The sequence below is a fragment of the Lucilia sericata genome, unplaced genomic scaffold (genome assembly GCF_015586225.1).
Source record: "Lucilia sericata isolate MDLA Ls3-8-SP2 unplaced genomic scaffold, ASM1558622v1 Contig001570F_arrow, whole genome shotgun sequence".
Classification (NCBI taxonomy): Eukaryota; Metazoa; Arthropoda; class Insecta; order Diptera; family Calliphoridae; genus Lucilia; species Lucilia sericata.
In genome coordinates this window covers 1-52,500 of record NW_023995492.1, presented here as the reverse complement: position 1 = coordinate 52,500, position 52,500 = coordinate 1, and the positions used below count along the sequence as shown (strand labels likewise).

Below are 52,500 nucleotides of genomic sequence, written 5' to 3'. Positions count from 1 at the left end.
ATTAGATGAATAACACTCACCGATTAGCGATGCCAGTGCTTTGAATTTTGAAGATTTTTAATATATTTAAATGGATCACTTTTTACACAGACTTAATACATTTTGTTTCAGATTTAATTTTATTTTATTCCTTTTGAATTTTCTATTTGCCAAATAAAATTTATTTTTTTCTTCTATATTTGATGTAAATTTAACGCTTTTTAAACTTTTAATTAACAACAATATGTGGCAACTCTGTTTCTATTATTGAAATTGATTTTATCACTATGACATTACTCTTATTAGAAATGGTAAACTTTACAAAAACAACAGCGCAGAATTTCTTTACTCTCATACACACTCTTCTTTATCAAATTTACTTTTTACTTTTTCTTTTGTTTTTTGCATTTTTTCTTTTCTTTGTGCCCACGATTGAACGGCCAAACTAAAGTAACACAGTAACCGGCTTTAATTTGCATGCAATTTCATTTCAACTTCTAACACTTTTTTCACTAAATTACTCAACACTTTTTAACAAAATTTTTACACACAATTATTAACAAACATTTAAATTACATATTTATGCAAATATATTTTAATTTTATTTATTATTTAACGCGGCTTTTTAATTATTAAACGACACTAATCAATAAACAACCGAAGACTTGTGAAATTTTGCAAAAACTAAAAAGGAATGCAAATAAAAAGAGATTATTACTGTCGTTGTTGTTGTTATTAGTTGTATTCTATTGCTTAATGCAAGTGTTTTTTTGTTGTTGCCATAATTATTGTTGTTCTAAATGTGTGTGTATACTTTTAGTGAGAGACAGTTAGCGGGAGATTATTGAGATGCGTAATAGAGTTAAATGAAGTAAATAAACAAGGTGATTGGCATTCGATTGAAAATATTTTAACTGTCAATATTTTTGTATGCATTTTGACAGTTTTTGTATACGTACCTTCATATATAAGTAATAATAAATGGTGATTAGCTAGAGTTTTGCATAAATGCAAAGTTGCAAAGGGAATTTTTTTTATATTATGTGTATAACTGGGACATTTAGAGGGAAGAATGACAAAGTGGGACAAATGAAATATACATAGTTATTACTGTTTGTATTTATCATTTACTACAAGACTGCAATAACTCAAAAAACATAGATTCAAGAAAAACGGATAAAAACAACAGCATCATATGATAAATTTTGTGTTTGTACTCAGTTTGCTTGTTTATAAAAACAAAACGATAGAAGTACAAGAAGGATTATGATGTGTGTTGTTATTGACTAGAATTAAGCATGTTTGAATTCGTTCTTCAAAAGGAACTTCCGAAATTTTCTAAATTTTAACTAGAACTGAACAAGAATTGAACTAGAACTGAACTAGAACTGCACTAGAACTGAACTAGAACTGAACTAGAACTGAACTAGAACTGAACTAGAACTGAACTAGAACTGAACTAGAACTGAACTAGAATGAACTAGAACTGAACTAGAACTGAACTAGAACTGAACTAGAACTGAACTAGAACTGAACTAGAACTGAACTAGAACTGAACTAGAACTGAACTAGAACTGAACTAGAACTGAACTAGAACTGAACTAGAACTGAACTAGAACTGAACTAGAACTGAACTAGAACTGAACTAGAACTGAACTAGAACTGAACTAGAACTGAACTAGAACTGAACTAGAACTGAACTAGAACTGAACTAGAACTGAACTAGAACTGAACTAGAACTGAACTAGAACTGAACTAGAACTGAACTAGAACTGAACTAGAACTGAACTAGAACTGAACTAGAACTGAACTAGAACTGAACTAGAACTGAACTAGAACTGAACTAGAACTGAACTAGAACTGAACTAGAACTGAACTAGAACTGAACTAGAACTGAACTAGAACTGAACTAGAACTGAACTAGAACTGAACTAGAACTGAACTAGAACTGAACTAGAACTGAACTAGAACTGAACTAGAACTGAACTAGAACTGAACTAGAACTGAACTAGAACTGAACTAGAACTGAACTAGAACTGAACTAGAACTGAACTAGAACTGAACTAGAACTGAACTAGAACTGAACTAGACTGAACTAGAACTGAACTAGAACTGAACTAGAACTGAACTAGAACTGAACTAGAACTGAACTAGAACTGACTAGAACTGAACTAGAACTGAACGAACTGAACTAGAACTGAACTAGAACAACTAGAACTGAACTAGAACTGAACTAGAACTGAACTAGAACTGAACTAGAACTGAACTAGAACTGAACTAGAACTGAACTAGAACTGAACTAGAACTGAACTAGAACTGAACTAGAACTGAACTAGAAACTGAACTAGAACTGAACTAGAACTGAACTAGAACTGAACTAGAACTGAACTAGAACTGAACTAGAACTGAACTAGAACTGAACTAGAACTGAACTAGAACTGAACTAGAACTGAAACTAGAACTGAACTAGAACTGAACTAGAACTGAACTAGAACTGAACTAGAACTGAACTAGAACTGAACTAGAACTGAACTAGAACTGAACTAGAACTGAACTAGAACTGAACTAGAACTGAACTAGAACTGAACTAGAACTGAACTAGAACTGAACTAGAACTGAACTAGAACTGAACTAGAACTGAACTAGAACTGAACTAGAACTGAACTAGAACTGAACTAGAACTGAACTAGAACTGAACTATAACTGAACTATAACTGAACTAGAACTGACTAGAACTGAACTAGAACTGAACTAGAACTGAACTAGAACTGAACTAGAACTGAACTAGAACTGAACTAGAACTGAACTAGAACTGAACTAGAACTGAACTAGAACTGAACTAGAACTGAACTAGAACTGAACTAGAACTGAACTAGAACTGAACTAGAACTGAACTAGAACTGAACTAGAACTGAACTAAGAAACTGAACTAGAACTGAACTAGAACTGAACTAGAACTGAAATAGAACTGAACTAGAACTGAACTAGAACTGAACTAGAACTGACTAGAACTGAACTAGAACTGAACTAGAACTGAACTAGAACTGAACTAGAACTGAACTAGAACTGAACTAGAACTGAACTGGTACTTTTTCGTTCTTCAAAAGCTACTTTTGAAATTTTTATAATATTGAACCTAGAAACATGTACTTAAGTATGTAGAACATTTAGAGATTAAGTAATAACATATAAAAGGTATTTTTTCGTTCTTCGAAAAGTACTTAATGAAATTTTTATAATATTGAACCTAAAACATGTTATTAAGTATGTAGAGTATTTAGAAATTAAGTCATAACATATAAAAGAGGACTATTTTGGTACTTGTTTGTTCTTCAAAAAGTACTTTTTTAGTTTTCTATAATATTGAACGTAGAAACATGAAATTATGCATGTCAGAACCTATAAAAGGGGATTTTTTTGTACTTTTTCGTTCTTCAACGTATTTGTATTTTTCATAATTTTGAACCTGGAAATATGAAATTAAGTATGCAGAGAGCACATAGTAAATTATATTCCATAAAATGGGACTTTTTGGTACTTTTTAATTCTTCAAAAGAAACTTTTTAGAATTTTCCTTATTATTGAGTCTAGAAACATAAAATTAAATATTCAGAGTCCTAAGTGAATGAAAATCTTTAGGAAAGGATTTCTGGTACTATTTCTTTTTTTTTATCTGGTACTTTTTGTTTTTATGCAATACTGAATCTAGAAACATATACATATATCCTGATGTAGTAAAAATCTTTAAGAGTTAATTTGTTGATACTTTTTGAACCTTTTTATAATATTAAATCTAGAAACATAGAATTAAAATCTATAAAAGTTGTTTTACAACTGGTATTTTTTTTATTTTTTGTAACAAAATTGTAAACATTATGGTGAAGGGTATATACGATTCGGCACATCCGAATATTTAACTCCTACTTGTTTATTTTATTTTCATACACTTACCAAAATACTTCATATATTAAGTACACATCCACATACATTTACACTTAAGAATGTATATATTTTGTTATGCAATAAAATAAAAAATTACAAATATTACAATTCCAAGAAGACCGGCAGTTATATAAGGTGTTACCGTATCCCTTTTTAATATAGTGTCAAAAGATTTATACTTATTTGTCAGATATCCAATGTATATATTTTTTTTTGGAAATTTGTAGTGTTATTGACAACTATTCGACTCTTCAGTGTACCCAAGTAATCTAAACGGTAGTCACTCGTCTTCTTAATATCTCTAAGTCATAGAATAAGATACCATCATAATTTGTATCCTTGATAATTGAATGTAATCCGTCAGAAATAATATATTGCAGAGTGAAATGTCCATTCGTATTCAAAATGTTATGTGGTTGTAGTCTGTGAGGGAACAGCTACACAGAACTGCAGGATAGATTTATTGGTATGTGTGTCCTTGTCTTCTGATAAAATGTATAAACACGTATTGTATGATTGTGTGTGAGTAAGTATTCGCTCATTCTTCGTGTTATTTAGTTGTAATATTCACAGGTATACACAAAGCTTTCCTGTTCCGGTTTGCTTTGAATTCGAAAAATATTTATATTTTAATAATTTTTCACAATTTTTCACCAGAGCAAAAGTTTAATTATATATAATTATCTTCTGTAGATTTCAAATGTTCAGTACAGATTTTATCAATTTGCAGTAAATTTGTACTGAATATAGTTTAGACGATATTAAAGATCTATATAGATCCCTCTTTAAAATAATTATTGAAACATTTACAAAACCACTTCCCGCTAGGCAGTATATGATTTAGTTCCCCTAACATTTTGTTGTCTTTTTATCACCCTTGTACTTTTATTCCATTTCCCTCCATTACAAATCTTTCCTTTACAACATGCATCATCAAGTGTAATGGCAGAAAGAGTAGCTGTAAATGTAAATCAGTCCGATGCATGTGTAGAAAAATGAATTTAACTTAAAGATGCAGTATTGCTCAAAATGATAACTAAACTGAACTAGAAACCTGAACTAGAACTGAACTACACTGAACTAGAACTGAACTAGAACTGAACTAGAACTGAACTAGAACTGAACTAGAACTGAACTAGAACTAACTGAACTGAACTAGAACTGAACTAGAACTGAACTAGAACTGAACTAGAACTGAACTAGACTGAACTAGAACTGAACTAGAACTGAACTAGAACTGAACTAGAACTGAACTAGAACTGAACTAGAACTGAACTAGAACTGAACTAGAACTGAACTAGAACTGAACTAGAACTGAACTAGAACTGAACTAGAACTGAACTAGAACTGAACTAGAACTGAACTAGAACTGAACTAGAACTGAACTAGAACTGAACTAGAACTGAACTAGAACTGAACTAGAACTGAACTAGAACTGAACTAGAACTGAACTAGAACTGAACTAGAACTGACTAGAACTGAACTAACTGAACTGAACTGAACTAGAACTGAACTAGAACTGAACTAGAACTGAACTAGAACTGAACTAGAAGAACTAGAACTGACTAAATGAACTAGAACTGAACTAGAACTGAACTAGAACTGAACTAGAACTGAACTAGAACTGAACTAGACTGAACTAGAACTGAACTAGAACTGAACTAGAACGACTAGATGACTAGAACTGAACTAGAACTGAACTAGAACTGAACTAGAACTGAACTAGAACTGAACTAGAACTGAACTAGAACTGAACTAGAACTGAACTAGAACTGAACTAGAACTGAACTAGAACTGAACTAGAACTGAACTAGAACTGAACTAGAACTGAACTAGAACTGAACTAGAACTGAACTAGAACTGAACTAGAACTGAACTAGAACTGAACTAGAACTGAACTAGAACTGAACTAGAACTGACTAACTGAACTGAAACTGGAACTGAACTAGAACTGAAACTAGTAACTGAACTAGAACTGAACTAGAACTGAACTAGAAACTGAACTAGAACTGAACTAGAACTGAACTAGAACTGAACTAGAACTGAACTAGAACTGACTAGAACTGAACTAGAACTGACGAGAACTGAACTAGAACTGAACTAGAACTGAACTAGAACTGAACTAGAACTGAACTAGAACTGAACTAGAACTGAACTAGAACTGAACTAGAACTGACACTAGAACTGACTAGAACTGAACTAGAACTGAACTAGAACTGAACTACTGAACTAAAACTGAACTACAACAGAACTATAACTGAACAAGGGTGTAAAAGAGAGCTGAACTGGAACTGACTAGAATTGAACTAGAAAATACTTGCTTAGGTTTTCCAACATTACGGTATATACTATGTTTACATTACGTGATAATATGTATAGCATTAGGTGTTAGATTTTGTAGTGATGGTAGTAATATGTTCTTTTAAGTTAAAGTTTATGAAATTTTAAAGTGCGAAAATTCCTAAAGGTGTTCTTTAAATTAAATACTGTTTGAAAATATGGTTTGTAAAATTTTATAAGAAAACCACAAGCAAGCAAAATAGAAAAAGGTGAAAAAGTTGGTGTTTAAAACCAGGATAATTAAGTTATATACAAATATACTTCTAAAATTGTCTTAGGATTGTTGAGTTCTAACAGAGATCAGTTATATATTTACAATGTTGTTCCTAAAGCTTAACTTAATTTTCGTAATTGAAATAAGTTGATGCGAAATGGTTTGCTGGGAAATAATGCATAAATATACTATAAAGTAAAACCAAAGTTTTGCAAATAGGTCTCTAAAAGCATTATTAATCACCGTTACTTAAAGCGGCTTGTGTATGTTTACGGTTTATGGTTGCATCTGAGTGCATTTTAATCAGGGTAGGTAGCACCATTAGTGGTTTAGATCAGTGAGCATCAAAAGTGGGGTTAAAGTGTAAACAGAACACAAACTCTCAACAAATAAACAACAGCATTCTGTGGTTGATCGTTGACCAACAAAAGAGTCCATAGGGCACGACTATAAAATAATTGAAAAATGGCACTTATGCATTCTTAAGTGTATTCGTTTCAGATTTCTAAAGAAAAAATTTACTGTCATAATCTTTCCTTAACTGCAGATTAATCTCATCACTTAGAAACTAGCTCTCTTTCTAAAAGTATGATAGTGACTCCTTGCTTTCTATTTCCACATCTTAAAATCATTTCCAACCTTAAGACCACAACCAACACAAAAATCCTTCAATTTGTAAATACACACAGTCAACATCCGGAACCAACGACAACAGCACCATCTCTACCTCCGTCGTCATCAAGCAACCATCAGCAGAAAGCCACGCATTCTGTCATGCAGAAATAAAGTGGTAGCAAAAGATGCGAAAAGAAAAACTATGAGCAAATAACTAAACAAAATAAAAACTAAAGGAATTACCACAATATGTACTACGTATATATCAGAGTAGAGAGTACAAAAGACAAAAAGTAAATAGAATTTTATTATAACGTTTCCTATTTAATATTATGACACTGACTTAAATTGTTTTAGAGCAAGCAGAGGTAGAGTTGGGTAACTATTTGTAATAGTTAGTACTTATTTAGTAGATTGCGTTCATGCTGAAGATGTTAGAGGTTGTTGGGGTAAATAGTAAATGTTAACTTAGTTTGACGTTAAAAAAAAACCCAAGTATAAACAAATTGGTTTTCTATAGTTTACAAACAAAAGACTTAAAATTGCTACAGCAACAAATAATTCCAATAAAACAATTAAAATATGAATAAAATGTAGATAAACATGGTTATTTTTTCGAAAATCTCAGATTTTGCCTCCTTTTCAAAGTAGCACCTCATGTTTCCTTTCTTTTATATTCTTTTTTTTCCACCCCCCTTCTGCCTACTACACAACACACAATAATACTTTTAATTTTCTTTATTTTATCCCTTAAGATTCCTCTTTTCATGTGCAAATTTACTACTTATTTTTACTTATTGACATATCACTACAAACATATGACTTGCCATTGAAATTGAACTTTAGATATTGACTTTTATTCGAGTGTTTTATAGGCGTGGGAGTACTTAGACTGCATCAAGCGGGTTTAACTTTTGTTTTTTAATACAATGTCATCTTCAGAAAGCTTATAATATTAAGCAGAAACATACTAAGCATTAGGGTGGCTAAAATACTGATGGATTGTAAATTGTTGTCCATGTTTTAAACTAAATCGAAAAAAGACATTTACTAAGCAACACTGATATTTTGCCACTAACTAAAATCTAGACTATACTGAAAAACTTTAATGTGGTCAAAACATAGACTATAGTCTAGTTTATATTCTTGTCATTAGTCCAGTCTATAGTTTTGCCTATAGTCTACTCTATAGTCTAGACTATAGTCTTACAGTCTGGTCTATAGTATAGCCTATAGCCTAGTCTATAGTCTGGTCTATAGTAAAACCTATAGTATAGTCTAAAGTATAGAATATAGTCTAGTCTTTAGTCTGGTCTATAGTCTAGTCTATGGTCTAGTCTATAGTCTAGTCTATAGTCTAGTCTATAGTCTAGTCTATAGTCTAGTCTATAGTCTAGTCTATAGTCTAGTCTATAGTCTAGTCTATAGTCTAGTCTATAGTCTAGTCTATAGTCTAGTCTATAGTCTAGTCTATGGTCTAGTCTATAGTCTAGTCTGTAGTCTAGTCTATAGTCTAGTCTATAGCCTATAGTCCAGTCTATAGTTTTGCCTATAGTCTACTCTATAGTCTAGACTATAGTCTTACAGTCTGGTCTATAGTATAGCCTATAGCCTAGTCTATAGTCTGGTCTATAGTAAAACCTATAGTCTAGTCTAAAGTATAGCCTATAGTCTAGTCTTTAGTCTGGTCTATAGTCTAGTCTATGGTCTAGTCTATAGTCTAGTCTATGGTCTAGTCTATAGTCTAGTCTGTAGTCTAGTCTATAGTATAGTCTATAGTCTAGTCTATGGTCTAGTCTATAGTCTAGTCTGTAGTCTAGTCTATAGTCTAGTCTATAGTCTAGTCTATAGTCTAGTCTATAGTCTAGTCTGTAGTCTAGTCTATAGTCTAGTCTATAGTCTAGTCTATAGTCTAGTCTATAGTCTAGTCTATAGTCTAGTCTATAGTCTAGTCTATAGTCTAGTCTATAGTCTAGTCTATAGTCTAGTCTATAGTCTAGTCTATAGTCTAGTCTATAGTCTAGTCTATAGTCTAGTCTATAGTCTAGTCTATAGTCTAGTCTATAGTCTAGTCTATAGTCTAGTCTATAGTCTAGTCTATAGTCTAGTCTATAGTCTAGTCTATAGTCTAGTCTATAGTCTAGTCTATAGTCTAGTCTATAGTCTAGTCTATAGTCTAGTCTATAGTCTAGTCTATAGTCTAGTCTATAGTCTAGTCTATAGTCTAGTCTATAGTCTAGTCTATAGTCTAGTCTATAGTTAGTCTAGACTAGTCTAGTCTATAGTCTAGTCTATAGTCTAGTCTAGACTAGTCTAGACTATAGACTAGACTATAGACTAGACTATAGACTAGACTATAGACTAGACTATAGACTAGACTATAGACTAGACTATAGACTAGACTATAGACTAGACTATAGACTAGACTAGATATTTAGCAGAAACCTATTAAGCATTAGGGTGGCTAAAAAACTGATGGATTGTAAATTGTTGTCTATGTTTTAAACTAAATCGAAAAAGACATTTACTAAGCAACACTGATATTTTGCCACTAACTAAAATCTAGACTATACTGAAAAACTTTAATGTGGTCAAAACATAGACTATAGTCTAGTTTATATTCTTGTCATTAGTCCAGTCTATAGTTTTGCCTATAGTCTACTCTATAGTCTAGACTATAGTCTTACAGTCTGGTCTATAGTATAGCCTATAGCCTAGTCTATAGTCTGGTCTATAGTAAAACCTATAGTATAGTCTAAAGTATAGAATATAGTCTAGTCTTTAGTCTGGTCTATAGTCTAGTCTATGGTCTAGTCTATAGTCTAGTCTATAGTCTAGTCTATAGTCTAGTCTATAGTCTAGTCTATAGTCTAGTCTATAGTCTAGTCTATAGTCTAGTCTATAGTCTAGTCTATAGTCTAGTCTATAGTCTAGTCTATAGTCTAGTCTATGGTCTAGTCTATAGTCTAGTCTGTAGTCTAGTCTATAGTCTAGTCTATAGCCTATAGTCCAGTCTATAGTTTTGCCTATAGTCTACTCTATAGTCTAGACTATAGTCTTACAGTCTGGTCTATAGTATAGCCTATAGCCTAGTCTATAGTCTGGTCTATAGTAAAACCTATAGTCTAGTCTAAAGTATAGCCTATAGTCTAGTCTTTAGTCTGGTCTATAGTCTAGTCTATGGTCTAGTCTATAGTCTAGTCTATGGTCTAGTCTATAGTCTAGTCTGTAGTCTAGTCTATAGTATAGTCTATAGTCTAGTCTATGGTCTAGTCTATAGTCTAGTCTGTAGTCTAGTCTATAGTCTAGTCTATAGTCTAGTCTATAGTCTAGTCTATAGTCTAGTCTGTAGTCTAGTCTATAGTCTAGTCTATAGTCTAGTCTATAGTCTAGTCTATAGTCTAGTGTATAGTCTAGTCTATAGTCTAGTCTATAGTCTAGTCTATAGTCTAGTCTATAGTCTAGTCTATAGTCTAGTCTATAGTCTAGTCTATAGTCTAGTCTATAGTCTAGTCTATAGTCTAGTCTATAGTCTAGTCTATAGTCTAGTCTATAGTCTAGTCTATAGTCTAGTCTATAGTCTAGTCTATAGTCTAGTCTATAGTCTAGTCTAGACTAGTCTAGACTAGACTAGACTATAGACTAGACTATAGACTAGACTATAGACTAGACTATAGACTAGACTATAGACTAGACTATAGACTAGACTATAGACTAGACTATAGACTAGACTATAGACTAGACTATAGACTAGACTAATAGACTATAGACTAGACTATAGACTAGTCTATAGTCTAGTCTATAGTCTAGTCTATAGTCTAGTCTATAGTCTAGTCTATAGTCTAGTCTATAGTCTAGTCTATAGTCTAGTCTATAGTCTAGTCTATAGTCTAGTCTATAGTCTAGTCTATAGTCTAGTCTAAGTCTATAGTCTAGTCTATAGTCTATAGTCTATCTCTATAGTCTATAGTCTAGTCTATAGTCTAGTCTATAGTCTAGTCTATAGTATCTAGTCTATAGTCCAGTCTATAGTCTAGTCTATAGTCTAGTCTATAGTCTAGTCTATAGTCTAGTCTATAGTCTAGTCTATAGTCTAGTCTATAGTCTAGTCTATAGTCTATAGTTAGTCTATAGTCTAGTCTATAGTCTAGTCTATAGTCTAGTCTATAGTCTATATAGACTAGTCTATAGTCTATATAGACTAGACTATAGACTAGACTATAGACTAGACTATAGACTAGTCTATAGTCTAGTCTATAGTAGTCTATAGTCTAGTCTATAGTCTAGTCTATAGTCTAGTCTATAGTCTAGTCTATAGTCTAGTCTATAGTCTAGTCTATAGTCTAGTCTATAGTCTAGTCTATAGTCTAGTCTATAGTCTAGTCTATAGTCTAGTCTATAGTCTAGTCTATAGTCTTCTAGTCTATAGTCTAGTCTATAGTCTAGTCTATAGTCCAGTCTATAGTCTAGTCTATAGTCTAGTCTATAGTCTAGTCTATAGTCTAGTCTATAGTCTAGTCTATAGTCTAGTCTATAGTCTAGTCTATAGTCTAGTCTATAGTCTAGTCTATAGTCTAGTCTATAGTCTAGTCTATAGTCTAGTCTATAGTCTAGTCTATAGTCTAGTCTATAGTCTAGTCTATAGTCTAGTCTATAGTCTAGTCTATAGTCTAGTCTATAGTCTAGTCTATAGTCTAGTCTATAGTCTAGTCTATAGTCTAGTCTATAGTCTAGTCTATAGTCTAGTCTATAGTCTAGTCTATAGTCTAGTCTATAGTCTAGTCTATAGTCTAGTCTATAGTCTAGTCTATATTCCAGTCTATAGTCTAATCTATACTCTAGTCTACAGTCTAGTCTATAGTCTCTAGTCTAGTCAATAGTCTAGTCTATAGTCTAGTCTATAGTCTAGTCAATAGTCTAGTCTATAGTCTAGTCAATAGTCTAGTCTATAGTCTAGTCTATAGTCTAGTCTATAGTCTAGTCTATAGTCTAGTCTATAGTCTAGTCTATAGTCTAGTCTATAGTCTAGTCTATAGTATAGTCTATAGTCTAGTCTATAGTCTAGTCTATAGTCTAGTATAGTCTAGTCTAGTCTAGTCTAGTTAGTCTAGTATAGTCTGGTCTATAGTTAGTCTAGTCTAGTCTATAGTCTAGTCTATAGTCGTCTATAGTAGTCTATAGTCTAGTCTATAGTCTAGTCTATAGTCTAGTCTATAGTCTAGTCTATAGTCTAGTCTATAGTCTAGTCTATAGTCTATTCTATAGTCTAGTCTATAGTCTAGTCTATAGTCTAGTCTAGTCTAGTCTATAGTCTATAGTAGTCTAGTCTATAGTCTAGTCTATAGTCTAGTCTATAGTCCAGTCTATAGTCTAGTCTATAGTCTAGTCTATAGTCTAGTCTATAGTCTAGTCTATAGTCTAGTCTATAGTCTAGTCTATAGTCTAGTCTATAGTCTAGTCTATAGTCTAGTCTATAGTCTAGTCTATAGTCTAGTCTATAGTCTAGTCTATAGTCTAGTCTATAGTCTAGTCTATAGTCTAGTCTATAGTCTATAGTCTCTATAGTCTAGTCTAGTAGATAGTCTAGTCTATAGTCTAGTCTATAGTCTAGTCTATAGTCTAGTCTATAGTCTAGTCTATAGTCTAGTCTATAGTCTAGTCTATAGTCTAGTCTATAGTCTAGTCTATAGTCTAGTCTATAGTCTAGTCTATAGTCTAGTCTATAGTCTAGTCTATAGTCTAGTCTATAGTCTAGTCTATAGTCTAGTCTATAGTCTAGTCTATAGTCTAGTCTATAGTCTAGTCTATAGTCTAGTCTATAGTCTAGTCTATAGTCTAGTCTATAGTCTAGTCTATAGTCTAGTCTATAGTCTAGTCTATAGTCTAGTCTATAGTCTAGTCTATAGTCTAGTCTATAGTCTAGTCTATAGTCTAGTCTATAGTCTAGTCTATAGTCTAGTCTATAGTCTAGTCTATAGTCTAGTCTATAGTCTAGTCTATAGTCTAGTCTATAGTAGCTATAGTAGTCTATAGTCTAGTCTATAGTCTAGTCTATAGTCTAGTCTATAGTCTAGTCTATAGTCTAGTCTAGTCTAGTCTATGTCTAGTCTATAGTCTAGTCTATAGTCTAGTCTATAGTCTAGTCTATAGTCTAGTCTATAGTCTAGTCTATAGTCTAGTCTATAGTCTAGTCTATAGTCTAGTCTATAGTCTAGTCTACTCTATAGTCTATAGTCTAGTCTATAGTCTAGTCTATAGTCTATAGTCTAGTCTATAGTCTAGTCTATAGTCTAGTCTATAGTCTAGTCTATAGTCTAGTCTATAGTCTAGTCTATAGTCTAGTCTATTCTAGTCTATAGTCTAGTCTATAGTCTAGTCTATAGTCTAGTCTATAGTCTAGTCTATAGTCTAGTCTATAGTCTAGTCTATAGTCTAGTCTATAGTCTAGTCTATAGTCTAGTCTATAGTCTAGTCTATAGTCTAGTCTATAGTCTAGTCTATAGTCTAGTCTATAGTCTAGTCTATAGTCTAGTCTATAGTCTAGTCTATAGTCTAGTCTATAGTCTAGTCTATAGTCTAGTCTATAGTCTAGTCTATAGTCTAGTCTATAGTCTAGTCTATAGTCTAGTCTATAGTCTAGTCTATAGTCTAGTCTATAGTCTAGTCTATAGTCTAGTCTATAGTCTAGTCTATAGTCTAGTCTATAGTCTAGTCTATAGTCTAGTCTATAGTCTAGTCTATAGTCTAGTCTATAGTCTAGTCTATAGTCTAGTCTAGTCTAGTCTAGTCTATAGTCTAGTCTATAGTCTAGTCTATAGTCTAGTCTATAGTCTAGTCTATAGTCTAGTCTATAGTCTAGTCTATAGTCTAGTCTATAGTCTAGTCTATAGTCTAGTCTATAGTCTAGTCTATAGTCTAGTCTATAGTCTAGTCTATAGTCTAGTCTATAGTCTAGTCTATAGTCTAGTCTATAGTCTAGTCTATAGTCTAGTCTATAGTCTAGTCTATAGTCTAGTCTATAGTCTAGTCTATAGTCTAGTCTATAGTCTAGTCTATAGTCTAGTCTATAGTCTAGTCTATAGTCTAGTCTATAGTCTAGTCTATAGTCTAGTCTATAGTCTAGTCTATAGTCTAGTCTATAGTCTAGTCTATAGTCTAGTCTATAGTCTAGTCTATAGTCTAGTCTATAGTCTAGTCAATAGTCTAGTCTATAGTCTAGTCTATAGTCTAGTCTATAGTCTAGTCTATAGTCTAATCTATAGTCTAGTCTATAGTCTAGTCTATAGTCTAGTCTATAGTCTAGTCTATAGTCTAGTCTATAGTCTAGTCTATAGTCTAGTCTATAGTCTAGTCTATAGTCTAGTCTAGTCTAGTCTAGTCTAAAGTTTAGTCTGTAGTCTAGTCTATAGTCTAGACTATAGTCTAGTCTATAGTCGTGTCCATAGTGCGGTATATAGTCCAGTTTATAGTCTGGTCTACATTCTAGTCTGCGATCTGTGCACTAGACTATAGTTTAGTTTAAAGTCTATCCTATAGTCTATATTCTAGACTAGAATATAGCCTAGCGTAAAGTTAGTTCATAGTCTTAAAAAATGGTTAGAGGAAATTAAAAATTTCTGTAAAATTATAAAATTTTAGCTACTAAAACAAGAAATATGTTGAAAATATATCGACGTTGCCAAAAAATCATGAATTTAAAATAAAGGATATAAGGCTGACAAATAAACTAAAGCAGCTGGAGACTTGAAACTTGGTGTTTATAAAATGTAACAAAAACTACAAATTGTCAGGAAATAATTTGTTAAATTCAATAATAAATAAACCCAACATTTGAAATTTAACAAAAATGTACTAAATTTAACAAATTTTACAGCTATATAAATTTTTCAAGTTTTAGACGCTTATTTAAGGATTCCAAACAAAACTTTATATTTTTGCAGGATTCCTGACAAGTTTTTCATATTTTTTTCTATTATATTCTTCATAGGATCTTTTTTTATTTTTCTGCCTTTTTGTTTAACTAAACAATTTTTTAATGAAAACTTGAAGGTATTTATTAATTGTTTACATGTATACCTCTATACATATAAACACGTCTGTCTGTATGTATAAGTAAATGAGTAAGTGAATGTATAAATATCTATTCCAACTTACCTTCATGGCTGTTGTTAGTGAAGTTGTAGCTGTTGCTGTAGGTTGGATATAAATGTGCAAAAGTACATAAATATTTTGTATTGTTTTCAAATGAAGTATTTGCTTGTTTGATTTTAATAAGGCATCTGTTGTTGTTACTGCCGCTACTGACTCTCCTGTTGCCACCTTCTGTTCAACATCTTCCTTAGCCTTACTACCATCTTTCACTAAACAGTCGCTTTTTTTTTCTTGCTTTCATTTGTAAGTCATGGCTGTTTTATAGTGTTGAGAGAAGCTGTTGCTGTTGGTGGTTTTCACGTTTCATTATTTTCAAGAATTGTTTTCCTGTTGTTCTTCGTCGACATACAACTTCCTTCACATCATCCTGCTTGGGTAGTGTTTGTTGCTCTTGTTCATTTTTTTAACTCTGTTCGCTGGCTGAAAAAAAGTAAATCAAAAATAATACGTATAAGTAGAAGAAAGAAGAAGAAAAAGACTCAAAATGAAGACTTTTATTTGAGGGTCCGTTGAAGCTCTTAAGAATTAATGAAAAATCTTTTGTTTTTCTGCTTTATTACTTCATATAAATAAGAATGATTATAAAGATGATGAATGTCTTAGAGAGTAAAACAAAAGTATTTATTAAAGCAAATAAATTTAACAAGAAATATTTAGAAACTTTTGCGATTTTTCAAAAAGTTTTATAAAATTAGTAAACATATTATTTAACTACAATTTGTGGTTTTCTTTACTTTAGATGTCGGTCAAGTTTCATCATTCTAACTACTTTAGCTCCACTTCCATCCTTATATCCTTTTTTGAAAATTTCATAATATTTTGAAAAAAAGTTAACTAAAATTTTCCTACAATTTATACATTTACAAATATTGGAAATTATCTAAAATTTTTGTAGATATTTAAATATTTTTCTTATCAATTATAAATAAAAAATTAAAAAACTTCAATATTTTCAACATTTCTTGCAAAACTACGAAACTATTTACCCACAATTCGTAGCTTTAACTGCTTTATATAACCACTAAATATTATCTCCTCAACTGTTATAATTCAACAAACTGTCATATATCCTTTTTTAATAATTTTCTTTAAACAATTTTTTTGTAAAAAAATTAAAACAAATTTAACTTGCATTTTCATTTTCAACAGATGTTGAACAGAAGTTTTAAAACTTAAACTAGACTTTAGACCGATTTGTTGCCAAGACCTAAGACTAATCTACAGTCATGACTGCAAAGTAATCAACAATGAACGGCATAATCTAATCTATAGTCCGAACTATGATGAAAATTATATACTTATGATCAAGGGTATGTATACACTGATATATTTTCAAAACTATGAACTGATATACATACAAGATTATATACTGATCTATACTCAAGGCTACAAACTGATCTATAGTCAACACTACAGATGGATTTATAGTGATCTATAGTTACAACTGCAGACCCATCATTTATCAATACTATAAACTGATCATTAATGAAAGTTTTTACACTGATCTATATTCAAGAATAAAGACTAGTACACCGGCAAGGTTATAGTCTGATTCAAGACTATAAACTATAAAATTATCTATAGTCGAGGTTATCGACTAGTATAAAATGATGCATGATGGTCACGACTGCAAACTGATCTACTAACGAAACTATAAACAGATCATTAATGAATACATAGTCAAGACTATAGACTGATCTATAGTCAAGACAATAGACTGACCTATAGTCAAGACTATAGACTGATCTATAGTCAAGACTATAGACTGATTTATAGTCAAGACTATAGACTGATCTATAGTCAAGACTGTAGACTGATCTATAGTCAAGACTATATACTGATCTATAGTCAAGATTATAGACTGATCTATAGTCAAGACTATAAACTGATCTATAGTCAAGAGTATAGACTAATCTATAATCAAGATTATAGACTGATCTATAGTCAAGACTATAGACTGATCTATGGTCAAGACTATAGACTTATCTACAGACAATACTATAAACTGATCTACAGTTAAGACTATAGACAGATCTATAGTCAAGACTATAAACTGATCTATAGTCAAGACTATAAACTGATCTATAGTCAAGACCATAGACTGATCTATAGTCAAGACTATGTATAGACAAGACTACAAACTGATCTATAGTCAAGACTATAGACTGATCTATAGCCAAGACTATAGACTGATCTATAGTCAAGACTATAGACTGATCTATAGTCAAGACTATAGACATATCTATAGTCAAGACTATAGACTGATCTATGTATATAAACTGATCTATAGTCAAGACTATAAACTGATCTATAGTCAAGACTATCAACTGATATATAGTCAAGACTATAGACTGATCTATAGTAAAGATGTAAACTGATCTATAGTCAAGACTATAAACTGATCTATACTCATGACTATAGACTGATCTATAGTCAAGACTTTAGACTGATCTATAGTCAAGACTATAGACTGATCTATAGTCAAGACTATAGACTGATCTATAGACAAGACTATAAACTGATCTATAGTAAAGACTATAGACTGATATATAGTCAAGACTATAGACTGATCTATAGCCAAGACTATAGACTGATCTATAGTCAAGACTATAGACTGATCTATAGTCAAGACTATAGACGATCTACAGTCAAAACTATAAACTGATCTATAGTCAAGACTATAGACGGATCTACAGTCAAAACTATAAACTGATCTATAGTCAAGATTATAGACTGATATACATACAAGACCATAGACTGATTCATAGTTAAATCTATAGACTGATCTATATGTAATAATATCGTCAAGACAATGGACTGATGAAGTGATCTATAGTCAACACTATAGAGTGCTCTATAGTCAAGAATAGAGAGTGATATATAAGTAGTCAAGACTATAGTGTAAACTATAGTCAAAACTAGAAACTGATCAATAGGCAAAACTATAGAATGATCAATAGTCAAGAATATGAACTGATCTATGTGCAATACTAAAGTCAAGGCAATAGATGATAGAGTGATATACAGTCAAGACTAAATAGTGGTTAATAGTCAAAACTATTGGGTGATTCACCGTCAAGACTATAGAGCGATCTATCGTCAATATTATAGAGTGATATACTATAGAGTGATCTATAGTCAAGACCATAGAATGGTCTGTAGTCAAGACCATAGATTAATCCATAGTCAAGACTATAAAGTGATATGTAGTCAAGATTTTAGAGTGATCTGTAGTCAATTCCATAGAGTGATCTATAGTGCAGATCTCTAGCTAAGACTATAAAGTGATCTATAGTTACGACTATGGAGTGATCTGATTTTCAATGCTATAGGTTTATCTATAGTCAAGACTATAGATTGATCTTTGGAACAAGATTACATAGTGGTATATAGTCAAGACTACAGCGGAAGCTAATGATTGGTCTATAGTCAAAGCTAAAATCCTATCTAAACAGAAAATCCATATCGTTTTTGTGACCTTCTTTATTTCCGGTCCACTTCATACATATTACTACTTAAAAACTCTTTTAAATCTGTGTTAAATTTATAAATAAAAATTTTATACATAAACTTATGTATGTGTTCATATAAATATATATAAATTATAACAAAAAAAAAATAACCACATCACCAGGAAATCCATATGATTTCACACTGTCTAGACTAGTTTTCAAACATCATATTTTAAATACATTTACACATACATTTAAATGATACAAACTCAATCATATGTTAGTGTTTATACAAATGTGTGAGCGTGTGTAAGTTAAAAAGTTATTTTCTACAGATGCGTAGACAAAGGAAATGGTAAAACAAAGGATTGTAATTTTAACTTTCGATATGTGTTTGAAATAGTAAAAATACTAACTTTTATTTGTTTTTTTTTTTTTTTTTCTTTTCAATATGGAAATAATTATAAAAACTTGAATAATTGCATAATAAAAAAAAGTTAGTTTCTTTTGCTGTAATTTTTATTTTTAATAAAAATTTAAATGCATTTAATATTACTTATACCACCCGTGGTACACTTAATAAACAGGCTACTTTTCTATGTAGTTCCCCTTAAAAACCTAAAGTTCTGCCTGGAGCTGTAAAATGGCTGTTTAAATACTTATGTGATTTCTGTATAAGTGCCTTCAATATTGTTTTCTCCATTTTCAACAATGTGGTCAATTTGGATTCCATATATGGAGTTTGTTTTTATTTTCCATAAGGATTATATAGTTTTTTTTTTTTTTCAATATTATATTGTATGAACTTAAAATCCATTTCCGTTTTTTTTATAACAAAAACAAACTCATATGGACATTGACATTATAAGCGCACAAAGAAAAAATAAAAACATTTAAATAAAACATTGAATAATTGTCAGCTGTCGACACAAAATGTTGCATTTTTTAAATAAATAAATAATATTTAAGAGTTTAAAACTTTAGAGATAAACATTTAGTTTATATAAATAAACAGTTAGTGTTTAAACACATGGATGATCACAGATTTATAACTCGTTAATGGTAAAAGATGTCTCATACTTAAAAGCCCCTTTTGAAACCGATTCCAACTTAAGTACTAGGAAGACAACATTATCATGGATCTTTAACAGACTTTTGAGTTTCCATGTTAACACTTTTAAACTCTAGAATTTTCAACAGATACTGTGAATACATGTTGGATTAATATGTTTAAAATCTTAAACTGAATAATTTTTATTGACTTTTATTCGATTCAGCTTAAAATTTCATAAACAGCCGAAAGCAAATTACCGATAAAAATCAAAATAATTTATCACATTAAAGCACATCAAAAGGCATTCTTTCTATCCATTTCACTTCATTGTGTCAATACACTTTAACAGCTTAAGTCAAAAAACAGAACTGATCTATAGTGAGACTATAGATCAATCTTCACTGAAGATGGTCATGGGTGTAGAAAGGTTTTAGTCTTTAGTCAAGACTGGTCAATATCATAGCCATAGATCAGTCTGTAATCGCGAACAATGGACTTGACTACAGATATGTCTATAGTCTAGACTTTAGAGAATTCTATAGTCTTGACCATAGAGCACTCTGTAGTAATAACTACTGATCAGTCAATTGTCTTGAACACCGAGCATTCTATAATCTTCACTATAGATTTGACTATAATGTTGACTATAGATCAACTACAGTCTTGACCATACAGCATTCTATACTTTTGACAAAATATCACTCCATAATATAGACTACATATCACTATAGTTTTGACCATTGAAAATTCTTGAAATACTTGACTACAGACCACTCTATTGACTACAGATAATTCCATAGTTTTGACTGCTGTAAATCTGTAGTCTTGATTATAGTTCACTCTATAGTCTGACAGTAGATCACTGTATAGCATATCTTGACTATAGATCCGTATATATATTAGCGAATAATGATCAGTCATATATCATTTAATATTATAGACAAAAGATCTGTCTATAGAATTTTCTTTAGTCTAGGCTATAGAGAATTCTATAGATTTGACTATAGATCAGTCTATAGTCCTGCCTATAGATCAGTTTATAGTCTTGTCTATAGATCAGTCCATAGTTTTGACTATAGATCAGTCTATAGTCTTGGCTATAGATCAGCATATAGTCTTGACTATAAATCTGTCCATCATCAGTCATATATCATTTAACATCCTAGACAAAAGATCTGTCTATAGAATTGTCTTTAGTCTAGGCTATATAGAATTCTATAGTTTTGACTATAGATCTCTCTATAGTTTAAAATATAAATAAGTCTATAGTCCTGCCTATAGATCAGTTTATAGTCTTGACTATAAATCTGTCCATAGTCTTAATTATAGATCAGCCTATAGTCTTAAATATAGAGCAGTCTATAGTCTTGACTATTTCTCAGTTTATAGTCCTGACTAAAGCCTTAAGTCCTCACCATGGATCAATCTATAGTTCTGATTATAGTTCAGTCTATAGTCCTGACTATAGATCAGTCTATAGTTCAGATTATAGTTCAGTCTATAGTCCTACATATAGAGCAGTCAATAGTCCTGACAATAGATCAGTCTATAGTCCTGAATATAGATCAGTCTATAATCCTGACTATAGATCAGCCTATAGTCCTGACTATTGTCTTAAGTCCTCGCCATGGATGTATCATAGTCCAGACTATAGTTTTATCTATAGTCCTGAGTATAGATCAGTCTATAGTCCTGAATATAGAGCAGTCAATAGTCCTAACTATTGATCAGTATATAGTCCTGATTATAGTCTCAGGTCCTCGCCATGGATCAGTCTATAGTCCTGATTATAGTTCAGTCTATAGTCCTGAATATAGATCAGTCTATAGTCCTGACTGTAGTCCGGAATTGTTCAGTCTGTAGTCCTAAATATTGATCAGTCTATAGTCCTGACAATTGATCAGTCTATAGTCCTGACTATAGATCAGTTTATAGTCCTGACTACAGATCAGTCTATAGTCCTGACTTTAGATCAGTCTATAGTCCTGATTATAGATCAGTTCATAGTCCTGAATATAAAGCAGTCTATAGTCCTGTCTATAGATCAGTGTATTTTATTTATTTGAATTAATTATAGATCTGTCTATAGTCTTAAATATAAAGCAGTCTATAGTCCTGACTATAGCCTTAAGTCCTCACCATGAATCACTCTATAGTCCTGACTATAGTTCAGTCTATAGTCCTGAATATAGAGCAGTCAATAGTCCTAACAATAGATCAATCTATAGTCCTGAATATACATCAGCCTATAGTCCTGACTATTGTCTTGAGTCCTCGCCATGGATGTGTCTATAGTTTTATCTATAGTCCTAACTATTGATCAGTCTATAGTCCTGATTATAGTCTTAGGTCCTCGTCATGGATCAGTCTATACTCCTGATTATAGTTCAGTCTATAGTCCTGAATATAGATCAGTCTATAGTCCTGACTGTAGTCCGGAATTGTTCAGTCTGTAGTCCTAAATATTGATCAGTCTATAGTCCTGACAATTGATCAGTCTATAGTCCTGACTATAGATCAGTTTATAGTCCTGACTACAGATCAGTCTATAGTCCTGACTTTAGATCAGTCTATAGTCCTGATTATAGATCAGTTCATAGTCCTGAATATAAAGCAGTCTATAGTCCTGTCTATAGATCAGTGTATTTTATTTATTTGAATTAATTATAGATCTGTCTATAGTCTTAAATATAAAGCAGTCTATAGTCCTGACTATAGCCTTAAGTCCTCACCATGAATCACTCTATAGTCCTGACTATAGTTCAGTCTATAGTCCTGAATATAGAGCAGTCAATAGTCCTAACAATAGATCAATCTATAGTCCTGAATATACTTCAGCCTATAGTCCTGAGTATTGTCTTAAGTCCTCGCCATGGATGTGTCTATAGTTTTATCTATAGTCCTGACTATAGGTCAGTCTATAGTCCTGAATATGTACATGAAATCTCTTCTATAGATCAATTAGTATTCTTGACTGAAGATCAATATAATCTTAAATGTGGACTTAAGTTGACTTAAGTTATTATGCCAAAAGAACACAAATTTAATCACCTTTGCTATCATCGTCATCAGTATCATCATTTTTATACCATTTCGAGAAAAAAAAGTAATTCATTGCGTTTTAATGAACAACAAACCAACCATTTAATTAATATTTTGATTAAATATGTATTTTTTACTACGTGCCAAATGGAAAACCGAAAAAAGAATTTCATTCATTAATTCACTTGTTTTTTTGCTCTGTCCAGTTTTTTTTATGGTTTTGCTCATTCATTATTAACCATGGTAACCGTATCATTATGGTCAATAATGTGCAAAATAATAAAAATAAAATTATATTAAAATAATTAATACATAACAGACAAATAGCGTTTGCTGAAACACACCCAAAAAAAAATAAAATAAAACTTTTATTGTTTTTTCTCTATCTCTCTCTCTTTTGCAATTGTGATTTATTCTTTCTTCCTTTTTGGACATTTCTTTTTATTTATATTTTCATTAAAAAGTTTAATAACTTTTTTATGGCTAGAATGTGAGTAGAACAAAGAGAATTTTGATTAATTTAAATATAAATGATATTTAATGAGAGAAAATGGAGAATTCATATAGTAGAGAGACGTTGCTCCATTATTAGCTAAGACACAAACCATTAGAATGTTCTGTAAAAGTAAATATCAACAACGATCTGAGGAATTTCGAAACTGTTTGAAAATATTATTTTAAATATTGAAAGTTTATTTAAATGATAAAAAAAACTAAACTTTTTCCCTTTATATTGCCAATCTAACCCACTGTGCCAAGTTGAGAATGAAAACAATTTACATTTTCTTGATAGTTATGGTAACGTATAATAAAAATCTTCCAAAAACAAAACCCAACAACAACACTCATCCAAAATAAAACCAAAAGAAATTATAGAAAAAAAAAACATAAGAAAGAATTAACGATAAACAAGCATAATGAGACGAAAAACAAAACATGATTCTCTGACAAATAATGAAGGCCAGTATTGAATAAATTGGCATTTAGTATTCAAATATCAATTACTTGGTTACCAAACGTACAAGCAGCTACATCCTCTTTTACTCCAGCACAATGTTTAAATTTGTAAGTATTTTATTAAATTGTACGAAAATTTATAAAAACAAATAAATTTTATTACAAAATCTTTTCATTTCAGTTGATCGTTTTATTTTTAGCTGTAGTAGCTTATACCTCCGCTAAGCCTCATTTATTAACTACCGGAGTAAACTATGCTGCTGCTCCCGCTTTAGTGACTCCTGTTGTAGCAACAGCTGCTGTTCACCATCCTGTTGTAGCTGCTACTGCTGTACACACGCCCGTCTTTGCCGCTCCCGCTTTTGCCGCACAGGCCTATTATCCTCACTATGCTGCTGCTTCTTATGCCACTTATCCCTCGTATGCTGTCTATCCTCATTTGGGCGGTGCCGCCTATTACGTAAGACGTTAGTACAAAACTAAAGTGAATTTTTTTATGTTTTTGTTATTTATGGAAAATATTTTCAATTTATCTGGTGACTCGACTTGAATGTGCAACAAAAAACTCAATAAACGATATTTGTACTATTTTAAAGAAATCTGATTTAGGACAAACTAACAACTAACTTCTAAGCCCAGTGAAAATGAGATAAAATATTTTTGTGCCTGAGCTGCTCTAATGTTGCAAGTAAACTCTATAATCTTGACTATAGTGTGGACTATACGTATATCAGTATATCACACTATATATAGATCAGTCGATAGTCTTGACTATAGACCAGTCTACAGTCTGGACTATATGTAAGTCTACAGTAGAGTCTATAGCCTGGACTATAAATAAGCCTATAGTCAGGACTATAGATCAGTCCGCAGCCTGGACTATAAAAAAGTCTTTTGTATGGACTATAGAAACATCTATAGTCTGGACTATAAATCAGTCTATAATCTGGACTAAAGATCAGACTATGGTCTGGACCATAGTCCGAACTATAGATCATTCTTTAGTCTGGACTAAAGGATCAGTCTATTGTCTGAACTATATATCAGTGTATTGTATGGACAATATATAAAACTATTGCCTGGACAATAGATCAAACTATTGTCTGGATCTATTGTCTACAGTCTGCACTATAGATCAGTCTTAAGTATGGACAATATATCGTTCTATAGTCTGCACTATAGATCAGTCTTTAGTCTAGACAATAGATCGGTCGATAGTCGGACCTTTGATCAGTGCATTGTATGGACAATATATGAAACTATTGCCTGGAGAATAAATCAAATTATTGACTGGACAATACATCAAACTATGTCTGGACAATACATCAGTATATAATCTGCACTATAGATCAGTCTCTAGTCTGCACTAAAGACCTATAGTCTATAGTCTGTAGTCTGTACTGTGGAACAGTCAGTACTATAGATCATGTAGTTCAGATCACTCTTCAATCTGGACTATACATCAATCTATAGACTACAGTCTGGACTATGAAACTCTCTATAGTCTGGGTTATGGAACGGTGTATAGTCTGGACTATGGAATGGACTATAGATCAGTCTATAGTCTGGACTATAGATCAGTCTATAGTCTGGAACTATAGATCAGTCTATAGTCTGGACTATAGATCAGTCTATAGTCTGGACTAAAGATCAGTCTATAGTTTGGACTTTAGATCAGTCTATAGTCTGGACTATAGATCTGTCTATAGTCTGGACTATAGATCTGTCTATAGTCTGGACTATAGATCTGTCTATAGTCTGGACTATAGATCAGTCTATTGTCTGGACTATAGATCAGTCTTTAGTCTGGATTATAGATCAGTCTTTAGTCTGGATTATAGATCAGTCTTTAGTCTGGATTATAGATCAGTCCATAGTCTGGACTATAGATCAGTCTATAGTCTGGACTATAGATCAGTCTATAGTCTGGACTATAGATCAGTCTATAGTCTGGACTATAGATCAGTCTATAGTCTGGACTATAGATCAGTCTATAGTCTGGACTATAGATCAGTCTATAGTCTGGACTATAGATCAGTCTATAGTCTGGACTATAGATCAGTCTATAGTCTGGACTATAGATCAGTCTATAGTCTGGACTATAGATCAGTCTATAGTCTGGACTATAGATCAGTCTATAGTCTGGACTATAGATCAGTCTATAGTCTGGACTGTAGATCAGTCTATAGTTGGACTATAGATCAGTCTATAGTCTGGACTATAGATCAGTCTATAGTCTGGACTGTAGATCAGTCTATAGTTGGGACTATAGATCAGTCTATAGTTGGGACAATAGATCAATCTATAGTCTGACTATAGATCAATCTATAGTCTGACTATAGATCATTCTATAGTCTGAACTATAGATCAGTTTATAGTCTGGACTATAGATCAGTCTATAGTCTGGACTATAGATCAGTCTATAGTCTGGAATATAGATCAGTCTATAGTCTGGACTATAGATCAGTCTATAGTCTGGACTATAGATCAGTCTATAGTCTGGACTATAGATCAGTCTATAGTCTGGACTATAGATCAGTCTATAGTCTGGACTATAGATCAGTCTATAGTCTGGACTATAGATCAGTATATAGTCTGGACTATAGATCAGTATATAGTATGGACTATAGATCAGTCTATAATCTGGACTATAGATCAGTCTATAGTCTGGACTATAGATTAGTCAATAGTCTGGACTATAGATCAGTTTATAGTCTGGACTATAGATCAGTCTATAGTCTATAATATAGATCAGTCTTTAGTCTATACTATAGATCAGTCTATAGTCTGGACTATAGATCAGTCTATAGTCTGGACTATAGATCAGTCTATATTGTGGACTATAGATCAATCTAAAGTTTGGACTGTAGATCAGTCTATAGTCTGGACTATAGATCAGTCTATAGTCTGCACTATAGATCAGTCTGTAATCTGGACTATAGATCAGTCTATATTCTGGACTATAGATCAGTCTATAGTCTGGACTATAGATCAGTCTATAGTCTGGACTATAGATCAGTCTATAGTCTGGACTATAGATCAGTCTATAGTCTGGACTATAGATCAGTCTACAGTCTGGACTATAGATCAGTCTATAGTCTGGACTATTGATCAGTCTATAGTCTGGACTATTGATCAGTCTATAGTCTGGACTATAGATCAGTCTAGAGTCTGGACAATAGATCAGTCTAGAGTCTGGACAATAGATCAGTCTATATTGATACATTTTTAATTCGAAAATAGATATAGGCTATACAAAAGTCTATATTCTGAAATGCTGATCAGTGTAGAACATAAATCAGTATATAGTAGAACATAGATCAGTCTATAGTACTATGGAACATTTTCTAGTCTGAACTGTAGATCAATTTGTAGTCAGCTCTATAGATCAGGCTAAAAGCTGATGAATAGTTGAACTCCTGTTGAATCTATAAACTGGTCTATATTATAGATTCTTCATTAATGTAAGTACAGTCTGAGCAATATTAAGGCCTATAGTTTTGTAAATTAATCTACTATTTGTTCTTTAGATTAGTCTGTAGTCTGGACTATAGGTAATTCGACGCTGATCATGGATCAGTTTGTTGGCTTAATTAATAATGGATTGATTTATAGTCTGAACTTTAAGTCTATAGTCTGGACTATAGATCCAAACATATTCTGTATTATAGATCAGTGTAGATAATTATAGATCAGTTCATTGTCTTACCTGTAGATTGGTTTATAGTCTTAACTACAGATAGTCAGCCTTGACCGAAGACAAAAACAAAGCTAGCCGATCATCCAACAATTGTTCTCTAATTTAAGTTCTTTACTCTCATCCACTTATTCCTTTTACCCTCTTACTCTCATATTCTCCTCTTCGATTTTTATATATTTTTTTCTAATTCCTCTTTTTTACAAACATTCAATTTCTTATTCAAATTTACCGGTATCTATAAAATTCTTATAGAATTTTAAATAGTGATAAAAATGCGCACCGTGGGAAAAGAAATTTAAAAAAATTATTTTACTCATTACAAATTCTTAAAAAGTATTTGAATTTGTTTGTTCAATAGCTATTTATAGCAATTAGTCATATATTTCGCTACATCAACGAAAGTTTATTAATAATTTAATTTAAAATATTTTTTTCAGAACCTTGCCAAACTCAAAGAGACAATTTGACTTTACAAAAAGATAGTTTGTCTGTCCATAAGGAAAATAAGGCTGAGTCCGCGTAAATAAGCTGTAATTTGGATTATCGGTTATACGCACTATGAGAAGAAATTTGATTATAATGATTATTTTAAAAAATAATACTTTTGTAAAACGAGTTTTAAATTTGTAATATTTAAATGGAAATTAAAATGGTTGAAAAACATTTTATTGTAAAATAAAAAACTGACTTACAGTTATTAATCCTTTATAAAGTGGTCGCTATACTTTTCTTCAAAAAGAGTCAATTATCGCTCTTGTCACTAATCATGCAAGAAATTTCCATATTTTTTGGATATTTAATTAAAAAACCTTATTACTGTACCGATCCTTTGGTAACAAATTCGATTACCACATTGAATCTGTAAATAAAACAGTTTAATATATTTATATTATTAATAACAACTTTATACACTTTAAATCTAAAGCATCTACTCTTCTAAATCTAAATCATTGTGCAGTTATATTGTGAAACAACAAATCTGTTGAAAAAGATTAAATTATATTAAATTGAATTTTTCAATCGGTTTTTATGTTTTCATCGCACATTTGAAATATAAATAAAAACACAGAAAACCACATAACAAGGATCAGATATACTATAAATGAATGCATGCCAAGTGTGTGTGTGTGGAAGATGTGGAGCAAAAGGAAAACACATGTTTAACGTTTCTCTGTTACAAGAAGTGATGCTGTCTAAAACGAATTTAGAATGAGCTGCAGTTTTTATTTAATTTTTATTTAAGAACTAAACACATTTTATAATAGGTCGGTCTGTACTTTAGATCAATGTATAGTTTGTACTGTAGATCAGTTTATAGTCTACAATATGGATCAGCCTATATACCGAAATATAGATCAATTAATCCGTATTATTGTTCTAAAGACCAGTCTACAGTTGGCCTTATAGATCAGTCTATAATCTATACTATAAATCAGTATAGAGTCTGCACTTTAGATCTATCTGAATATGTACTATAGATCAGGCTATAGTCTATACTATAGATCAGGCCATAGTCAGTACTATTGTACTATAGATCAGTCTACAGTCGGCGCTATAGATCAGATTATAGTCTATACTGTGGGTCAGTCTACAGTATTATAGATCAGTCTATAGTCGGCACTATAGATCAGTCTATACTAAAGATCATTCTACAGTCTATTCTCTAGATCAGGCTATCGTCCGTACTATTGTACTATAGATTAGTCTACAGTCGGCACTATAGATCAGTTTACAATCTATACCATACATCATTCTACAGTTTGTTCTCTAGATCAGGCTATCGTCCGTACTATTGTATTATAGATCAGTCTACAATGGGCACTATAGATCAGTCTTCATTCGGCACTATAGATCAGTCTATAAACTATACTATAGATCAGTCTACAGTCTGTACTACAGATCAATCTACAGTCTGCACTTTTGATCTAGTTAGATCAAAAGTGCAGTCTGTACTATAGATCAGTATATAGTCTGTACTATTGTACTATAGATCAGTCTATAAACCTGATTATAGAATGTATATAGTCTGCACTATAGATCGGTCTACAATCTATACTATGGATCAATCTACAGTCTGTACTAGAGATCAGTATACAGTCTGCACTTTAGATCTATATATGTACATATGTCTGTACTATAGATCCTTATATAGTCTGAACTTTAGATCAGTCTATAGTCCGTACTATTGTACTATAAATCTGTCAACATTCGCCACTATAGATCAGTATATAGTCTATACTATAGATCAGTCTACATTCTGTACTATATATCAGTATATAGTCGGAAATTTAGATCGGTCTAGAGTCTATACTGTGGATCAGTCTACAGTCTGCACTATAGATCAGTCTATAGTCTGCACTTTAGATCTATATCGTCGGTACTATTGTACTATAATATAGATCAATCTACAGTCGGTACTATAGATCAGTTTAGTTTAGTCTATACTATAGATCAGTCAGCATTATCGAGCAATCTAAAGTATGTACTATAGATCAGTCTATAGTCAGTGCTATATACATATAGATTGGTTCATATTGAATTATAAAGCTATTTATAGCCACTACTAGAGATCAATACTATAGATCAGTTTATGTCTGTACTAGGGTTCTATAAATCGACTTTCGAATAATCGAACAATCGACTTTTTGTCGAAAAAAGTCGAAAAGTCGAAGTCGTCTATTTTGTTCCAAAAAAGTCGATAACTCGACTATCATCTGTGAAAAAAGTCGAAAAGTCGACTTTGTTAATAAAAGTCGAAAAGTCGTAAAAAGTCGTAAAAAGTCGAAAAGTCGGAAAAAGTCGAAAAAAGTGGGAAAAAGTCGAAAAGTCAGAAAAAGTCGAAAACTCGAAAATTGTAGAAAAGAAGTCAAAAATAGTCGAAAATTTTGAAAAGGTTGAAAAAAAGTCAAAAACTTTTAAATAGTCGGAAAAACTCGAAAAAAGTAAAAAAAAAGTCGAAAAAAGTCGAAAGAAGACGAAAAAATCGAAAAGTCGGAAAAATTCGAAAAGTCGAAAAAAGTCGATAAAAGTCGAAAAAAGTCGAAAAGTCGCAAAAAGTCGAAAAGTCGAAAAAGTCGAAAAAAGTAGAAAAGTCGGAAAAAGTCGAAAAGTCGACTATTTATAAATACTTATAGTCGAAAAGTCTAATAGTCGACTTTTAATTAAATGAAAAACGTCGATAAGTCGAAAAGTCGACTTTTAACTAAATGAAAAAAGTCGACTTTTCGTTTCAACTATAGAACCCTAGTCTGTACTATAGATCAGTTTATAGTCTTAATTATAGATAAAGTCTGTAGATCAGTTTATAGTCGTGACATTAGATCAGTATATGGTTAGTACTATAGGTCTTCATATCAACCAGCACATAGTTTGCACTATTTAAATAAATTTCTAATAAAAATTTCCTCAAAGTAAGTATTATGCAAAGAGTAGGGCACTATATTTGAACTGAATTTGTAAATTGCATATTTAAATACACCAAAAGAATAATATAGAGATAAAAACCAAGACTTGTAACTTCATCACATCACCCAATAAAATGTTTTTTTTTTTTTTTTTGTTTTCTTCTTGATTTCTTTATCAATATATAAAACAAGTAAGAATCAAGAAAGAAATCATCATCGTTTTCTTCATAATCATCATTTATGTATGAATTTCAATGATTCCTCTTGAAAATGTTTTTGAATATTTGTGCCGCAAAAATCGCATGTGGCAGGCTGTACAACGAGAGGAGTTATTAGCACAATGTTTGATACCCTACGGTAACATCATAAAATTCTTAATAACTTTACCGAAGACACTATAGTGACTTTTTAGTCTCGTTTAGAAGTGTATTTTAATGTTAAGCGTTCTTCAGAAAAATATATCGTTTCTTGGAGGAAGCTTTTACGTAGAACAGATCTCCTGGACGTAAGTTTATAATAATAATAATATATGTAGGGTATTTTTAAGTCGTTTTGTTTGTTAAGCTTACTTGTGGAATATTTCTTAATTTGTTTAAGATTCCATCGTATGCCAACGATATGTGTTCATCTCTGATTAAATTCCATGTGAATTCTTTTGTAATAAAAGGAGAGAATAAATTTGAATAGTTATTAATGTCTAAATGGTTTCATATTGGATTTTTTCTTTTATTAATACACAATTTTCTTTATTAATTTCATATTAATTTGCAAAAAAGGAAAAACAATCGTATTACATTTAAACAAATTTGAGTTTTGAAAGAATTCTGTAAACGCAGAACATGTAAGTAAAAGAGGTAAAGGTGACCTCCAGTTTAAATTTACATGAAAAACTATATGAAGATTTTTCACTAAGATTTTTTTTTTTTAATTTCCTAAATTATTTTTTACTAACACTCAGATCTCATTAACTAAAACTGAACAAGAACTGAACTAGAACTGAACTAGAACTGAACTAGGACTGAACTAGAACTGAACTAGAACTGAACTAGAACTGAACTAGAACTGAACTAGAACTAAACTAGAACTAGAACTGAACTAGAACTGAACTAAAACTGAACAAGAACTGAACTAGAGCTGAACTAGAAATGAACTAGAAATGAACTAGAACTGAACTAAAACTGAACTAAAACTGAACTAGAACTGAACTAGAACTGAACTAGAACTGAACTAAAACTGAACTAAACTGAACTGAACTGAACTAGAACTGAACTAGAACTGAACTAGAACTGAACTAGAACTGAACTAGAACTGAACTAGAACTGAACTAGAACTGAACTAGAACTGAACTAGAACTGAACTAGACTGAACTAGAACTGAACTAGAACTGAACTAGAACTGAACTAGAACTGAACTAGAACTGAACTAGAAATGAACTAGAACTGAACTAGAACTGAACTAGAACTGAACTAGAACTGAACTAGAACTGAACTAGAACTGAACTAGAACTGAACTAGAACGAACTAGAACTGAACTAGAACTGAACTAGAGCTGAACTAGAAATGAACTAGAACTGAACTAAAACTGAACTAGAACTGAACTAAAACTGAACTAGAACTGAACTAGAACTGAACTAGAACTGAACTAGAACGAGAAAACTGAACTAGAACTGAACTAGAACTGAACTAGAACTGAACTAGAACTGAACTAGAACTGAACTAGAACTGAACTAGAACTGAACTAGAACTGAACTAGAACTGAACTAGAACTGAACTAGAACTGAACTAGAACTGAACTAGAACTGAACTAGAACTGAACTAGAACTGAACTAGAACTGAACTAGAACTGAACTAGAACTGAACTAGAACTGAACTAGAACTGAACTAGAACTGAACTAGAACTGAACTAGAACTGAACTAGAACTGAACTAGAACTGAACTAGAACTGAACTAGAACTGAACTAGAACTGAACTAGAACTGAACTAGAACTGAACTAGAAACTGAACTGAACGAAACTGAACTAGAACTGAACTAGAACTGAACTAGAACTGAACTAGAACTGAACTAGAACTGAACTAGAACTGAACTAGAACTGAACTAGAACTGAACTAAACTGAACTAGAACTGAACTAGAACTGAACTAGAACTGAACTAGAATGAACTAGAACTGAACTAGAACTGAACTAGAACTGAACTAGAACTGAACTAGAACTGAACTAGAACTGAACTAGAACTGAACTAGAACTGAACTAGAACTGAACTAGAACTGAACTAGAACTGAACTAGAACTGAACTAGAAGTGAACTAGAACTGAATTAGAACTGAACTAGAACTGAACTAGAACTGAACTAGAACTGAACTAGAACTGAACTAGAACTGAACTAGAACTGAACTAGAACTGAACTAGAACGAACTAGAACTGAACTAGAACTGAACTAGAACTGAACTAGAACTGAACTAGAACTGAACTAGAACTGAACTAGAACTGAACTAGACTGAACTAGAACTGAACTAGAACTGAACTAGAACTGAACTAGAACTGAACTAGAACTGAACTAGAACTGAACTAGAACTAACATTTCACTAAAAAGCACATTTTCACCAAAATTCAAATTTTTCACTTAAAATCACAATTTCACCCAAAAAATTTTTTTTTCAACAAAAATTTAATTTTTCACAAAAAAATTAGAATTTTCTAAAAAATTAAATTTTAACAAAAAACTGAACTAGAAATAAATTACTTTAAAATCAAATTTTTCACTAAAAATGCGAATTTTCATAAAAAAATCTATAAAAACCTAATTTTCATGAAAAATCTTATTTTTCACCAAATCATATTTTGCTGAAAAATTCAATTTTTCACATATAATCCGAATTTTCTCAAGAATCAAATTAAAAAAAAAAAAAAAATAGTTTAAAATCGATTGTTTCACAAAAATTGGAATATACAAAAATCGAATTACCGATTAAATTTTCATTTGTCGCTAATAAACCGATTTCACCAATAGTAATCGTATTGCCCGGCAGTTTCAATTCCTTACTTCGTTAGTTGGGATTTATAATTATAATGTTAAAATAACATTATATTTAAATATTTTTTTATTTGAAACAATTTAAATAAATGAGTATTTTAGATCAATTACTGCTTTAGCTCAACACTTCTACGACCGAGTTGTAAATTTTTGATTACAGGTCTTAATTATCTTTACTTTGGAATAATCATTAATACTTTGTAATGTCTATGAAACGATATGTTCCAAAATTTCTCCACCATTTTCAAAAAATAAACACAATTTTCAATTAAAATTTTAACGTGTATCACTTTTAAGTTTATTTCACCATCAACAACGAAAACAAATTTAAATCACAGTTTACTTCAAGAGCAAAGGAGCTGAGGCAGCAACATAGGGAGAAGCAACATAAGGAGATGCAACATAAGGAGAAGCAGCTACGACGGGAGCAGCAGCATAAGCGGCAGGGAAGGCGGCAGAGTGGGCAACCGAATGGGCATTGTAGCTAGAGGCATAGGGAGCTACGTAAGAAGCATGACCAACAACAGCGGCGGCAGGAGCTGTGTAAGCCAAGGGAGCGCTATAAGCCAAAGGAGCTACAACACCGGGTTTAGCGGCAGCAACAGCCAACAAAGCAAAGAAGCAGACAGCGATCTATTTAGAAAGGTAAGCGACAGCAGTTAGAAATATAAATCCTCTTGTAATTTTAAAATTATGTTTTAAATTAAAATATAAGTTTTAACTTACGAATTTGAACATGTTGATTTTGTTTGAGATTTGAGTAGTTTAGTTTAACGTTAAAATGTTAACTAGTTAATTTTAATATTTGAAGTGTTATTTATACTAAATTTAATTAATTGCATACAAGTTACCTACAACCTACAAACAGTCATTGGCTAAATATCTTTTTTTATTTTATGAACAAATATTTGGCTTGAAAATGATCAGCACACTCCGACACACACACACACAAATTGACCAACAGCACAGCGACCATCAAATAAAATAATTATAAATTCTGGACATGTCTCACACCGACTCAAACACTGACTGACTGCGGGCATAAAATAATATATAAAAAAAAAAAACATAAAAAGTAAAATAAAAATTATTTGAGTAAATATCTGTAAGTATTATAAGTTTGTCTCTTAAGCTATAGAAAGACACATTATGATGGGGATTTCTGGTCTAAACCTTAAAACAACCGACCACCAACCACCCCCACCTTAACAAAAACATTTACAAGTCTGTCCGTTTCTTGCCTTCGAAATATTTATGAAATTTATTATTATGCGTAATTTATTTTTATGACTTCTTAATCTACAACAACACAATATTCACATCCAACAACCTCAATGATTATTGTCATTTATGGTCGTTTACTATAGTTATGGACTCAATTTAGTATAAAAGTCTTAAATTTATGTGGTTTAAGTAACAAATTCAATTTGTACAATCATTAATCCACAAATCTAAACAAAATGTTCAAATTCGTAAGTATTAAGAAAAAAACCATCCAAAAAATTTGATAATAATATTAATTCCTTTTTATTTTGCTTTCCTTTTAGATCGCTGTCTGCTTCTTCGCTTTGTTGGCTGTTGCTGCCGCTAAACCAGGTTTGGTAGCTCCCTTAGCTTACTCTGCTCCCTTGACTTATGCCGCCGCTCCCGCTGTTGTTGGTCATGCTTCTTATGTAGCTCCTTATGCTTCCACCTACAATGCCCACCATATTGCTCACTCTGCTGCCTTCCCTGCCGCTTATGCTGCTGCTCCCGTTGTAGCTGCTCATTACGCCGCTGCTCCCGTTGTAAGCGCCGCTTATGCTGCTCCTCTTGCCACTCCTTTCGCCGGCCCTGTTTTGTTGAAGAAGTAAATTTGCTGAATTTTTGCAACATTTTTTAGACTAAAATAAAAAGTTTTAAAAAAATCCGATCCAAATTGTGTTTGATTTATCCAATTTATAGCAAAAATTCTGATTTTTTAAGGAAATAATGTTTTATCAAAGTGTTATTCTAATTTGTAACTACATATAGAACCTAGCTACCTTAAAACAAACAGAAGAATAACTGTATAAAATCTGAACTCGATCCGAAGAAGAACGGAAATAGAACTGAACTAGAACTGAACTAGAATTGAACTAGAACTGAACTAGAACTGAACTAGAACTGAACTAGAATTGAACTAGAACTGAACTAGAATTGAACTAGAACTGAACTAGAACTGAACTAGAACTGAACTAGAACTGAACTAGAACTGAACTAGAACTGAACTAGAACTGAACTAGAACTGAACTAGAACTGAACTAGAACTGAACTAGAACTGAACTAGAACTGAACTAGAACTGAACTAAAACTGAACTAGAACTGAACTAGAACTGACTAGAACTGAACTAGAACTGAACTAGAACTAGAACTGAACTAGAACTGAACTAGAACTGAACTAGAACTGAACTAGAACTGAACTAGAACTGAACTAGAAACTGAACTAGAACTGAAACTAGAACTGAACTAGAACTGAACTAGAACTGAACTAGAACTGAACTAGAACTGAACTAGAACTGAACTAGAACTGAACTAGAACTGAACTAGACTGAACTAGAACTGAACTAGAACTGAACTAGAACTGAACTAGAACTGAACTAGAACTGAACTAGAACTGAACTAGAACTGAACTAGAACTGAACTAGAACTGAACTAGAATTGAACTAGAACTGAACTAGAACTGAACTAGAACTGAACTAGAACTGAACTAGAACTGAACTAGAACTGAACTAGAACTGAACTAGAACTGAACTAGAACTGAACTAGAACTGAACTAGAACTGAAGTAGAACTGAACTAGAACTGAACTAGAACTGAACTAGAACTGAACTAGAACTGAACTAGAACTGAACTAGAACTGAACTAGAACTGAACTAGAACTGAACTAGAACTGAACTAGAACTGAACTAGAAACTGAACTAGAACTGAACTAGAACTGAACTAGAACTGAACTAGAACTGAACTAGAACTGAACTAGAAACTGAACTAGAAACTGAACTAGAACTGAACTAGAACTGAACCAGAACTGAACTAGAACTGAACTAGACTGAACTAGAACTGAACCAGGAACTGAACTACAACTGAACTACAACTGAACTAGAACTGAACTAGAACTGAACTAGAACTGAACTAGAACTGAACTAGAACTGAACTAGAACTGAACTAGAACTGAACTAGAACTGAACTAGAACTGAACTAGAACTGAACTAGAACTGAACTAGAACTGAACTAGAACTGAACCAGAACTGAACTAGAACTAAACTAGAACTGAACTAGAACTGAACTAGAACTGAACTAGAACTGAACCAGAACTGAACTACATCTGAACTAGAACTGAACTAGAACTGAACTAAGACTGAACTACAACTGAACTAGAACTGAACCAGAACTGAACTAGAACTGAACTAGAACTGAACTAGAACTGAACTAAAACTAACTAAGAACTGAACCAGAGCTGAACAAAAACTGAACTAGAATTCTATTCGATCGTTCATTTGTTGTTGTAAATCGTATACTTATGTTTCCCGGAATTAACAAAATTAAGAACACAGTAATTTAAATTTTCAAAAAGTTCCCAAAAAGTAAAAAAAAAAAACAAACAAAATTTCGATTTAGGGTAACATTTATTCAAATCCAAATTCACTGATCTATTTCTTCAAGAAAAGAGGAACGGCGGCTACAGGGGCAGCATGTACTACTGGAGCAGCAGCATAAGCGGCAGGGAAAGCAGCAGAGTGGGCAATATGGTGGGCATTGTAGGTGGAAGCATAAGGAGCTACGTAAGAAGCATGACCAACAACAGCGGGAGCAGCGGCATAAGTCAAAGGAGCAGAGTAAGCCAAAGGAGCGGTGTAAGCAGCGGCAACGGGAGCAGTGTAAGCCAAAGGAGCTACGACACCGGGCTTAGCAGCAGCTACAGCCAACAAAGCGAAGAAGCAGACAGCGATCTTTAGAAAAATAAATTAAATAATTTTAAAATGTTTGTTTATAAATTTTAGGTTTTTTCAACTTACGAATTTGAACATTTTGTTTGAGTTTAGAGTTGAGTGGACAAATAAAATTTGATAACTTTTGTTGACAACACAGGCTCTTTTATAGCAATAGGAAAGCACATAGGGTCACTACTCGTAATGAATATTAAATATTGAAACCGTTAAATTTACTTTAAATAAATAATGCAAGGTCAGGGTTAACACCAATAAAACATTTATAAATTAAACACCTTCAAAAATCAACAAACATTATAAACAAATATAGAAATAATTATTAAACACTTTGTTCGGTTTTTTCCAAACATATTTTTGAAGTACATACATACAATAATCTTGTAAATTTTAACATGCATTAAAAAGCGTAGCGCACTTAACTGTTTAAATTAAACATGTCTGGAATTTATAATTTTTAACTTTATTTATTTCAAACAATATTTTTAGGGGAATTTTTGTTTTAATCTTAAACATAGTAGTTTTGTGTGTAACCCCAAAAGAACTATTTAAACCTTAACACCTTCGAATCAAATTGTATTCAATTCAGTTTTTCAACGAATTAACTCAAACCACTCAAACCTAATCAAAATGTTCAAATTCGTAAGTTGTATATTTTATGCAGATTTTTAAAAAGTCCTTTTTATTAACAAAAGTAATTTCTAATATTTTTAGATCGCTGTCTGCTTCTTCGCTTTGTTCGCTGTTGCCGCCGCTAAACCCGGTGTTGTAGCTCCTTTGGCTTACACTGCTCCTTTGGCTTACTCTGCTCCCTTGGCCTACTCTGCTCCTTTGACTTATGCCGCTGCTCCCGCCGTTGTTGGTCATGCTTCTTATGTTGCTCCTTATGCCTCCACCTACAATGCCCACCATATTGCTCACTCTGCTGCCTTTCCTGCCGCTTATGCCGCTGCTCCAGTAGTACATGCCGCCCCTGTTGCCGCCGCACCTCTTTTTTTGAAGAAATAGATCAGAGAAATGGATTTGAATAAAGAGTAAATGAAAACTGAAAATAGCAATTGGCTTTTTATTTAACATTCGAGGAACTTAACTAGAACTTAACCACAATTGAACTAGATCTGAACTAGATCTGAACTAGAACTGAACTAGAACTGAACTAGAACTGAACTAGAACTGAACTAGAACTGAACTAGAACAGAACTAGAACTGAACTAGAACTGAACTAGAACTGAACTAGAACTGAACTAGAACTGAACTAGAACTGAACTAGAACTGAACTAGAACTGAACTAGAACTGAACTAGAACTGAACTAGAACTGAACTAGAACTGAACTAGAACTGAACTAGAACTGAACTAGAACTGAACTAGAACTGAACTAGAACTGAACTAGAACTGAATAGAACTGAACTAGAACTGAACTAGAACTGAACTAGAACTGAACTAGAACTGAACTAGAACTGAACTAGAACTGAACTAGAACTGAACTAGAACTGAACTAGAACAGAACTAGAACAGAACTATAACAGAACTAGAACAGAACTAGAACAGAACTAGAACAGAACTAGAACAGAACTAGAACAGAACTAGAACAGAACTAGAAGAGAACTAGAACAGAACTAGAACAGAACTAGAACAGAACCAGAACTGAATTAGAACAGAACAGAACTAGAACAGAACTAGAACAGAACTAGAACAGAACTAGAACAGAACTAGAACTAGAACAGAACTAGAACAGAACAGAACAGAACTAGAACAGAACTAGAACAGAACTAGAACAGAACTAGAACTGAACTAGAACAGAACCAGAACAGAACTAGAACAGAACTAGAACAGAACTAGAACAGAACTAGAACAGAACTAGAACAGAACTAGAACAGAACTAGAACAGAACTAGAACAGAACTAGAACAGAACTAGAACAGAACTAGAACAGAACTAGAACAGAACTAGAACAGAACTAGAACAGAACTAGAACAGAACTAGAACAGAACTAGGACAGAACTAGAACAGAACTAAAACAGAACTAGAACAGAACTAGAACAGAACTAGAACAGAACTAGAACAGAACTAGAACAGAACTAGAACAGAACTAGAACAGAACTAGAACAGAACTGGAACAGAACTAGAACAGAACTAGAACAGAACTAGAACAGAACTAGAACTGAACTAGAACTGAACTAGAACTGAACTAGAACTGGACTAGAACTGAACTAGAACTGAACTAGAACTGAACTAGAACTGAACTAGAACTGAACTAGAACTGAACTAGAACTGAACTAGAACTGAACTAGAACTGAACTAGAACTGAACTAGAACTGAACTAGAACTGAACTAGAACTGAACTAGAACTGAACTAGAACTGAACTAGAACTGAACTAGAACTGAACTAGAACTGAACTAGAACTGAACTAGAACTGAACTAGAACTGAACTAGAACTGAACTAGAACTGAACTAGATCTAAACTAGAACTGAACTAGAGATGAACTAGAACTGAACTAGAACTGAACTACAACTGAACTAGAACTGAACTAGAACTGAACTAGAATTGAACTAGAACTGAACTAGAACTGAACTAGAACTGAACTAGAACTGAACTAGAACTGAACTAGAACTGAACTAGAAATGAACTAGAACTGAACTAGAACTGAACTAGAACTGAACTAGAACTGAACTACAACTGAACTACAACTGAACTACAACTGAACTACAACTGAACTAGAACTGAACTACAACTGAACTACAACTAAACTACAACTGAACTAGAACTGAACTAGAGCTGAACTAGAATTGAACTAGAACTGAACTAGAACTGAACTTTAAATGAAGTAGAAGTGAGCTAGAACTAAAGCTGACTAAATAGGAAACCATAACTAGAACGGAACTGAAGCTAAGCTAAACCTGAAGTAGAACTGAACAAGAACTGACTAAAATATGAAAGTTATTACAAAACATGAAATAGTGCATCTAATTCGTTAGTTTTTTACCAAAAATAAGAATGCAGAAAAATTTTGTAATTTTATTTTGTGTGTACATTTAAAATGTTGACCAAGTTAAGTTGTCTTTGTTTATCAACACCAAATTTGTTATTATTTATTGACACTCGATTTATTTACACAAAAAATGCACACTGCATATTAACTAATTGAGTGAGTGGCCACAAAATGTTGAGTATTATGCAGTTGTCATAACAGAGATTCTTAAACGAAATTGTTAATTATTAAAAGATAGACATTTAAACAATTAAAGAAAGTGTTTAAGAACAGTTTAAGAAAACATATCGATTTTTATAAGATCTTTCAACAAAAATTAGGGAACCTCTGCCACCATTATTGATTGAATGTCGCATTTCAACAAGTCATTTATTGGTTTGTTTAGTTAGTATGTCACTCAATTACCTTCCTCAATGTGCATATTTTGTATTATTTTTGCAAAATTTTAGTTTGTAAAAAATGTGAAGAATTTTAACATTGACCCATTTGTTATTATTGCCATGATTTTTATAGAATTATTATTTCAATTATGACAAAATAGAATAAAATCTAAAGTGTTAAATAAATACCAACCTCAATAAGATTTGCTTTAAAATCAATGCAGGAAAAATTATTTATTATCAAAATTTTTTAAATTTTCTAGATCGAAAGGCCAAAAAACTTAAGAAAAAAAAAACAAAACGCAAAAGCTATTTTTTAAACTTTTGCTAATGCGTAAATTGCAGGCCTTAAGAAAAGACCACAAATATTAATATATCAGTAACTTACTTATGCCAAACACGTCTTTCATTTTATGATAATTTGTTTTTTTTTAATTCTTTTAATCCATTTAATCAAAACAGCAGCAGCTACCTTTAAGCAGTAGTATTTACCTTTTTACTACTTAAATTTTCAATGTATTAATTAACCATGACCTTGTGCATTTACTTAAGTGTAGTAAAATTAAATGTAATTTTAACCAAAAATACTTATAAAATCAAATCGATAATACAGCCATTGAATGAATGAGTAAGTGAGGGAGAGTGTAAAACCTATAGTAGATTTTTAAAATTCTAGACAAGTGGATTTTTACTACGGTCATTCATACCGGTAGGCGGTTTACAATCTAATAAATGCAATGTTATTTATAGGGTTAAACGTGCCAATAGAATGAATCATTATCAATAAGTAAGTTATAATGCAATAATTATAATTTTTTATGAAAATATATAATAAAGGAAACCGTTGCAAATACGTAAGTAAATTTATAATCTGATAACCGTCAGGAAATTAGAAACAAACTATAATTGAACTATACCTGAACTAGAAGTAAACTGGAACTGAACTAGAAGTGAACTAGAACTTAACTAGAAGGTAACTAGAACTTAACTACTACTGAACTAGAACCAGAATAGAACCAAAACAGAAGCAGAACTAGAGCCGAACTGGAAAAGAACTAGAACAGAACTAGAACAGAACTAGAACAGAACTAGAACAGAACTAGAACAGAACTAGAACTAGAACAGAACTAGAACAGAACTAGAACAGAACTAGAACAGAACTAGAAGAGAACTAGAACAGAACTAGAACAGAACTAGAACAGAACTAGAACAGAACTAGAACAGAACTAGAACAGAACTAGAACAGAACCAGAACTGAATTAGAACAGAACTAGAACAGAACTAGAACAGAACTAGAACAGAACTAGAACAGAACTAGAACAGAACTAGAACAGAACTAGAACAGAACTAGAACAGAACTAGAACAGAACTAGAACAGAACTAGAACAGAACTAGAACAGAACTAGAACAGAACTAGAACAGAACTAGAACAGAACTAGAACAGAACTAGAACAGAACTAGAACAGAACTAGAACAGAACTAGAACAGAACTAGAACAGAACTATAACAGAACTATAACAGAACTATAACAGAACTAGAACAGAACTAGAACAGAACTAGAACAGAACTAGAACAGAACTAGAACAGAACTAGAACAGAACTAGAACAGAACTAGAACAGAACTAGAACAGAACTAGAACAGAACTAGAACAGAACTAGAACAGAACTAGAACAGAACTAGAACAGAACTAGAACAGAACTAGAACAGAACTAGAACAGAACTAGAACAGAACTAGAACAGAACTAGAACAGAACTAGAACAGAACTAGAACAGAACTAGAACAGAACTAGAACAGAACTAGAACAGAACTAGAACAGAACTAGAACAGAACTAGAACAGAACTAGAACAGAACTAGAACAGAACTAGAACAGAACTAGAACAGAACTAGAACAGAACTAGAACAGAACTAGAACAGAACTAGAACAGAACTAGAACAGAACTAGAACAGAACTAGAACAGAACTAGAACAGAACTAGAACAGAACTAGAACAGAACTAGAACAGAACTAGAACAGAACTAGAACAGAACTAGAACAGAACTAGAACAGAACTATAACAGAACTAGAACAGAACTAGAACAGAACTAGAAGAGAACTAGAAGAGAACTAGAACAGAACTAGAACAGAAACTAGAACAGAACTAGAACAGAACTAGAACAGAACTAGAAACAGAACTAGAACAGAACTAGAACAGAACTAGAACAGAACTAGAACAGAACTAGAACAGAACTAGAACAGAACTAGAACAGAACTAGAACAGAACTAGAACAGAACTAGACAGAACTAGAACAGAACTAGAACAGAACTAGAACAGAACTAGAACCGAACTAGAACAGACTAGACAGAACTAGAACAGAACTAGAACAGAACTAGAACAGAACTAGAACAGAACTCAGAACATGAACTTAGAACAGAACTAGAACAGAAACGAACTAGAACATCACTAGAACAGAACTAGGAACAAGAACTAGAACAGAAACTAGAACAGAACTAGAACAGAACTAGAACAGAACTAGAACAGAACTTAGAACAGAACTAGAACAGCAACTAGAACAGGAACTAGAACAGAACTAGAACAGAACTAGGAACAGAACTAGAACAGAACTAGAACAGAACTCTACCGACAGAACTAGAACAGAACTAGAACAGAACTAGAACAGAACTAGAACAGAACCTGAACTAGAACTAGAACAGAACTAGAACAGAACTAGAACAGAACTAGACCGAACTAGAACAGAAAGAACAGAACTAGAACCGACTAGAACAGAACTAGAACCAGAACTAGAACGAACTAGACAGAACTAGAACAGAACTAGAACAGAACTAGAACAGAACTAGAACAGAACTAGAATCAGAACTAGCACAGAACTGAACAGAACTAGAACAGAACTAGAAACTAGAACAGAACTAGAACAGAACTAGAACAGAACTAGAACCGAACTAGAACAGAACTAGACCAGAACTAGAACAGAACTAGAACAGAACTAGAACAGAACTAGAACGAACTAGAACCGAACTAGAACACAGAACTAGAACAGAACTAGAACAGAACTAGCAACAGAACTAGAACAGAAACTCGAACAGAATAGAACAGAACTAGAACAGAACTAGAACAGAACTAGAAACTAGAAAACTAGTACAGAAAACTAGTACAGAACTACAGAACTAGAAACTAGAACCGAAACTAGAACTGAACTAGAACAGAACTAGAACAGAACTAGAACAGAACTAGAACAGAACTAGAAACTAGAACAGAACTAGAACAGAACTAGAACAGAACTAGAACAGAACTAGAACAGAACTAGAACAGAAATAGAACAAAACTAGAGCAGAACTAGAACAGAACTTGAACCAGTTAGTATTAAACTATAGGCCTTTTATTTCCGATTTTTTTAGTGAAATGCTGATATAGCGTACTACCCTAATTCATATAACTATCGTTTACATGAATTTTGAATTTCATAACTAAAAACTTTGTTTATCAAACCAAACAAACAAAAAAGCCAAACTATTGCATCAAACAAGATAATTAAAAAACTTCACCTGCCTTAATAAAAAAAAAACAAAAATCATTTCTATTACGTTTATCAACTACCTTGGACAAAGTTAAATTACAGCTATGAATACATATGAAATCTGCTAAAATAATACATTTGAAAACTTTTTATGGTTTTTTTAAAACAAAATACATATTAACGGAAATGTAAAGTTTTATTGATTAAGATTAAATAGAAAGTTTTGTTTAATTCAAATAATCAAACAACTTCACTTCCTGTTATAAGATTACAAGGTTTCTTTTGGAAAACTTTTTCAGAAATTAATTTAGTGAAACATCCCTTAAATTAAAATGATATTATTTAAGTGGGTGGGGAATAAGTCTAAAAGTAATTAATTCAAAAGTTTGAAAATATTTACATGTAAAGTTTTAGAATGAATTTACAATTTAAGCAAAATACTAGAATTCAACTATAACGTTAAGCAAATAATAAGAAAATAGAAACTGACGCTGAAATAGTCCTGGTTTTTGGAGGTAATAGAACGTTTTCCTGATTCATTGATTTCTATACATTGAAGTCCGCATTATCCAAGAAACCCTGTTTTTTTGTTAAAAACAGTTTTGTTTATCTTTCTATATCATGAAATTTTAATTAATGAACTTTTAAAGACGTGACATGTTTGAAATAATAACGCTTAAGACAACAACTTGCCCAACTTATGTTTGGGTATAAAAGGCCTGATCTTTGAAACCCACGATAACAATTACAGATTGTACATCTAAACACAAAACTTAACAAAATGTTCAACTTCGTAAGTTTTCACACAAATAAAATTTCGATGGAAAGAAAACTAAATATTATTTATTTCTATTTTCAGATCGCCGTCTGCTTCTTCGCTTTGTTGGCTGTTGCCGCTGCTAAACCCGGTGTTGTTGCTCCCTTGGCTTACACTGCTCCCTTGGCTTACTCTGCCTCCTTTGGCTTATGCCGCTGCTCCCGCTGTTGTTGGCCATGCTTCTTACGTAGCTCCTTACGCCTCCACATACAACGCCCACACTGTTGCCCACTCTGCTGCCTTCCCAGCCGCTTATGCTGCCGCTCCAGTGTACGTGCCGCTTATGCTGCCACCCCCGTTGTACACGCCGCCCCTGTTGCCGCTCCTCTTTTGTTGAAGAAATAGATTAATGAATTGAAAGGATTTGAATCAATAAAGAATTTTTAACGAAGTGAAAAATAGTAAAAGTGCTTTATAATTTTTGAACAGATCTGGAAACCAGAACCAAAATTAACTGGAAATGAACTAGACCTAGAACTGAACCAGGAACTGAACTAGAACTGGACTAGAAACTGAACTAACGAACTAGACTGAACTAGAACTGACTGAACTGAATAGAACGGAACTAGAACTGAACTAGAACTGAACTCGAACTGAACTAGACTGAACTAGAACTGAACTAGAACTGAAACTAGAACTGAACTAGAACTGAACTAGACTGAAGCTAGAAACTGAACTAGAACTGAATAGACTGAACTAGAACTGAACTAGAACTGAACTAGAACTGAACTAGAACTGAACTAGAACTACTGAACTAGAACTAGAACTGAACTAGAACTGAACTAGAACTGAACTAGAAACTGAACTGAACTGACTAGAACTGAACTAGAACTGAACTAGAACTGAACTAGAACTGAACTAGAACTGAACTAGAACTGAACTAGAAACTGAACTAGAATGACTAGAACTGAACTAGAACTGAACTAGAACTGACTAGAACTGAAACTGAACTAGCACTGGAACTAGAACTGAACTAGAACTGAAAACTAAAGAACTGAACTAGAACTGAACTAGAACTGAACTAGAACTGAACTAGAACTGAACTAGAACTGAACTAGAACTGAACTAGAACTGAACTAGAACTGAACTAAGAACTGGAACTAGAAACTGAACTAGAACCGAACTAGAACCGAACTAGAACCGAAACTAGAAACTGAACTTAGACCTGAACTAGAACTTAACTAGAACTGAACTAGAACTGAACTAGAACTAACTAGAACTGAACTAGACTGAACTAGAATGAACTAGACTAACTAGAACTGAACTAGAACTGAACTAGAAATGAACTAGAACTGAACTAGAACTGAACTAGAACTGAACTAGAACTGAACTAGAACTGAACTAGAACTGAACTAGAACTGAACTAGAAATGAACTAGAACTGAACTAGAACTAAACTAGAACTGAACTAGAACTGAACTAGAACTGAACTAGAACTGAACTGGAACTGAACTAGAACTGAACTAGAACTGAACAAGAACTGAACAAGAACTGAACTAGAACTGAACTAGAACTGAACTAGAACTGAACTGTTGAAGTCAGCATTAAATGAAATTTCCTTTACTTTATTTTAACTCATTAAAGTAAAATAAATAAAAGAAGCCACAAGTTTTGCCAATATTTAACATATTCAGAGGGATGTATGTGAATATTTGTGTGTAAAATCAATACATTCTCACACACATCTTTTCAAACATACAATTATGATGAGTGAGTGAGTTTATGTGGTTGTCTGTAGATACATTTTTCAAATTTAAACGAGAAAGTTTAAAGGCCAAGTGCTCGTGAGTGTTAATGTGGTTTTGTAGGTGGAAAATCGTTTACACTAGCATCGAATGTAAAAATTAAAGACTTTGAAAGTAGATACCATTTGATTCTCGGAATAATGATATTAGGACATGTAAATCAGAAAAGGCCGAATATTATCAACAAAGCTAAAATGTCATATTTAAATCTAGCCAGCTTTAAGGGCAGTGTAACACTTTCTCTAGCGGTAGTATATAAAATTGTAACAACATCAGCAAATTAAACTTAAATTATCAACACTTTGAACAAAAAAAACAAAAAATCTGAAAAAACTGTATGTGTGTGTATTAGTAACATAAAAACAAGTAGCTCAATAAAAGCCAAACAACATCCTACAGTCTACAACTTTCCCTTTATACTCAAACCCTTAAACATCGTACAATTGCCCACCTCTTTCCCATGAAACACAAAAAATAGCTGTGAAAAGAAAAGTTCTACCAAATACCAGACCTGGGATAAATGCATTAAATGTGTTAATGCATTAACAATTTTTTCTACATTAAAAAAAATTAATGTTAATGCAAGTTTATTGCATTAACATTAACATGGGTACATTTAATGCATTAAATTTGCATTAACATTAAATATTTTTAAATTTAATGCATTAATTTTACATTAACATTAAATATTTGTGAAATTAATGCATTAATTTTGCATTAACATTAAATATTTTTGAATTTAATGCATTAATTTTCCATTAACATTAAATAATAAATAATAAAATTAATGCATTAATTTTCCATTAACATTAATGTATAAAATAATTTATAAAAATAAGAATACAGCGCTAAAGACCTCGGTCTAACAAAATTCAAGTAAAATTGAATGTGTTAAAGTCCTTTCTAATAAGTCCTATACTCGATAATACATATTAGAAGAATAGTATCACTTCCCAGATATTCCATTTTTAGTTTATTTTGTTAAGTTCTTTCTAATAAGTCCTATACTCGATAATATATATTAGAAGAATAATATCACTTCCCAGATATTCCTTTTTTAGTTTATTTTGTCTGTGGAATCTTATATAAATATCATATTTAAACATACAAGTTTGAATGGAATATAGGAGTTATTAGAAAGGACTTTAACCTATTTAATTTTAGTTGTTTAGTTAGATCGAGGTCTTTTGAGCTGTATTTTTATTTATGTTTATCAATTTTTAATATATTAATGTTAATGGAATATTAATGCATTAATTTTATTGCTATTTAATGTTAATGTAAAATTAATGCACTAAATTTCAGATATATTTAATGTTAATGCAAAATTAATGCATTAATTTGAAAAATATTTAATGTAATGTAAAATTAATGCATTAAATTCAAAAATATTTAATGTTAATGGAAATTTAATGCATTAAATTTTAAAAATTTAATGTTTAATGCAATATTTTTTACATTAAATTAATTTTTTTTTAATTTAATGTTAATGCAAAATAATGGAAATCGCCCAGGTCTGCCAAATACTCGCTACATGTGGAAGGGATGATAAATTAAGAGGCCTTAAATTAACATTGACTTTAACACCTGATGTCTGATTCCTGGGCATGAATTTACGAGAGAGAATGTGTTTGCATGGAATGTGCGAATATTTTGTGGGGATAAATAAAGGACTTACAAACACACATATCTGGTATGATATGTACGTCTGTAAATTTATATGAGGCATGGATAAATCTAAAATATATAATAAATACGTTTTGGTTCTTGGGTTTCGGCTTTAAATGCAAACAGACCAAATAAAATGTGTATAAAACATTCGTAAAGATTTAAAAATTTAAGAATTTTGGAAAAATCAGTTCTAGTTCAGTTCTAGTTCAGTTCTAGTTCAGTTCTAGTTCAGTTCTAGTTCAGTTCTAGTTCAGTTCTAGTTCAGTTCTAGTTCAGTTCTAGTTCAGTTCTAGTTCAGTTCTAGTTCATTTCTAGTTCAGTTCTAGTTCAGTTCTAGTTCAGTTCTAGTTCAGTTTAGTTCAGTTCTAGTTCAGTTCTAGTTCAGTTCTAGTTCAGTTCTAGTTCAGTTCTAGTTCAGTTCTAGTTCAGTTTAGTTCAGTTCTAGTTCAGTTCTAGTTCAGTTCTAGTTCAGTTCTAGTTCAGTTCTAGTTCAGTTCTAGTTCAGTTCTAGTTCAGTTCTAGTTCGTTCAGTTCTAGTTCAGTTCTAGTTCAGTTCTAGTTCAGTTCTAGTTCAGTTCTAGTTCAGTTCTAGTTCAGTTCTAGTTCAGTTCTAGTTCAGTTCTAGTTCAGTTCTAGTTCAGTTCTAGTTCAGTTCTAGTCAGTTCTAGTTCAGTTCTAGTTCAGTTCTAGTTTAGTTCTAGTTCAGTTCTAGTTCAGTTCTAGTTCAGTTCTAGTTCAGTTCTAGTTCAGTTCTAGTTCAGTTCTAGTTCAGTTCTAGTTCAGTTCTAGTTCAGTTCTAGTTCAGTTCTAGTTCAGTTCTAGTTCAGTTCTAGTCAGTTAGTTCAGTTCTAGTTCAGTTCTAGTTCAGTTCTAGTTCAGTTCTAGTCAGTTCTAGTTCAGTTCTAGTTCAGTTCTAGTTCAGTTCTAGTTCAGTTCTAGTTCAGTTCTAGTTCAGTTCTAGTTCAGTTCTAGTTCAGTTCTAGTTCAGTTCTAGTTCAGTTCTAGTTCAGTTCTAGTTCAGTTCTAGTTCAGTTCTAGTTCAGTTCTAGTTCAGTTCTAGTTCAGTTCTAGTTCAGTTCTAGTTCAGTTCTAGTTCAGTTCTAGTTCAGTTCTAGTTCAGTTCTAGTTCAGTTTAGTTCAGTTCTAGTTCAGTTCTAGTTCAGTTCTAGTTCAGTTCTAGTAGTTCTAGTTCAGTTCTAGTTCAGTTCTAGTTCAGTTCTAGTTCAGTTCTAGTTCAGTTCTAGTTCAGTTCTAGTTCAGTTCTAGTTCAGTTCTAGTTCAGTTCTAGTTCAGTTCTAGTTTAGTTCTAGTTCAGTTCTAGTTCAGTTCTAGTTCAGTTCTAGTTCAGTTCTAGTTCAGTTCTAGTTCAGTTCTAGTTCAGTTCTAGTTCAGTTCTAGTTCAGTTCTAGTTCAGTTCTAGTTCAGTTCTAGTTCAGTTCTAGTTCAGTTCTAGTTCAGTTCTAGTTCAGTTCTAGTTCAGTTCTAGTTCAGTTCTAGTTCAGTTCTAGTTCAGTTCTAGTTCAGTTCTAGTTCAGTTCTAGTTCAGTTCTAGTTCAGTTCTAGTTCAGTTCTAGTTCAGTTCTAGTTCAGTTCTAGTTCAGTTCTAGTTCAGTTCTAGTTCAGTTCTAGTTCAGTTCTAGTTCAGTTCTAGTTCAGTTCTAGTTCAGTTCTAGTTCAGTTCTAGTTCAGTTCTAGTTCAGTTCTAGTTCAGTTCTAGTTCAGTTCTAGTTCAGTTCTAGTTCAGTTCTAGTTCAGTTCTAGTTCAGTTCTAGTTCAGTTCTAGTTCAGTTCTAGTTCTAGTTCAGTTCTAGTTTCTAGTTCAGTTCTAGTTCAGTTCTAGTTCAGTTCTAGTTCAGTTCTAGTTCAGTTCTAGTTCAGTTCTAGTTCAGTTCTAGTTCAGTTCTAGTTCAGTTCTAGTTCAGTTCTAGTTCAGTTCTAGTTCAGTTCTAGTTCAGTTTAAGTTCAGTTCTAGTTCAGTTCTAGTTCAGTTCTAGTTCAGTTCTAGTTCGTTCTAGTTCAGTTCTAGTTTCAGTTTAGTTCAGTTCTAGTTCAGTTCTAGTTCAGTTCTAGTTCAGTTCTAGTCAGTTCGTAGTTCAGTTCTAGTTCAGTTCTAGTTCAGTTCGGGCTCTTTTCTGGTTCAGTTCTAATTCAGTCTTAGTTCAGTTCTAGTTCAGTTCTTAGTTCAGTTCTAGTTCTAGTCAGTTCTAGTTCAGTTCTAGTTCAGTTCTAGTTCAGTTCTAGTTCAGTTCTAGTTCAGTTCTAGTTCAGTTCTAGTTCAGTTCTAGTTCAGTTCTAGTTCAGTTCTAGTTCAGTTCTAGTTAAGTTCTAGTTCAGTTCGGGCTCTTTTTCTGGTTTCTGTTTTGGTTCCAGACCTTTCGGCCTATATAGAACTATTAAAACACTTTTTTAAATATTTTTCACTTCGTCATCAATTCTTTATTGATTCAATCCTTTTCAATCACTAATCTATGTCTTCAACAAAAGAGGAGCGGCAACAGGGGCGGCGTCTGTACAACAGGAGGGCGGCATAAGCGGCACGTACAACTGGAGCAGCAACAGGGGCAGCAGCTACAACTGGAGCAGCAGCATAAGCGGCAGGGAAGGCAGCAGACGTGAGCAACAGTGTGGGCGTTGTAGGTGGAGGCATAGGGAGCTACATAAGCAGCATGACCAACAACAGCGGGAGCAGCAGCATAAGCCAAAGGAGCGGTGTAAGCCAAAGGAGCAACAAGACCGGGTTTAGCAGCGGCAACAGCCAACAAAGCGAAGAAGCAGACAGCGATCTGAGAAGAAAATCTAATATTTAGTTTATTTCGTAATAAAAATTAGAATCTTTAAAAACTTACGAATTTGAACATTTTGTTAAGTTTGTGTTGTTTGTTTAGTTGTACAATCAGTAATTGTTATCTTTACTGGCAGACTGCAGGTCTTTTATAGCCAAAAAAACTGTTGACAACTTGTTGTCTTAAGCATTTTTATTTCAATCATGTCACGTCTTTAAGAGACCATGAATTAAAATTAGATGATTAGAGAAAGGAATACTAAATTTTAATATTTCATTTGCAGTTTAATACAAATATAAATGTGTGTTGTTTTATATTTTTAATAAATATGCACTACTTTATAATCGTTTTAAATGCAATTCAAATTCATTTTCATATGAAATATAAGTATTAACAAATACTTATTTCCTTAAACGTAATAAGAATCTATTGATTTTTTATTTTATATTATCGATGGTAGTATTAGTATAATTAAAACAGTCTGATCTAATTATGCGATATATTAACTTATAATTTTAAGTTCTTCGTCATTAACACTGAAGCTAAGTACATATACTGATTCGATAGTAAGAAGATAGGTAACGACAGATCAAAAGTATCCATTTAAATTGAAGAGGAAGGTGCTATAAACATTTTATCGTAAAGATATAATTCTTTAAGATTCTCTAATCAAGGTTTCTTAGGGATAAAGTATTCCAGTGCTTCACTATCCTCACCATACATATGCACTACATTCATCACATTCTAATCGATCCC

The 52,500-nt window shown here is 32.3% G+C and overlaps 6 protein-coding genes and 1 pseudogene across 7 annotated transcripts; 4 read left to right on the top strand and 3 right to left on the bottom strand.

The window, feature by feature from the left end:
- Positions 1–23,622: 23,622 nt before the first annotated feature.
- Positions 23,623–28,096, top strand: LOC119611980. Of its 2 annotated transcripts, XM_037967686.1 has the most exons (3): positions 23,623–23,854; positions 23,928–24,213; positions 27,884–28,096. In XM_037967686.1, exons 1-3 carry the CDS (start codon positions 23,843–23,845, stop codon positions 27,967–27,969), a joined length of 384 nt encoding a protein of 127 aa, XP_037823614.1. In that variant the 5' UTR covers positions 23,623–23,842; the 3' UTR covers positions 27,970–28,096. The 2 variants fall into 2 exon arrangements, with proteins under 2 accessions (XP_037823614.1, XP_037823615.1); XM_037967687.1 differs by lacking the exon at positions 27,884–28,096 and having other exon boundaries at positions 23,928–24,345.
- A 6,044-nt stretch (positions 28,097–34,140) lies between these two features.
- Positions 34,141–34,746, bottom strand: LOC119611986 (cuticle protein 38-like). Its single transcript, XM_037967692.1, has 2 exons — positions 34,606–34,746; positions 34,141–34,512 (listed from the first exon to the last, which is right to left on the bottom strand). The coding sequence occupies exons 1-2, from the start codon at positions 34,615–34,617 to the stop codon at positions 34,219–34,221; spliced, it is 306 nt and encodes a 101-aa protein (XP_037823620.1). The 5' UTR covers positions 34,618–34,746; the 3' UTR covers positions 34,141–34,218.
- A 497-nt stretch (positions 34,747–35,243) lies between these two features.
- Positions 35,244–35,791, top strand: LOC119611981 (pupal cuticle protein C1B-like). The gene is made up of 2 exons (XM_037967688.1): positions 35,244–35,351; positions 35,427–35,791. Exons 1-2 carry the CDS (start codon positions 35,340–35,342, stop codon positions 35,730–35,732), a joined length of 318 nt encoding a protein of 105 aa, XP_037823616.1. The 5' UTR covers positions 35,244–35,339; the 3' UTR covers positions 35,733–35,791.
- A 1,712-nt stretch (positions 35,792–37,503) lies between these two features.
- LOC119611983 (pupal cuticle protein C1B-like) lies at positions 37,504–37,985 on the bottom strand. The gene is made up of 2 exons (XM_037967690.1): positions 37,913–37,985; positions 37,504–37,846 (listed from the first exon to the last, which is right to left on the bottom strand). The coding sequence occupies exons 1-2, from the start codon at positions 37,922–37,924 to the stop codon at positions 37,547–37,549; spliced, it is 312 nt and encodes a 103-aa protein (XP_037823618.1). The 5' UTR covers positions 37,925–37,985; the 3' UTR covers positions 37,504–37,546.
- A 418-nt stretch (positions 37,986–38,403) lies between these two features.
- LOC119611984 (pupal cuticle protein C1B-like) lies at positions 38,404–38,895 on the top strand. Its single transcript, XM_037967691.1, has 2 exons — positions 38,404–38,485; positions 38,558–38,895. Exons 1-2 carry the CDS (start codon positions 38,474–38,476, stop codon positions 38,849–38,851), a joined length of 306 nt encoding a protein of 101 aa, XP_037823619.1. The 5' UTR covers positions 38,404–38,473; the 3' UTR covers positions 38,852–38,895.
- Positions 38,896–45,438: 6,543 nt separating this feature from the next.
- Positions 45,439–45,953, top strand: LOC119611982. The gene is made up of 2 exons (XM_037967689.1): positions 45,439–45,522; positions 45,589–45,953. The coding sequence occupies exons 1-2, from the start codon at positions 45,511–45,513 to the stop codon at positions 45,889–45,891; spliced, it is 315 nt and encodes a 104-aa protein (XP_037823617.1). The 5' UTR covers positions 45,439–45,510; the 3' UTR covers positions 45,892–45,953.
- Positions 45,954–51,372: 5,419 nt separating this feature from the next.
- Positions 51,373–51,819, bottom strand: LOC119611979 (annotated as a pseudogene).
- Between the last annotated feature and the right edge of the window lie 681 nt (positions 51,820–52,500).

What these genes read in the sequence shown, in the direction of transcription:
- LOC119611980 (XM_037967686.1), top strand. An exon ending in TGCCGCCTATTACGTAAGAC is followed by an intron (nt 24,214 to 27,883) that starts GTTAGTACAAAA and finishes TATTTTTTTCAG; the next exon opens with AACCTTGCCAAACTCAAAGA.